The 72,089-nt window shown below is 42.8% G+C and overlaps 1 protein-coding gene across 1 annotated transcript; it reads right to left on the reverse strand.

Moving 5' to 3' along the window:
• Window positions 1-18,203: 18,203 nt before the first annotated feature.
• Window positions 18,204-58,584, reverse strand: LOC121861701 (homeotic protein proboscipedia-like). The gene is made up of 4 exons (XM_042359604.1): window positions 58,466-58,584; window positions 28,655-28,713; window positions 23,450-23,601; window positions 18,204-22,229 (listed from the first exon to the last, which is right to left on the reverse strand). The coding sequence occupies exons 1-4, from the start codon at window positions 58,582-58,584 to the stop codon at window positions 20,721-20,723; spliced, it is 1,839 nt and encodes a 612-aa protein (XP_042215538.1). The 3' UTR covers window positions 18,204-20,720.
• Between the last annotated feature and the right edge of the window lie 13,505 nt (window positions 58,585-72,089).

Consider the following 72,089-nt stretch of genomic DNA (forward strand, 5'->3'; position numbering starts at 1 on the left):
GTGTTTGTATTATCAATTAAGAATTTGTTTGTACTATGATTTTCACTCTTGTCTACACTATATGATCAGTACTATTGTTTGCACTATGAACGTCACTCTTGTTTGTAATAGACAGGGAAGTGTAAAGGTTAGTTGAGGCGAGGTGATTGCATTTGGTGATTTTTCTCATATATATATTTGTTAATTCGTTATTTTTGTCTTTCGTAATTTTGCTGTTGCTGTTATGTTCATTTTAGGTGTTTAAACTACCAGGGTTGTTGAGCATCGTTCACTGTAATGCAAAAATAATTTATCTTTAAATATATACAGTAGTCTATGTAGTAATTAATCATATAATTATGTAAGTAAATATGTATGTAAATAGATAAGTATGCAAGTAAATAAGTTTGTAAGCAAATAAGTGATTTTGGGAACAGTTTATTTTAAGGTGGTGGGAGTGAGCGGTACTGTGAAGTTGTCTACTCTTTACCTATGAGTTTACCTGTGAGATTACCCGTGAGTTTACCTGTGAGATTACCCGTGAGTTTACCTGTGAGATTACCTGTGAGTTTATCTGTGTGTTTACCTGTGAGATTACCCGTGAGTTTACCTGTGAGATTACCCGTGAGTTTACCTGTGAGATTACCTGTGAGTTTATCTGTGTGTTTACCTGTGAGATTACCCGTGAGTTTACCTGTGAGATTACCTGTGAGTTTACCTGTGAGATTACCCGTGAGTTTACCTGTGAGATTACCTGTGAGTTTATCTGTGTGTTTACCTGTGAGATTACCTGTGAGTTTACCTGTGAGATTACCCGTGAGTTTACCTGTGAGATTACCTGTGAGTTTATCTGTGTGTTTACCTGTGAGATTACCCGTGAGTTTACCTGTGAGATTACCTGTGAGTTTACCTGTATGTCTTACCTGCTAGTTTACCACTTAGTCTACCTATTCATTTAACTTGAGTTTTTCTATGAGTAAACTGTTAAATTACCTTTAAGTGTACCACCTGTTTACCTGTTAGCTTACCAGCGCCATTGTTGATAATTATATGGGAGAGTGACGCGAACAGTGAAGGTGTGGAGAGGCGTCGGTATATAAGGAAGTATTATCATAACTTCTGTTGTAAACGTCGACCTGCTACAGTGACCTGACGTGTGTGAGAAAAGTCACTAAATACACCAAAGCTACACCGACATACTTAATCGTCATTGAGAAAGGTTTAGTGATCATTAACACACTAGAGTATTTATTAAACTACACAAACATAACTGGTAGACTCGTGATCCTCAGTGAAAGACGGTCATATCCTCACCTGGCCAGACCCTTACATCATAACACATAAACAAAGCACCTGAGTGGCGGGCGTCCAGGTGAGGCAGGCAGGCAGGCAGGTTGGCTCTACCTCCTCCCACCACCCATCCCACCCACCATCACAACTACCCACCACTACTACCCATCTCCACCCTCACCCACCCACCATATCCTCCACCACTTTACCCACCATCTATATCAACTCTTACTCTCCCTACATCTTCGCCAGGCAGATCTTCTCCTCTCTTGCCGTACATTTTCTCCCACACCTCTTCCCCCCTCCCTTCCCATGGTCCAGAATAGGAGGAATTACCGACTGTAGCGCATCACGGCAAAACAACTATCAGATGTGCTCGCCTAGAACCCAGAGATAAAAGCAAGGACCATCTAAAACAAACCCGTGATGTGTAAAAAAAAAAAAGAGAAATAATATAAAAAAAAAAACGAGAAAAAATTGGATCTGTGCTGCTGGCAACGGTGGTGGCTGTCAGTTTCCGTAGCGGGCGCCAGATGTCGTGGTGCGCGAGGAGGCCCCTGATTGGCTGGTGGACGGAGGGGGAGGGTCACTTGTCAGTCATCCTCGCTGCCTTACATGCGAGACCCAGCGCCCAGGAGGGGAGGAGGAGGAGGAGGAGGGAAGAGAGAGAGGGAGGAGAGAGAGGGAGAAAAAAAAAGAAAACTCCCAGGAATTGCGTGGATATTGGGGCGATGTGGAGAGCTGGCCGGGTTATTCCTCCACGACTAATAACAAGTCGTTCAGGTCGTGTTGTAATGAAATATTTAATGATTATTTCGGAAGAGAACGATGACTACCTGCACTTGTTATGCCGCTCTTAAGGTCATCAGAAGAGGAGGGGGAGGAGGAGGATAGGCAGTCATCAATGTTGGGGGGAGGACGATGACTGCTGCAAGTACTGGGTGATGTTAGTCTTCTGGTATCAACAACAACAACGTGATATATGAGTCTCTATGAACTTGATAATGATGAATATAATGGTAATATTAACGGTAAGGATAACTCTTTCACCTTTTGAATCATTATAAAGTTATCTGTCCGGGTGATAAAATAATAATAATAATAATAACAGCGTTGAAGGAGAGTTGAAAGAGGTAGAGAGGCCACATTTATACAAACTATTGCTATATCAACGTTTATCATTATTATATTTCCTAAAGCAGCCATCAATAATAATAAGACATAATGGTTCAGTAAGTAGAAGCTGTAATGTCTTCTATTTATATTTCATGTTATTTTTTAATATTTCTCTCATTATTTCTTTCATCATTTCCATTAATATTTATTTTTTACGGTATTATATATATGTATTTATTTTCACGTTAATTTCACGGACTTATTTACGGTTAGATAAGCTTATGTTATTAGTAAGTTAAGATAGGATATATTATATGCCAAGTTATGTTATTGGTAGGTTAGATTAGGTTATGGGTACGTTAGGGTAGGTTAGGTTAGGTTAGGTTAGGTTTTGGGTAGGTTGGGTTAGGCTAGATTATATTATTGATAGGTTAGGTTAGGTTAGTAGTTGGGTAGGTTGGGCTAATTGGGCTAGGTTAGGTTAAGTTATTGGTAGGGTAGATTACAGTAGGTTATATTTGGATACGTTTCGTTAAGTTAAATTTGGTTAGGTTAGGTTGGGGTAGGTTGATATGGGTAGTGTAGGTTAGGTTAGGTTAGGTTGGGGTAGGTTGATATGGGTAGTGTAGGTCAGGTTAGGTTAGGTTATAGGAAGAGGAAGTATGACTTAATAAACGAAGAATTGTATAAATGCTAAAAAGTGAAGAGCAAGCAGAGGAAATGAAGGAGTGTATACACGGAAAAAATGAAGAGATCCTTTAAATAAATTCTCTGCTAAGAGTTAAATGAATTACGTTTATTTTGGGTGCGCGCGCGCGCGCGCGCGCGTGTGTGTGTGTGTGTGTGTGTGTGTGTGTTTTTTCCAAGTATAAGTTAGTATTTATATATGTTTGTATATATGTATGTGTGTATATATGCGCATATGTATGGGTGTATATGTAAATGTGTATGTATGTTTATCTCACACCATACAAACACTCCTAATACTCGCGTGTATATAAGACCCCACACACACACACGATCTGGTACACGCAACGAGGGTGTATGCAGATGTGAGGAGGGTGTTAATGTTCTCGTTGATGTTAGCAGTTGTACAGGTGTAAGGTTTTGGGGGGTGTAGGTGTTGGGTGTAGGTGTTAGGTGTAGGGTGTAGGTGTGTCGACTTGTCTACGTAATGACCTTAGGATGGGTTGATGACGTGGGATTTCTTTACTACACTAACATTTGCACCTGGAAAAAATATGTGTACGTAACTAATTACCGTAAGGTGGGTGGTGTAGGGATCGTCAAGTCATGAAGTGAGAGAGAGAGAGAGAGAGAGAGAGAGAGATTAATGTTCTCTTTATATCTTATGTTTTTGTTTATTGTTCTATCTCTTTCACCTCACGTAGCAAGAAAACACACACACACACACACCATTACTTAGTGTGAAGAATAATGATCCCTGAACACATCAACAGCAGCAGCCACTAGGAATATCAAAGGAAACATCAATTTATCTGCTGGAGACATAAATAGGTGGAAACAGTCATCAATGAACCTCTGGGGACAGTAAAGAAATATCACTGAGGTCTGAAGGCATCAATTACACATCATTTAAATCTGGAATCATCAAGTAGTATAGTCTATAAAGTGACATCAGTGAATAGTTGAAGATGTCACCCACTATAGACATACATATTCAACCGAGCCGCCATACAATACAATACAATACATTGTATAAGAATGGAGTAAATTGCAGCGGGCCTATTGGCCCGCACTGGGCAGTCCCATTTACACCCAACCCCTATCGCTCATATATCCATCCAACCTATGTTTGAAGCTATCCAGCGTATTCGAGTTAATGATGATGTTGGGTAACTAGTTCCACTCTTCCACTACTCTATTTCCAAACCAATGTTTACCTATCTCGCGCCTAAATCTAAATTTGTCTAAATTAAAACCAGTGTTACGAGTTTGCTCCTGGTTGGATAGTTTGAGTACCTTTGTAATGTCCCCTTTGTTTAGCCCTGACTTCCATTTATACACCTCGATCATATCGCCCCTCACTCAACGTCTCTCGAGGGAGTGCAAATTAAGATGCTTTAATCTGTCTCTGTACTCAAGGTTCCTAATGCCCGGGATTAGTCTCGTCATTCTCCTGTGAATTCTTTCTAGGGATTCTATATTCAATTTGTAGTACGTTGACCAGAGCTGAACTACGTAATCCGAGTGAAGTCTCACAAGCGCAAGATATACGGTAGTTTTAGGATGACCTCGCTAGTCTTGTAACTAACATTCCTTTTTATGAACCCAAGTACTTTGTTGGTCTTGTTACGAGCAAAGATACATTGTTTACTTGGTTTAAGATCCCTATTTATCATTACTCCTAAATCTTTCTCACAGTCAGATTTCTCTATAACATCGTAGTTCATCTGGTATATGGTTTTTCTGTTTACATCTCCTAGACTAAGTACAATACAATACATTACAATACAATACAGACACCCTTGAGTTATTACGATTGTACTTTGGATGGACTGCTATTAGCATCGTCCACCGTATATAAACATTGATGACCCACTAAAGACATCGTCAACGTGCAGGGTAGATAGACGTCAATGATCCCGAGTAGAGAAGTCGATCAGCTGAAAACATCACAAGTATAAAACAGACATTGGCGACTCCTGATATCTTAAATTGGTTACCTGAAGTTTATTTCACCTTAAGATTAACCTGACCTGTCCTGACCTGACCTGACCTGTCCTGACCTGACCTGACCTGACCTGACCTAACCTAATGTAACGTAACGCAACACAACGCAGCGGTTCCTTACATTACCCAACTCAACCCAACCACCTTACCTTACCTTACCTTACCTTACCTTACCTTACCTTACCTTACCTTACCTTACCTTACCTTACCTAGGCGGGGGATAATCTTCAAATGACAGAAAATAACTATATCCCTCATGTGAAAACTTCTCACCACTTAGGTCAGGAAAGACAAATAAAAAACACATATAAAATATTACTTAAAGAGAATAAGTGCACAATGTAAGAGGCTCATCCCTGCTGTAGGTGAGAGTAAGGCAACACACAGGTACGGGACTCTCTCTCTCTCTCTCTCTCTCTCTCTCTCTCTCTCTCTCTCTCGTGTTAACATGCAAATCTCAGCATTTAAGTTGCTGTGGCCCGAGTAGCTGCCTACCTACGACCTGGCATCTGTGTAGGTGTGTGTGTGTGTGTGTGTGTGTGTGTGTGAGTGTGTGGTGTAGGCGTGATGTGTGTGTGTGTAAGTGTTGTGTAAGTTTAATATGAGTACAGGTGTAGTGTATGTGTGGTATGGTGTTGTAGAAATACGTCATTAATCTCAAGATCATTAATATTGAATATACTCGTATATATTATTGAACATATATATGATAACACACCTGTCAACACATACTACACCTGTCAACAAGATACACCCATGTCAATAAGATACACACCTGTCAACATATACCACACCTGTCATCAAGATACACACCTGTCAACATATATCACACCTGTCAACATATACCACACCTGTCAACATATACCACACCTGTCAATAAGATACACACCTGTCAACATATATCACACCTGTCAACATATACCACACCTGTCAACAAGATACACTACTGTCAACAAGATACACACCTGTCAACATATACCACACCTGTTAACAAGATACACACCTGTCAACATATACCACACCTGTCAACATATACCACACCTGTTAACAAGATACACACCTGTCAACATATACCACACACCTGTTAACAGATACACACCTGCTCAACATATACCACACACCTGTCAACATATACCACACCTGTTAACAAAGACCCACACCTGTCAACATATACCACACCTGTCAGCATATACCACACCTGTCAACATATACCACACCTGTTAACAAGATACACACCTGTCAACATATACCACACCTGTCCAGCATATACCACACCCTGTTAACAAGATACACACCTGTCATATACCACCTGTCAACACTTATACCACCTGTCCTTATATACACACCTGTCAACATATACCACACCTGTTAACAGATACCACCTGTCCTTATATACCACACCTGTCAACATATACCACACCTGTCAACATATACCACACCTGTCAGCATATACCCACACCTGTCAGCATATGCCACACCTGTTAACAAGATACACCTGTCAGCATATACCACACACCTGTCCAGCACCTCTAAATAAACATGTAAACAAAGAGAGACTACCGAAAGCCTCCTCTTCCTAAATACATCACGAGGGGATTCAAGCTAACAGATCTCTTGTGTGCATCTTCTCCCCCCCCCTTCTCCCCCCCTCCCCTCTTCCTTCCCTCTCCTCCCCCTCCTCGTCCTCTCCTCCTTCTCCTCTTCCTCCTTCCCATCTTCCCCTCTCCTACACCATACCTCTCCTCTCTACTTTCCCCTCTCCCTTCCCTCCTCGACCCTCCTCTCCTCCCTTGTTATCCGAGACTTTTAGATACACACACATACACCCTTACTCTCCCTTCTTTCCCACCCCTTCCTTTCCTTCCCCTCCTCCCCACCTTCCCCACTCCAGCACTTTAACTCTCCTTCCCACTTTCCCCTTTCCCTTCTTTCACTCCTCCTCCTCCCCTTCCCCCTCTCTCTTTCCCTCTCCCCACTCCTCCCACAACCCCGGCAGGTTCGTCAGACAGGTGGTAGTAATGGTGGTAGTGGTGGTAGTGGTGGTGGAGAGGTGTGAGCGTCCTCTGATCTCTGAATATTCATAGGGAGACCCGCCGTCACCTCCACAACCACCATTACCACTACTGCTACCACCATACTACTACTACTACCACTATCACTACTGCCACTACCACCACCACCACCACTACTACCACCACTACCACTATCATCACTATCAGTATCACTACTTTCACTACCAGCACTACTAACATAATTACCACCATTACTACTCCCATCACGATGAGTATGGTAGTAATTAAAAGATTCTGGAGTGATTGTGGTAGTTGATGGTGGTGGGGGTGATTGTGGTTAGCGATGAGGGTAGTTGTTATGGTAATTGTGGTGGTAGTTATGGTAGTGACTGATGATGATGGGGATGGTGGTAGTGGTGATAGTGTTGGTAGGTGGTATAGTGACTGGGGATGGTGGTAGTGGTGATAGTTGTGGTAGTGGTGGTAACAGTACTCCTGGTTCTTACACGGGCAAACCTGTACCTCGAGGTGACTGACATTTACGTATTTTAATCTTTCAAAACATGATACTGGAATTGTATGTGTGTATGTATGTATGTATGTATGTATGTTTGTATGTATGTATGTATGTATGTATGTATGTGTATGTATGTATGTATGTATGTTGGTTGTTACACAGGCAGGTACGAACCTTGATGAGAGAGAGAGAGAGTAGTGGAGGGGGTAGTGAAGGAAGAGGGGGGCGGAGGTGGGAGGGAGGGGGGGGCAGTGGAGAAGGGATGGAGGAGTAGTGGTGGGAGGAGGGGTACTGGAGGGATGGAGGAAGGGTGTGGAGGCAGGGAGGGTAGTACTGTAGAGCTAGGGAGGGAGGGTAGTGAAGGTAGTGGAGGGAGGGTAGTAAGGGTAGTGGAGGGAGGGAGGGAGGGTAGTGGAGGGAGGGAGGGTAGTGGAGGGGAGAGGCACACAATGATGAATGACAAGTAAGGTCTGAGGAAGTCAGACAGGATAACTGGGCTCATAACTCACACTGAGGCTGACTCCTACCTTGTGCTCTCTCTCCCCTCACACTCCCCTCACACTTCCCTCACACTTCTCTCATAACAATCTCTTCCCCTCACTCCCTTCACACCAACCTCTTCTCCTCCTCTACCTTCACAACATTCTTTTCCCCTCATAACATCCTGTTCTCCTCATTCCCCTCACACTACACTCACTTTCCCCTCACAACACCCTCTTCCCTTCACCCCCTCACAGCATCTCTCTCTCTCTCCCAAAATCCACCCCCCACCTCTCTCCCCTCTCACCCCCTCTCCCCTCTCACCCCCCACCTCTCTCCCTCTCACCCCCCCACCTCTCTCCCCTCTCACCCCACCTCTCTCTCCTCTCACCCCCCCTCTCTCCCCTCTCCCACCCCCCACCTCTCCCCTCACCCCCACCTCTCTCCCCTCTCCCACCCCCCTCTCTCCCCTCTCACCCCACCTCTCTCCCTCTCCACCCCCCCTCACCACCTCTCCCCTCTCACCCCCCCTACCTCTCTCCCCACTTAATAATATCCTCCAAAGGCCCACCCCCCCCCGCCCACTCCCCTCTACCTACATTAAGACACATAATAACCTTTATTACTTTACTCCTCAAGGCTTAAATTCCTTCACAGATGCCGCCTTCACCTCAATATGGACAATACAATACAATACAATACAATACAATAATATACGATAAAATGCACTGCAAAAAATACACAATACATTAGAATAAAATATAACACATAATAGAACTAAATATGCAATACAACAATAAATTACAATACAGTATAGTACAGTATAATGCAATATAACACATTACAATACTTTACAATACAGTGCAATTCAACAGTTCAGTAAAATATAATACAGCATAATATAATATAATACAATACATGATCCCAAAAGTTTAGATAAATTTATTTGTTATTTTTCCCGGAGTTCAGTAAACTTTTCAGTTATTTATTTTTTCTGTTTGTTTACCTTTTTTTTTTACATCATTCTAGTCTTCTTTCTTTCTTTTTTCGTTTTCTTTTTCTCTATTCCTTATTCGTTCTTTATTTTATTCATTACATTTTTATTCACCCTATCAATGTAGTTTTTGTCTTCTAAATGCTGGATTTTTCTTGCCTCTTCCTCTATTTTTATATTTTCATTTATCTACTTTTCCTTTCTTCTGTGTTTCTGGCTCCTACTTTCTTTAATTCACTCGTTTTAGTTGATCATTTATCGATAGTTTCTCTCATACTCTGGCTGAAGATAGTGATAAGCGACACAGACGATAAGGTTCAAACATCCAGTATTTTGTTAAAGGATTATCAGCCGAAGTACCACAAGGGGAGCGCCTCTCTCTCTCTCTCTCTCTCTCTCTCTCTCTCTCTCTCTCTCTCTCTCTCTCTCTCTCTCTCTCTCTCTCTCTTTTAGCCTCTTCACCTCTGTCTGTCTGCCAGTCTTTCTGTTTCTCTCTCCCTCTCTGTCTCTCCCTGTCTATGTCTGTTTCTCTCTCTCTCTCTCTCTCTGTCTCTCTCTCTCTCCCCTTCTAAACACAATTTAAATCAATTTCAGAAGTGATTTACGGTGCCTCCTCGTGTTAAGTAAATTTATCTGGGTAAGGGGAGTCTCTCACTTGTCTGTTTATCTGTCTCCCTACTCTTCTCTTCTTCCTCCTTTATTTATGTTATTCCCTTTCCTTATTTTCGTTTTTTTTTGGGGGGGGGGGTTGTTATTTTTGTTTATTTCATAATTTTTTTCTCGATATTTTTCACTAATTTATTTTTTTCGTTAAATTTGGTGATGTTCTTTTTGTTTATTTCACTATTTCTGTATTCGATTTATTTAAGTTTTCTTTGTTATTTTTCATTTATTGACGTTTCTTTTTTTTAATCTCTCTGTTTTTTGTTTATTCACTTTATTTTTTTTATGTATTTATCCCCGTATATATATTTTTTCTCTATTCTTTTCCTTTATCAACAATGATTTATTTTTATACATCTGTTGTGTGTCCGTTGCTGTTATGCTGTTGTTTCAGGTACACTTGTCTGGTACACCTGTTTGGGTAAATTTTATTACTTATATACCATGCACAGTCGTTACATAAATTTCCCGTATACGTGCAGTTGTACATTTGTAAGTCATTCACCCCCCAAGTGCTTGCCAAAGGAGTCACGTCCTCATTGGCACGAGTCGTAGTTTACTTGACAAGCAGAGGTCAGACTTCACTTGATAGGCAGAGGTCAGACTTCACTTGATAGGCAGAATTCAGACTTCACTTTATAGGCAGAATTCATACTTCACCTGATAGGCAGAGGTCATACTTCACCTGATAGGCCGAGGTCATACTTCACCTGGTAGGCAGAGGTCATACTTCACCTGATAGGCAGAGGTCATACTTCACCTGATAGGTAGAGGTCATACTTCACTTGATAGGTAGAGGATAATACTCTTATAAAATGGGAAGAGTCATCAACCTCCAGGACTAAAAATACAAGGTACTATAAATGATTACGATTTTATTCACTTAATGATAAATTATAAGACTCTTGCCAGGTAATCACTGTGGTGACTTACCTGCCAGGTGAGCGAGTGAGGGAAAGATGTGATCATTTGTTTACCATAATGTTATGAGGTGAAGGATTATACAAACATCTTCCCACAGTGGTTCAAAAAGTCAGAAAACACGTTACTGTAAACACACTGTATGTGTGTGTGTGTGTGTGTGTGTGTGTGTGTGTGTGTGTGTGTGTGTGTGTGTTTCTTTCTCAGCATCCCTCCTCACAAGCATCACGGAACAACCATAACATCAAGTGTGTGAAGAAGAAAAACAGAGAAAGATCTAAGACCTCAGACTAACTTACCAAAAAAAAAAAGGTTAATCACAATTTGTACCGTTTAATCCAATTGGCCGACGGTGAAACTTGAATATTAATTTTTACTCCCGTATCACAGCCGTTCATTTATATGCAAATTAATATTGTGGTGGGGCCTTCTAATTTATTGCAATAGCGGCCATGCCAAAACCCACGTGATTTATACCCAACAGGGAGGGAGGGGGTGGATAGGGGAAGGGAGGGAGGGGGTGAAGAGGGAGGGAGTGGGGAGAGGAGGGTGTCTGGATTCCCTTATCACCCCCCTCCCCTCCCTCCACCCCCAACCATAACACAGACAGAATCAAACACACAGAGAAAATATTATACTAACAAGAGAACTAAATATATTTTTCTATCATTTGGGGATAATTTGTTTATTTTGTTTTATATCAGAGTCAAATTATCACGAGAAAACTCTGATTTTAAGTAATGTACTGAAAAGGGACAACTATATTTCTTCGATACATATTTAAGGAGTTTCTATAAACATCTTATTTTAGGATAGAATCTTTATTAAAATCTACTTAAACAAATACAATATCACGTAGCAGTTTATTGAATTATTTTCCTCTACAAAATTCTACAAACATTTCCTTACTTTAGAGAGACATTTACCTAAGTTATTAACCACTAGACCAATTCACTATCACTTAACGGCTTTAACCACTCATGTAATAGAGTTAATATAGTCATTGTCCCTGTTATATATCATAGGGTGATTCATTATGACATCTATTACACTTGTTAACATAATATAGCATAATAGAGTGGCCGAAGTTAGTTCAGAGCAGTAGGGTGATGTCTTATGGCTTGGGGTCTAGCTGGTCACTGTTATTTCTCTTATTTATGTCTATATTATCTATTTTAATTTTAATCTATATTTCTTAATCCTTTTATCTCCATTATTTCTCTTTCTTGTTATTGTATCTTTCTCTTCATTTCAATGTTTTTTTTAATATATTTGTTATCGTTTTTGTTTTTCGGTTTTCTTTTATTTACTTTTTTTGTGTGATTGTTTATGCTTGTTCTGTATTATCGTCAGTTTGGTTATTCTTGTAGTTTATTATTATTATTATTATTATTATTATTATTATTATTATTATTATTATTATTATTATTATTATTATTATTATTATTATTATTATTAGTAGTAGTAGTAGTAGTAGTAGTAGTAGTAACGAACGAACCAACACACACACACACAGACAGACAGATGGTTCAGAACCCACAAGACAGAACCAGAAGGCCAAGAACTCTTACTAAAAACCTTGCTAACACGTGAAGGTGCCTGACCTGAATACTTAATGGCTACCATCACCTACAGCGTTGTCACTCCTGGGGTAAAAAAAAAAACCTACCTACATAGCTCCTGTCTGTCTGTCTGTCTGTCTGTGTTTTGCTGCATACTCAACGTTTCTCTGTTTTTCTGTTTGTCTGTCTTTCTGCCTGTCTGTCTGTTTGTCTGTCTGTCTCTAATTTGCCCCGTCTGCTGCTCTGGCTATCTCACTTTCTTTCTTTTTCCTTTTTTTTGTGTATGTATGTATGTATGTATGTATGTATGTGGAGAGTTTGATTTATTGTTGTTGATATAAACAGACACAAAGACACACAGATGTTCAATACTAAAATCGTTCAGTAGTCCAACATGACCCCAGCGATTCATAATAACTTCACCTTGGTATTTGGGTCATTTGGCTTTACACAGGTTAGTTACGAAACACCTGTACACGTTCAAGTACCAGATATGTCCGTTGTTCTTCGTCCTTAATTCTAAAAAAGTACCAGAAGATGATAATTAATAGAATAGGTGTACCAGGTTTTTAATGGTACAGGTATTTCAGGAACATAAGGTGTAGTATGAGAAACAGACCACATTCTTCTGTATACTGGCCTGAGGCTCTACCACAACCACGAGTCTTTTTTTTTTTTTAGTGTAAATTTCTTGAGTAATGGTTGGAAATTTCTTGTTAGTTTCCTCCGGTTGTTTCTTAAGACAGAGTGAATACCAAGATATGACGTGAGGAATGTTGATAATGAGTGATTTAAGTGTTAAGTGTGTGTTGAGTGTGTGTGATGAATGTCTAGTCAGCGTGTATTGTTTAGTGCTGTTGTATATATCCTATAATTGGGTTGTATTAAAACATGGTGATCCAGGGAACAGGTTTAGGGGGAGGAAGGGAATATATTTTAAAGTTGATTTTTATTTTTTTTTATCTTTGAGGAAAAGTTTTGGCTTTATTAAAGAGAATTGTATAACTGGGTAACTTATTAAGCTAAGGTATAATGTTTTCTTCTCTAATGGACATGAGACGTTTTGGGAACCTGTGAGGATGAGGTAAAAAAAAAAGATGGGTAATTTTCCACAAATACCTTTTACCTTACCTGTCCAGCCCGGGAAGAACTCTGCTGTAGGTCGCATGTAACATTGTGTGTCTCACCTGAAACTACTAATTGGCGTCTCTTCATAGGAAATGATACATAGATATAAAACTATGAGCCAGGTAGATGTGTAGTCCCTTATGGTTAGTCTTGTAACTTAGCGACGGCAGTGTTGTGTTGACTTCTGAAACATTAATAACTTTTGTATGTATTTCGGAACTTAATGACAATTTTGGGTAAAGTTTATAGATTGAGGAGAAGGTTTGAATGATATTAATGGACAGTTGTTTATAAAAGGTAGTGAGGATGTCTTCTTTAGGAGGAGTAGCAGCGTGGGGGTGTTGGTATATGGTTAAGTGCATGTGTTTTTACTCTGGATGGTAAGTGTAGTTGTGAGTGAAGCAGCTATCAAGGTGTGTGTAGGGGAAGGTGCCGCTGGTAACAAATGGAGAGAGAGAGAGAGAGAGAGAGAGAGAGATACAGGAAACACACACACACACACACTAACTTACACTTCCCCCTGCCCCATAAACACCTGCACCACACCTGACGTCCAACACACAGGTAGGAGGGAGGGAAGAAGGGGCAGTGTGCGGCAGTCTACAGGTGATGTGCTCACTGCTGGCCCTCACCTCACCAGACTGCAAGTGACCAGGCATAGGAATGACTACTACATAGCTAACACAGGGCATTACTGGAACCCTCCGTCATGACCTACGTAGGGAAGTAGGGGTGGGAGGCAGTGAGGGAAAAGAGAGAGAGAGAGAGAGAGAGAGGGAGGGTGGGGAGAGAGAGAGAGACAGGGAGGGAGGGAGGGAAGAAGAGTGAGACAGGAAGGAGGGAAGAAAGGGACGAGCGTAGGGGATGAAAAGGAGGGAGGGAAGAGAGGGAGACAGGAAGGAAAGAGAGGGAGGGAGGGAGGGAGAGGAGGGAGGGAAAACGTAGGGGATGAAATGGAGGGATGGATGAAAGGGAGGGGGGAAAGAAAGGGAAAGAGACAGAGACAAGGGAGGAAGAAAGACAGGGAGGGGAGACAGGCAGGGAGATAAAAATGGGGAGAGATAGAGAGAGAGAGGTAAGAAAAGGAAGGGAGGATTAAAGAAAGGGGAAGTGAAGAAAGGAAGAGTAAGAGAAAGGAGTGGGGAGGTGAGTGTAGTGAAGGAAAGAATTGAAGGGAGAAGCAAAAATCATATATAATTCTGATAATGAATGAGAGAGAGAGAGAGAGAGAGAGAGAGTCATACAGTATCCAGTATTTGAGAAATTTTGTGAAGTCTTGTGAAATTCTGAGAAGCATATTGAAATATTTACAAACCTTGATAAATCTTATATAATTTAGAGATACCTTTTGAAACTTTGTGAATTATTGTGAAACCTCGAGAAACCTTGTAAAACTCTTGTGAAGCCTTGATAAACCTTGAGAAACCTTGTGAAACCTCGAGAAACCGTGTAAAACCTCGAGAAACCTATTGAAACCTTGAGATACCTTGTGAAGCCTTGATAAACCTTGTGAACCCTTGTAAAACCTTGTGAAACCTTGAGAAACCCTGTAAATCCCTATGAAACCTTGAGAAACCTTGTAATACACCTGTGAAACCTCGAGAAACCTTGTGAAACCTTGAGAAACCTCGAGAAATCTTGAGAAACCTTGAAATACATAGAGCAGAGGGTAGATATCATGTTATCATCGGTAAAGAACTGAACGGCGTAGCTTACTCGAGACTTACTACGGGAAAGAATGAAACTGGATGACGTATAGACCAGAGGGGCTTATGAGTGTCAGTACATATACAACACAGTGGGATAATAAGCCTTTGTTATATAAGGAAGTAATAATGATCGGCATTGTACTAAACCATCATTATTTTCCCAGTTGTAATGTATAGCTCGGTGGACTCTTGGTACCTTGAGTTCGAAGAGTACTATGACATAATCCCTTAAATATGATGATATAACCCCTTGAGTACGATGACATTCTCCCTTAGTCATGGAGTCATCATGCTTAAGAAGTTCAATCATCTTACTCAAAGGGTTAAGTCATGGTAGTCAAGGGGTTGAAATCATCGTACTTGGGGGATTGTCCTAGTACTCAAGGGGTTAAATCTACGTACTTGAGGTGTTGTCATAGTACTCAAGGGGTTACGAACAGGAGACATGTGCTGTATGACTGTATCCATATCCACTCTATATCCGCACCTTCGTATATATATTAGGTAGATACACAATAGGTAGATAGGACAAGGAATAAAAATCCATCATTTACAAGGACATTTATTGTAGTTCACCCTTCGGTCATCAATATTACAATAATATTACTATTCAAAATATGTACACACAGGAAGAAGGGGGTGTAAAGGGGGGGGGTAGTGAGGGGGGGAGGGATTAAAGGGGGAGGGGGTGAAGGTATGGGGAAGGGGGAATGTGAGGATGGGAAGAGATGGGAGGGTGGGGGTGGTTAAGGGGATAACACCCCTTTCCTTATATTTACACACACAAAAAATTCTCATGTTGACCGGGAATTTGTTTTATCTATACATGGGCATTATTGGGCATACACATAATGCCTCCATATGTATGCCACGTCTTCCTCTTAAAATGATACACGAGTCATTCATTGAAAAAAAAATGTCATTCATTCATACACTTCATTTATTTCAGATACGAGTCGATTCATTCATTAAAATAATCGCTATATTATTCATACTCTACATTCATTTCTCTTATACACATTAGTTATCAATTATTCATTTTTCATATCATTATTTATTTATCCTTTTTTATACATTTATCATTGGTTATCACTGTGTCCGCCTTGCATGCAGGTCTAGACAGATGTCATTCACCGAGTATCAAATTTTTTCTTTCATTCTTTTGTTTCTCATTCATCACATTCTTTATTTAAACACTTGAATCATTCATTATATTGTTATGTCTGGTAATATTTATTTGTCTACCCGGTTTAAACTGTTGCCATGAGTTGCCATATCTGTCGTCATTAGTTGTCATGATATTAACTATTGCTTGTTATGATAGTTTGCCATTAATTAACATGATAATTTGCCACGAAGGATCACTATTTTTACCAGAAAATTGCTATTAATATTGTAATCAAAAGTTGCCATTGAACCTGTTACCGTCATTATGACCATGAATTATTACTACAATTGCCATTAGTTGCCATAATTGATACCATGATTCGTCATTGAGAGATTACAATTAGTTTTACTTTAACTTACAATTATTTTTGTCATAATTTTTTGCCATGAGATGTGATGTTCATTGCTGTAAATTGCCATACATTTTATTATGAATTTTTGTTACTATTACAATAATTTGCCATTGTTTCAATTTTTTTTCATATTTTGTATATTTCGGGACATAAGTTGCCATCACTGTTGCCATCGCTTAGTTGACATATACATGCCATGTAAATAAGATATCAAGAAGAACGTAAACAAATTTTATATACATTTCCCTGTTTATATTTTGCCTGTAAAAGGAGAGAGGTTTTGTGCACACGATAGGCAGACAGACAGACATAGAGGGTGTCTTGCATCCGTCAGACAGACAGGCAGGTTGTTTTGTATTCGTCTGAGTTGAGATTCTGCTGTCAAACTTTCACTCCCATTCCTAAAAACCAAAAAAAAAAAACATTACCACAAGTTGAGGGTTAAAAACATTGCCAATTCTAAGTTAAAATCACAACCTAACTGAAATTACCAAGTTCATTCACCGCCTCTTCTCTTTCTTCTTCTCCTCCTCGTCTTCTTCTCCTCCTCCACCACCTCCTCCTGTCCTCTTCCTCCTATCCTCCAAGAAAAATAAAACACCAGTTCGGCAAAAAAGAAGAGATTGTCTTAAAAACAACAACGAAGATATCTATTCTTCTCCTTCCAAGGAAGAAATAAAAACAAAAACAAAAAAGAAAACGGAAAAGAAAATATGGTGGACTATTACAAAATTCTCAAATCCCTAACCTGAATTCCTGGGTAGAATTTTTGCCTCTCGCGCCAACTTTGAAATGGAGAGAGAAAAAGGAAGACTTCCAAAAGATTTCTGGTCGGAGACAGCGGCGGCGGCGGCCGTGGTGATGCCCGGGAGGGGGGGTCGGGGTTGGAAAGGGAGGTTGGTGAGGGAGAAGGGAGGAGGAAGAAGAAGAGAAGGAGGAGGAGGAGGAGGAGGAGGAAGGAGAAGAAACTCGGTTCATCCTCTCGTTCTTCCCTTCCAAGATATTTTTACGGCAGCGAGCTCTTTCGGGAAGGGGTGGCGTTCCTTCAAGAGCCAGAGGAGGTCCTTCAGTTATATACCATGAGGTCCTTCAGAAACCAGGAGGTCCTTGTGGAACCATAGTAGATCCTTCAGGAACTAAAGGAGGGTTAGGTCTTTTGAAAACCAAGGGAGGTACAGGAGATGAGAAACACCTATGAGAATCGCCAGAGGAGCTACTTAGGGAGGAATCGATGAACTCCTTTGGTAACCTAACCTAACCTAACCTCAGCTAACCTAACCTAACCTAACCTAACGTAACCTAACCTATACATCTGGAACCGCAGAGATCAGTTGGAAATGGATAACCACCTTGAAGAACCCGGGATCTCAAAAAATGAAATAGTTGATGACCAAGTGTATGTAATAAAGCAGCCTGCGCACTTGAAGCGCAGTAATACATAATAACATCAACATCCTCTTTCATTAGGTGGCCAGACCTTACAGGACTCAGAAGGTAATAGTAAATTATTATTATTATTACTTTATATAATAAAACATTCGTCAAATGTCATCTTTATGTTTTAACAAGACTTAGCAAATATTAGTATCAATTAATTAGAAGCATAATTTTTGCCATACCAAATTTGTCCTTTTATTTTAATAAGTTTTTAATTAATACAATGAACATATATTTAAATTAACGTTTTATTGTTAAGGAATTGTAGTGAAAATATAATAAATTTAGTAAGATGTTGATATTTTTTCTAACTTACTAAACTATGGCTATACAGTATATCAGTCTTATAAATACAGTATATATTCACTTTTCAGATGTGTATATTTCGGAGTCACTAATTTATTGAAGGTAACCCCCAAGAAAAAACCCCGAATAATTTGGTAATTTTTGTGATTATTTGTTGCCAATAATTTTCTTGATATCTGGAGAAAATAATATATCCTCGGTACACTTATTGTTCAGTGGCGATAGATAGCTTGATTGACTATTTCCGAAAAAATTTAACTTGGAAATATTCATTGTCCTTATAGTAATTATTTCCTTATAATTTCTGGTAATATTTCTTTGGCGGTATTTCTATTGTGGCGTTATGTCAATTTCCCTAAATTTCTCTAGACTTCACTAAAATTTCCGGTATTTTCGTAGTAATTTTCCCTAATTTTTGCCGAATTTTCTGGACTGATATAATACTATTTTGTCCTTTGTCGGTAATTTCCCCGATTAATGGCGAAATTATTTTATCAACTGATATTTCTTGTCCTGTATTTTGGCAACAGACTTTCCCCAAGCCGATGATGAGATTTTCCCTGTTATCACACACACACACACACACACACACACACACACACACAATAACCTAAGGAAGATACCATGATTTATAACATTATCTCCTCACTTTATCTCTTTTCCGTCAATCAAGAGAGATGATAATTTTCTTTCTATTTTTCTAGAGTTCATCTCAAGAACAAAAAAAAAAAATATAAGGAAATGAAAAGTATTAAATTATTGCTGAAAAATTCGACAACAAAACCGCACCGCCGCGACCCTTTATCACCAAGTGACCTCTCGAGTCCAGAGGTCACGTTTTAAGGGACAGACCGAAGCTTATCATCTACGGGAGAGAGGAGGAAGTTTGAGGTCAACTACAACGCTCTTCTACCACGGCACAGGGGGTGAGGGGGTGTGTGAAAGGGGGAGGGATATCGAGGGGGGACATCTACAGGGGTTCGAGGTGATGGAGGAGGTGGTGGGGGGAGGAGGGGGTTGTCTGGAATGACTGGCAACACAGTTCTACTTTTGTTTTCATGGCCTGTGGCCCATATGTCGCCACCACCAGCTTTGGCCCATTTTTTACTAGCTCTGGCCAGCTTTTTCAGTAGCTATGGCCCCCATTTTATGAGCTGAGGCCTGTTCCATTACCTGGGGCTCGTTTCACTAGCTGTGGCCATCTCTCTCACTCCTTCTGGCCCACAGGTTGCAGAAATCTTGGGTCATATTTTTACTTCCTGGAGCCACGCATCACTAACTTTGACTCTCGTTTTCATCAACTTCGGGCCCACAGTGAACCAGGTATCACCCACGTTTCACTATTTCTAAACCCACAATTCACGAGCTCTGACACACACGCATGAGCTCTTGTCCATCAAGTCGAGAACCTCCGTCTTACACTTCACTTGAGCGTCGGCCTCGTGTTGTGAACTCACCTGTAGTGAGGTTTGTGCCTCACTACCCATTACCAGTGCTCCCATAGTGCTGACTCCTGCCAACACCTCTCAGGATTTAGCTCACTCGTCACTGTGAGAGTCATCCACACGACGCCACTTGACTTCCTCACAGCATCGGGTCACCTCTGACTGAACAACTTGACAGACACCTCACCAGGGAAAATGGCACCAACACTTTATACCTTTTTTTAACTACAAGACACGGGACCACACTTGGCACTTTGGACCACGAAACCTAGTGCCATATTTTAATATATCTGGCCACATTTGCAAGCCTGGGTTATATTGAATACCTTGAAGGCCGTTTCCGGATAATTTTGGGGCCAAACATTTGACACGTCTGGCCACAGTTGGTACTTGAACCTACACACACACGCACCCATGTACACCCCTGGAGCCATACTTGTGCACCGGGAAGTGTGTCAGATGACGCATCACCTAGTGGTTCACATCACAGTGAGAAGGACTGACCCGCAGCAGCAGAAGGGTGCCAGGTCCTCATGGTGCCATCATGCACTCGACCCGTCACTGTCCCTCCCACAAGATCTGTCCTGGCACTCTCACAGCACTGCCACAGGCAGTGAAGCGCCCGCAGTGACACCGTCTCTGGGCACTCCGATAGTGACTCCCGGAGGTTATAATGACGTCTTGGGCGACACACTGGCGCGGGGGGGGGGAGGTCCTTACTGCTATACACTAGAAGGGTGATGAGAGGGGAGGGTAGAGGAGAAGCCCACTCACGACCAGTCCAACGTCCTCACCATCACGTGAGGAGAGGGAGCCACTGTATATCACGGGTCAAATGTTCTGGTATTATGAAATCATTACGCCGCCTGGAGGAGCGTCACTGTACGTCGGTGAAGGTTGGTGGTGTTGTGAGAGCCGGGCCTCCGCCACACTACCTCGGCTGGGGCTCAGCTCAGCTGGTAGTACTCCGGGGCGAAGTCATTAGCCAGGTTGGTCAGGAAGTTAAAGTCTGAGGAGTTGCTGTTCTCGCTGGGCGCTGTGCTGCCGCTGGTGCCGCCACCGGCGCCGCCTCCTGTGCCGCCACCACCACCTCCGCCGCCGCCACCACCACCGCTCTGCTCGAAGAAGTTAAAAGTAAAGTTAAGGTCGTGGTCGTTCTGCTGCTGGTGGTATTGCTGGTCCTGGTAGGCCACGCCCTCACTCCCCGCGCCGCCGTTGGCACTAGCACTATTATAGTAACCGCCGCCCTGAGTCATATTGGCCATGTTGGCCATGTTGGCCGGGTTGTTGGTGGCCATCGCGTTCATGGCAGTACCTTTCTCCGTATGGTCGTAGCCAGTAGAGCCACACATGGGGTAAGAGTCGTAGTACTGGTGGGCGGCGGCGTCATTCTGCCCGCTACACGAGTACATACCACCGCTGCCGTACATGTAGTTGTAGCCAGAGTAACCGTCACTACACATCATGTTGTTGTTGTAGTAGTGACGGTTGTAGCTGTAACCGTCCATCCCGTACCCGCCGTTGTACATGTGCTGTCCCCGCTGTTGTTGTTGCTGCTGCTGTTGGTGCTGCTGCGCACACGTGTAGTCATAACCGTGGGCGTTGGAGGCGCGGGTGTTGGTGTTGGTCATGAACTGCGGGGGCGTGGCGCGGCCCATTCCCCGGTACTGGTCCACCCAGGAGCCCCGGTAGGCGCCAGGATAGGAGCCGGATACACCGCGCCCCTTGTTCTCTCCGCTGCTGCTACTACTGCTGCTACTGCTGCAGTAGGAGGAGAAAGTGGAGCCTCTCCCTGCGCCTCCGCGGCCCCCGCCGCTGCCACCGAACCCATGTGGCGTGATGGAGCTGGTGGTGGAAGCGGCGGCGGCCACGGCGGTGGTGGTGGCGGTGAGCGGCGCTGCCCTGGCCGAGGTGATGGGCGGGGTAGTGAGGGCGGGAGACCCTGGCACTCCTCGTGCCCCGGTCAGGTGGGCTGGTGAGGCAGTGGGCGTGGCAGGGGTGAGGGGCGGGGTGGCTCGGGGAATGGGCGGCGTGTTAAGGGGTGCCGTATCCTGGGGGCAGCCGTCCTTCATAGTGATGCTCTCGCCGTTGAAGCCCAGCGGCCCCGGATACCTGAGGTTTCCGCTCTCCTCACATTTCACTTTGCCAGGTTCGAGCGGTGGCAACGTGCCACAGGTGCCACGTGGGCCACCTGGCAATCCGGAGCCCACGGTAGTGGGCGGCACTCCTGCGGCAGCTGAGGCACTGGGGAGCGGCAGGCTGTCGTTGCTCTCCTCCTTCTTGACGTCGGATGAACACATACTGTCTGGGGAGGACGGCACCGACTTGGTGTTGTTGTTAGTGGCGTCGTCCACGCCGGACCGCTGCTCCCCGTCCCTCTTCTTGTCCGTGTCGTCACTCTTCGTCATCGCTTGCCTCTTGTGCTTCATCCGCCGGTTCTGGAACCACACTTTCACCTGTGGGAGAAAAATTATGGGTGAAACTCGTTTCTGGAACTAAACTTTCACCTTTGTGGGAGTGACTGTGAGGCAAACCCGGGTTTGGTATCACCGAGTAAGGGATTTTAGTATTAGGACTCGAGAGTCATGATAGGTAGTACATAAGTTATGTGAAGGTACAATATTGTACAGTAAGTGTTATGGTAGTTGTTGGACATAAGTGTCTCGTGACACAATCTTTCAGTTTTATGTCTGTTTTAAAAAATTATTCATTCTTTTTACTTACTTATCAAATACTGGTGTGTGTGTGTGTGTGTGTGTGTGTGTGTGTGTGTGTGTGTGTGTGTGTGTGTGTGTGTGTGTGTAAGGTAGAAGGTATATGAAAGGTATGTTTAAAATACGATAGAACTAGTGGTAAGAATTTGTTAAATAATGCTCAAAACTAAAGTAACCAAATTAGGCTAAAAGTAAGTAGAAGTAAGTAGAAAAATCTGTTAAAAATAATGGAAAAAAAGAAAAAAGATAAATAAAAAATACTGAAGAAGAAGGTGAAAAATACGTACTAAAACTAACGTTAATATTTAAGTCAAGTAAAATAAATAGAAACAAGTAAGATCAGCTATAAAGATAAAAAGTTAGATAAATGTAAAGTAACAGGAGTAAAAAAATTACTTAATTGTAAGGCAATAGAAGACCCCCACCCCCCAAAAAGTAAGATATTAAACTAAAAGGAAAAAATTGCGAGGGTGGGTCATTGTATACACACATACACACTTGGCCAGATGCAACCAACACCTGTATACTCGTGAGAAACATGTGTGGGAACATTTGCCTTACAACAACCTTTTATTTTTACATACACGCATTCATACGCACATAGTCATACATACATACACGGTCACCTATGCTTTAACTATGGCTGTCTGGGTTTAAATCATTTCCATATGCAGGAGTTAAGGTCGTTGTTGGTTCATGAAGAGACAGGTGAAGAGGTGTAACGTGTGTGTGTGTGTGTGTGTGTGTGTGTGTGTGTGTGCGTGTGTGTGTGTGTGTGTGCGTGTGTGTGCGTGTGTGTGTGTGCGTGCGTGCGTGTGTGTTTCACTATCCCTCTTGTTCTTTGTTTTTCTCTCTTTTCGTAATTCTTTCACTATTCTTCTCATTCTTTCTTTGGTTAAAAAAACACACACACACACACACACACACGCACACACACACACACACACGTTACATCTCTTCACCTGTCTTTCCGTGAGGTCGAGGGAGGCAGCTATCTCTATCCTGCGGGGTCGACACAGGTACTTGTTGAAGTGAAACTCCTTCTCCAGCTCCAGTAGTTGTGTGTTGGTGTAGGCGGTGCGAAGCCTTCGAGGAAGACCGTTCTCGTTGGACCCTGCGAACGAAATGTTACTAGTTAGAGAAGATGAATAAGAGGGTCAGTGAACGAGACAAAATTATATAGCGGTGAGTATTGTAAGGTGGTGGTAGTGGTGTTGATGTCTCGTGTAAGAGCCTTGAATAAACAATGAAAAATGTAATTATTAGAGTCTCTGTGACGTAGGTAAGTGAACGAGACGCCACGAGTTAGATTGTAAGGTAACGAGAACGAGACACAAACATAGCGTTAGATACTGTATAAGGTGATGGTGGCAGTGTACATGTCTCGTGTAAGAAGAATGAACGAGTAAAGAGAAACACATTCAATAAAGTCACTATCATATTTAAAATTCTATTAATGACTTGATATCATGAATACCACTTAATCAAATTATTTCATTAACATATTACTTATATATTCCACCTTTTTATTGTTGTTCTTGATTTTTGTTACATATAATTTCTGTACATTCTCACTCATAATTTTTTTTCTAGTATTGTAGTGTTTAGGTTTATGAATCACCTCTGCACATCCTACGACAAAAATAAGAAATAAACGCCATCATTCGTCATTCGAGGCTTAACGACTATCAGTTACATATATAAATAAAAACTTGGGTTGCTTTTTATTCGTTGACTTATTATAAATGATATTCACATGACTTAGAAATGACGATTTGAAATTAGTAACACATAACAACACCTACCAACACCTGCTAACTTACACCTAACTAACACCTGTCAACACATCGAATAACTGTTAACACTTACCAATATCTACTAACACCTAACACTTACCAACACATGCTAACTAACACCTGTCAACACTTACCAACACCTGTTAACACATGGTAAGCTAATTGTGTAAAAGTGACGACGGTAAAGGCACTCACAAGCACTTCGTTACCATATAATCATAACCACTATAACGTATAATTATATATTGTAAAAGGTGATTTAAAGTCGTATGGAAAATATGGATCGAATTCCTTGTTTCATTTTCTTATACTGCATAAGATTATCAAGGTACAAGGTGATCGAAAAGTACCTGTGCACCTGTGATAATTAATAATATAATTATCCTTATTTACTTTGTTCTGTTTTGGTAAATATTAGACAAGATTATAGTTATTATTGAAAGTGGATATTATCTCCAATATTTGCTGTGGGTAGAACAAGGTATATAAGAATGTGGGTATAGTATAATAAGGAATAACTATCTGGATAATTATTATAGGGTGCACAGGGAGTTTTTCGATCAATCTAGCTTAATTCTCCGGCTAGGTACTCACTCTCCAAGACCTGGATGGGTGTTTGGTCAGTGTGAGACAACAGGTGAGATATCATAGCTCTTCTTGTGGTCTTGATACTCGTAATGCAAAGTGGAGTCTTATAAAATTAAACGTCTTGTCTTTTTTTTCCATATTGAATATTTAAGAAAGAAAATGTATTTATTTTTTTCCTATCACGCTTAATGACTCGAGTTAAATATTTAGTTATAACCAGCCATTTTTTTCGTCTTTCTCTAACATATCTTCCTTTTAATAATCATTCGTACAGTTCTCCATAACGCTAACAACATAAAAATAACTATCATACGGCAGAACAACATAATGAGAACACGGGAATTCGATAACAGCGTCAATTGAGAACACGAGACCTACACAAGACGAAGAAGAAGAAATAGTATAGAGAATAGGGAGTTTTCACCAGCAGTTGGTGTTAGTGAGGTGATTGATGTGTTACCTCTCACAGTGGTAACACTAGAGAGCTTTTAAGGGTCGTCTATCAGGTTCTGAACACCTGGCGAGTCTGGTTTATGAGCCATCACCCGGTACTGTGCAGGCAACACTCTACACTAGTTCATGGGAGTCAGGCAACACTGTACACTAGTTCATGGGAGTCAGGGAACGCTGTACACTAGTTCATGGGAGTCAGGGAACACTGTACACTAGTTCATGGGAGTCAGGGAACGCTGTACACTAGTTCATGGGAGTCAGGGAACACTGTACACTAGTTCATGGGAGTCAGGGAACGCTGTACACTAGTTCATGGGAGTCAGGGAACGCTGTACACTAGTTCATGGGAGTCAGACATCACTGTACACAACTTCATGGGAGTCAGGCTACACTCTACACTAGTTTATGAAGGTCAGGGAACACTTGTACAGGGTGGTAGACAAGACTGGTATATAATTATGTACATTTTACGTACTCTAGACACCTGTTATATATATCTACAGTAAATTATAACCTTTGAATTATATTTTATCTTATATGAATCTATAAAACTTAACGAAATATATTTTTTTAAAGTGGAATCAACTGGGATCACACGATATAGTCTCTTATATAATACCGGTATATCATCCCTATAAGAATTCTATATTTGTAAATGAGTAAAATTAATATACCTCTGTTAGTGTATTATGTGTAAGACCATCAACATATACTTACTAAACAGTGTGTCATCTTATTATCTGAGGGTTGGTGATCACAGCCCTCTTCAGTGTGTCATCTTATTATCTGAGGGTTGGTGATCACAGCCCTCTTCAGTGTGTCATCGTATTATCTGAGGGTTGGTGATCACAGCCCTCTTCAGTGTGTCATCGTATTATCTGAGGTTGGTGATCACAGCCCTCTGTCAGTCACAGCCCTCTTCAGTCATCGTATTATCTGAGGGTTGGTGATCACAGCCCTCTTCAGTGTGTCATCTTATTATCTGAGGGTTGGTGATCACAGCCCTCTTCAGTGTGTCATCTTATTATCTGAGGGTTGGTGATCACAGCCCTCTTCAGTGTGTCATCGTATTATCTGAGGGTTGGTGATCACAGCCCTCCCCTCTTAACGTTTATGGGATATTTTGATTTTTGTTTATCTCCGGGGATCATAAATTCATCCTAATATTTGCCTTCTCTCTACCCATTAATGTCTCTACCATTGTTCCTCATTATAAGATCATGTTATCTTATTATTTATCCCCATTACTTTAGTGTATCTTGCTACTTCTTCATTTATTTATCTATCATTAAAACTTATATTCATTATCATCTTAAAGTACTGGTTATATCAATGAAGTACCAGTTATCAGTACCATATCCTAGGTACATCATCACTATGGTACTATACTGGCAGATACGAGGTCTCTATATGTCTGTTAGTATCTCTAACATATGGCGGAAAAAGGTGTTAGCAGTACAGTATGCTGGTGTGGTCAGAGGGTAGCATCACCTACACAAACATAATTTATACCCCATAGTCTACAGTACACGCCACTCGGTTAACATGATTTAAGACAAATTTTTATCTTGGTTTTGTAGTAGCTCGCCTGATGCTCTGTGACCCAGGAAATCTTATCTAGTTATATATACAATATAAGTATCGTGTTATACTGCATATATTTATATCTAAGTATACTATATATGATTTATAGTATTATCACATAGATTAAGTTACTTATATAAACAACGTAGGTTAGGTTAGGTTACTACAGAATACTCCTAGAATACTCTCTACCCCACCACCACATCCCTTCTACACACACACACACTATCGGTTCTTCGGGGTCATTGATCTTTATAAAGAGTGGTGATGACCTGGGCACGTCGACAACACACTAATTAGGTGAAGAGTTACAGCAGTTAGGGTGCAGGATACAGGAATTACAATATACATTAATTACAATATAAACTGATTAGACTATACAGGAATTGGAAGATACAGGAAATATATTATACTGGAATTAGAGTACAGGAAATACACGGTAAGTGAGGTTAAAATACAAGAATTACCCCCCACCCCCATGAGATAACGTACATGACATTCCCTTCATGTATGTATAACGAAAGACGGGAGATATATATATAGTGTGTGTGTGTGTGTGTGTGTGTGTGTGTGTGTGTGTGTGTGTGTGTGTGTGTGTGTGTGTGTGTGTGTATGTATATGTGTATGTGTATGTGCGTGTGTGAGTGTGTCTATATATATATGTGCGTGTGTGTGTGTGTATTTCATAGCTGATGAACTGTTGATCGGGGAATATTTTCGAGGCGGTGTTTGAGGTTCGTGACTAAGATGCTTTGAACACCAGATCGTGCTCCATGACAGAGGTGTACAGAGTGCCGCAGGTATATCGCCTCATTGTTTTACCACCTGTGTATATATGATATCCATCTCTGTATGATTGTACGTATCACATATACACGTGTATTTTGTGACCTCCTGTCTAAGATGATTATAGGTAGAAGATATAAGTATAGACAGTTAAGGTGTAAATATTACTTTCATACGACACTTCTCTGTACGAAGGAGAAATTTGCGTCATTATGAAGGACTGTTGAAAGAAATGTTCATGTTTTGATTTCCGTCTCTTTAATCCTTCACCACGAGGATGATACTATTAGTAGTTTATTTGGCTACCGACTGACGATTTCCTGCAGCTGAGAGAGACCCCGTACACGAGGGGTTAGTAATCTATCTCCACTGAAGGCTGTCTGTGTAACGTCTCGGTGTAACAGCCCCAATACCCGCCTTTTTTTACTTGTTTGATGGATGTTACTCATACCTGAAGAATATATTTGATCTGTTTTTTATTTAACATATAAGTGATGGATAGATAGATAGATAGACAGACTTTGAGAGAGAGAGAGAGAGAGAGAGAGAGAGAGAGAGAGAGAGAGAGAGAGAGAGAGAGAGAGAGAGAGAGAGAGACGTCAAATCTCATCAAAACTTATTTGATCTTATGTTTTCATTATATCATTTACCTGTGTCTCGCTAAACACTGTACTGTATCAACACACACTGGAGGCCGTCAAGTGGGCCATGATAGTGTAGTACAAACATAACTGACACTTATAAATAAAACCCATAATGGCTGAGACAACTATTTATATGTGTGTATATACCATATGTATATTTCACTGTTTATATTACAACAGAAGAGGAGACTAAATAAAACGATATACTGTATATTCATAATAATGGCGTGAAATATATACCCGGTATACAAATATAGATTACCTAGTAGTGACTATTGTATGTCAGTAAATACATCAACAAGTAAGTGACACTCACTGTTGGAGTACTGCCTCTGTGTTGGCACCCCGGGCGACACATCTGTTGGTAGAGAACACCTGTATTAGTCCATGAACATACTGTACACCTGTTGGAGGTACACCTTCCATTTATTAACCTCGTGTGTGTGTGTGTGTGTATGTTAGCAACAATGTATTTCAGGAACAATGAACTTTAATATATAACGAGAAAGTAGTTATGTGTCTTCAGATCTTTATCGATACAGTTAAGTGCAATACGATACAAGAAGATACAGACATTAACTGTATTCTTTAGGAAGTAGAATAAAAAGCTAATGTAACAATCAGAGACGGAACGGAGGTCACCCACCCCACCACCCTTACCAGCACACACACACAAACACACACACAAACACACACACACACACACAAACACACACACACACACAACACACACACACACACACACACATAAACAAACACAGGCAACCACAAACAAACTAGTCAAATATATATTCATGAAGAAAGTCAGAGTTTGCCTTGGGGTGTGTGGGAGGGTGGTGGGTGGGTGGGTGGGTGAGTGGGTGGGTGGGTGGGTGAGTGGGTGGGTGGGTGGGTGAGGAAAGTGGGTTAGTTTAGTGAGAGAGAGAGAGAGAGAGAGAGGAGAGAGAGAGAGAGAGAGAGAGAGAGAGAGCGAGAGAGAGAGAGAGAGGGAGAGAGAGAGACGGTGGTGAGGAAAGAATTTTTGCTAATCACAGAGTATTTTGTCCGGGTTACAGTGGCCGTATTCAAATGAATCAATTAAACACGGCCACTTCATAACGTATTCACTTTTTGACTCGGGTGCCTCGTAAACCCCGGCCAAAGTTTACAGAAACAATAATAAACTCTCGCTTTATGAGTAATATGAACTAAGTTTCCACGACGCTCCACGAGTAAAATTTTTGATGGCTCTCTGAGAATCTTCGTCGCTTCACTTAGTGTGTGTCAATTTTACGAACCTCCTCACCCCTCCTCCTCCCCCCCCCTGCTGTTTCTCCTCCTCCTCCCCTCTGTTGTTTCTCCTCCCACCCTCCTCCTCCTCCTTCCCCCTTGCTGCTTCTCCTCCCTCCTCCTCCCCCCTGCTGCTTATCCTCCTCCTCCTCCTCCTCCTATTCTCCTCCTCCCTCCTGTTACCCTCCTCCTTCCCCCTCCTCTTGCTTCGCTTCACTTCTCCGCCTTCGCTACATTCCTCCTTTTTCACACCCCTCTTCTTCCTCTTCCCACTCACTCCTCTGCCTTCTCCATACTCCTCCTTCCTAGTTCTCTTCCTCCCTCACCCCTGGTCAGAGTAGGAGGATATAGAGGAGGAGTAAGGAGGAGAAGAAACTAACTAGAAGATAATGAATTAGAGGGATGGTTGACTCCTACACTCTTCCTCTTTTTCCTTCCCCCCCTATTCTTATGTACTTCCTCCTCTTCCTTTCCCATACCCCTCTTGTTTTTCTTCCCTTCCTCCTCTATTTTTTCCTCTTACCCACCCTCCCCTTAACCCTCATCCTCCTCTTCCTCCTCTTCTTCTTCCTCCTCCTCTTCCTCTTGCTGGGTCTTCGTCAGGAGTTGAGGGGGGGTGTCGGCAAAAGTTGTTTATGAAGGGAGAGGAATATTAACTTGAGTCTTCCCTTAAATTTATGTTTTTGGAAAAAGTATGGGGTGGTGTGTGTGTGTGTGTGTGTGTGTGTGTGTGTGTGTGTGTGTGTGTGTGTGTGTGTGTGTGTGTGTGTGTACCTCTATACATACAATACACATATATATATATATATATATATATATATATATATATATATATATATATATATATATATATATATATATATATATACATCAGGAATAAATCATTTATTAAAATTTTTCTCCATATTAAATCAACAATACTTCATGTTTTCATTATGATATATTAATCAAGGATACAATCCCCCCTTCCACCCTTTCCCCTCCCTTCCCACTTCTCCACTTCTTCCATCCTCGCCTCTTTCCCTTCTACTTCCCTCCTCTTCCTCGTCTCCCCCCCTCCCTTCCCCCTACCCGCTTTCCTCTTACCAGCGTCGGTAACCACATTGTCAATGCTCCTCCCCCTCCCTTCCCCCTACCTCGTCCACCTTCCCCTCTACCCCATTCACCCCCTTCTACTCTCCACCCTCCTCTCTTCCCCCACCCCTTCCTCTTCTCTCCCCCTTCACCCTTCACCCCCTTTCCCTTGCAGAACACCCCAGATCAACACTCGGTAGTATCTTCCTGGGGTATGGAAACACAAATCGAGGACTTTTGAGTTAGTAAATTCTAAAACAGATATATTATGTCAGAAGTTAGTAAAGGAGGAGAGGGGAGTCAGGGGTGAATGAGGGGTGTTTGGGGAGAGAGAGAGAGAGAGAGAGAGAGAGAGAGAATGAGGTGGTTTTGGGGAGAGAGGGAAGATGGGGAAGTGAGGTGTTAGAGGAGGGGGATTGGGAAAGGTGAGGCAGTGGGAGAGTGTAATATTTATGATGAGGAGCAAAAGAGGATTAGTGAGAGAGAGAGAGAGAGAGAGAGAGAGAGAGAGAGAGAGAGAGAGAGAGAGAGACCTTCCATGTATTGCAGGTGGTGGGGTGAGGGAGGGGGGGGCAGGGGGAGGTTGTGTGGAGGATGGAGGGGTGGAAGGAGGCCCTAAACTGTACTCCAGCGACTTGTGGGTTTACGAGCTGGATCGCTGGGTGAGTCCAACGCCTTCGGATAAGTTCTAAGCTCTGAGGATTAGGGAGTTTTGATTCGTAAACTTTCTCGTTATTTGGGTATTTTTCGTTTCATTTTGTGTTAAGATTCGTTGATTAGAAAAGTATTAAGTTTGATTGATTAGAAAAGTATTAAGTTTGGTTGATTTGAAAAGTATTAAGTTTGGTTTATTAGAAAAGTATTAAGTTTGGTTGACTAGAAAAGTATTAAGATTGTATTTATAACTATAGAATTTATATTAGTTGGTAAATATTCCCAGAATTTGGTGTTTGTCATTGTATAAAGATTCACCGAGTATTAAACGGCATACAAGTGTCGTAATACAACTGCGGTAATGCTGTAGAATTTTTGTGTCGATTTTTTTCTTGGAAGTAAAATAGTGAAGAAAAGTTGTGATTTTGTAGTAGATGAATTTTAATAGAACTGTGTTTTGTACCGCACTGAGAGAGAGAGAGAGAGAGAGAGAGAGAGAGAGAGAGAGAGAGAGAGAGAATATATTAACCTTCTACGCAACATCAATAACCAGTCATCATCACAACCATAACAACAGATAAGTGTCACAGGTGTACGCCAGGTGACTATCTAATCCAATTAAGACTGTCAACACGTGAGAATAAAATAAACCAAATTCACGAAGATCTTTACGTTAATATTTCGGTTCCTTCTAAGATTGCAAAACGTTGACAATGAAAATGGTATCGAAGTCGCGGTCTTGAGATGATTCCATAAAGTGATACAATTTCTCTTTCTCTCGTTAAGGTGAAAAATAACTTCACCTCAGCGATCAGGTATTACGAAAGCTCTGAGAACGCGCGGTTAAGGTACCATCAAGTACTGCAGGCTGGCTCAGTACCTACCTCCTCCCCCCCACCAGGAGTTAAGACCCACAGAAAAACACCCTCTTCCCCCCACCAGGAACCAAGGACCCACAGAACAACACCCTCTTCCCCCCACCAGGAGCCAAGACCCACCGAACAACACCTCTTCCCCCCACCAGGAACCAAGACCCACAGAACAACACCTCTTCCACCCCACCAGGAACCAAGGACCCACCGAACAACACCCTCTTCCACCCCACCAGAACCAAGGACCCACAGAACAACACCCTCTTCCACCCCACCAGGAGTTAAGACCCACAGAACAACACCCTCTTCCCCACCAGGAACCAAGACCCACCGAACAACACCTCTCCCCCACCAGGAACCAAGACCCACAGAACAACACCTCTTCCCCACCAGGAACCAAGACCCACAGAACAACACTCTTCCCCCACCAGGAACCAAGACCCACAGAACAACACCCTCTTCCCCCACCAGGAGCCAAGACCCACCGAACAATACCTCTTCCCCACCAGGAACCAAGGACCCACAGAACAACACCCTCTTCCCCCCACCAGGAGCCAAGACCCACCGAACAACAGCATCGCATGATCGTGTGTATGTGATTTCGAAGGTTCGTAAATAGCAAGAGGCTTCGCTACTCTCTGTTCGCATCTCACAGTATATAACCAACATAACACTAAGTCGAGCTGAAACTCTCGATACTACACATAAACATACACTTTTTTTCACTCATATTTACTATTTTTTTCGGGGGGAGGTGGGAGGGGCGGGGGAGAGGGGGGGTTCTATCACACATTCATTATATTTGCCATTTTTAGGAGTTTTTATATATATATTTTTTCTGAATGTATTACTATGAATTCCAAATGAGTTAATATCTTTTATCAACACAGAGGCTGTGAACGATGATAAGGATTATATCTGTGTCGTTCTATATTGGATGTGAATAATGATGATAAAGATTTGTTTTTGTTTTATCTTATCTGTGACTTGGTGTGAACGATGATAAGGGTCTTGGTATTTATGGCGTTCTTTAAATGTCTCTGACGCGGTGTGAACGATGACATGAATCTTCTCGTCCTGGTGTCTTATTGTATGACAAATTCGACCCAGTTTGTGAAGTGATGGCGTTGAGGCTTAATAGTGATGAAATATTATATGGAGGAATATGTTTGAGAGAGAGAGAGAGAGAGAGAGAGAGAGAGAGAGAGAGAGAGAGAAAAAAAAATCGAATAAGACTCAGAGAGGAAAGAAGAGCGAGAGACCTAGATAGTTCCAACGAGAGAGACACAGAGAAAGAGAGAGAGAGAGAGAAAATAAGAATCAGAATGAGCTCGCCATTACCATAGATAACACAGTCCCCTGGATTTGGTATCAGTGTCATATTTTCAGTGGAATAGGGTAGTAAATAAACGCAATATTCCCACGAGCCACGACCCCCTCCCCCCTCCACCCCTCCCTCTCTCCTGGCCAGGGCACGAAGGCTATGTATCAGCAAATATTCGAAAACCAATGATACTCACTCGGGTGAAATTGTTACATGATGATGGCAGAGGTCGAAGGCGGTGTATCACAATGGTATATATCTCGGTGTTTTTTTTATGTAGGTCTTGTGTGTGTATGTGTGTGTGTGTGTTAGAGGTGGGTTCAGTGGGGTTGTGTGTGTTTGTGTGTGTGTGTGTGTGTGTGTGTGTATGTGTGTTTGTGTGTGTGTGTGTGTGTGTGTGTGTGTGTGTGTGTGTTGGAGGAGGGTTGTGTGTTGGAAGTGGGTTCAGCGGGGTTTTGTGTGTGTGTGTGTGTGTGTGTGTGTATGTGTGTTTGTGCTTATGAGTGTGTATTTTTCCTTTAATCCGCTCTAAGAGAACCAAGCATAATAAAACATGCTGAAAAGGGGCAAAAAAACCAAAAACACATTCATCGAAACACACAAAAAAAACATACACATAAAAAACAGACATTACCACTATAAACCATAATTTTAAAACACAGATAAACCTCTACGAGTATGAATAAACCCTCTTCTATTTACTGTGGTTTAAGCGCCTAAAAAAAAAGTATTTATCCCATCGTTATATCATATTACAGAAGTATGTTTTAAGTGTGTTTAATATATAGTCATACGTATAAGTTGCCTTTCTCTGTTTTAAGTATACAAAATTATAAGTTTCTTTACTTAGACCGAGTCGAAAGGGGGGGTTAAGTAGTAAAAAGTGTAAGTTACTTAGAATGAATTTATGAGAGTGAGGAGAGTAAGACGATAGTTAAGGGAGACAGTTCTGATTGTTGATGAAGGTAGTGATAGAAGGAGATGAAAGAAATGTGTGATAGGAGATGAAATAAGGAAATAATTGATATAATAAGATCGAAGAAAGGAGAGCCACCACAATTACCACCATCCTCATCGTTGCCATCACCACTATTATTACCAAGTTCACCACTATTACCACTACCAATCACCAACTACTACTACCACCATCAACCACTACCACCACCACCCTCAGTCGACACATCCCCCCTAGGGTCACGGAGGAGACGTTGGTGTTATCAGCTAAAATTTGTGAGTTTTAATTCTTCTTAAAGGAAATTGAACACAGGATCCAGCCGTTCCTCAACACCAAGATCGCACAGATGAGGCCGAAGACGCGAAAATCTTAGTTGGTGATTATCTGAAAGTTTTTCTTGGGGTCGAGGGGGGGAGGAGGAGGGGGGAGGGGAGGGAGGGGAACATAGTCCATGCCAAATGGTTATAAGTTGTGCAAAAGGCTTTGGGATGGGAAGGAAAGGGGAGACGTGGAGATAGAGAAGAAAGTGGGAGAGAAGGGGTGGGAAAGGAGGACTGGAGAAGAGAGAGAAAGGTTGGAGAGGGGTTAGGAAAAGGGAGAGAGATGGGGGAAATGGGGCTAGGAAAAGGAAGAAAGGGAGAGGGGAGGAGAAAGGAGAGAGGGGAATGGAAGACGTATAAGGGAAGGAGAGACAGGAGAATGGGTTGCTGGGGGATAGGAAAGAGAGAAAGAGTGATGGTGGAGGCAAGGGGAAAGGTAGAGAGGGAGGAGAGAAGCTAAATGGGGGTGGGTGTTGGGGGTAAGGGGGTAAAGGGACGTTAATTATTTTTTCCGGCGTTGGGTTCAGTGATGTGAGAGAGAGAGAGAGAGAGAGAGAGAGAGAGAGAGAGAGAGAGTATGACAAAAAATGGAGATTAAACATAAACCAAACAAAAAAAACAAACAAATAAGTAAACAAACACAAAATAAAGAACATACAACGATTTAAATGTATAAGGTAAAGAATCTTTGAACTTTACGAAACAGTTTTCAAACCCATTTAAATCCCGTCTCACACTGTCAACACCAACGACGGACAGACAGGCAGGCAGACAGATAGACAGGTGGACAGACAGGCGGACAGAAAGACAGACAGGCTGACAGACAAACAGATACCACTGAAGAGAGGAATAGAAGGATACTTATTCCTCTCACTATCTTGGAGCCAGAGAGAAGGGGGTTAGTACAGGTCTGTGTGTGTGTGTGTGTGTGTGTGTGTGTGGTTCAGTGGTAAGTTGGTTGACTTCCTGTTTGGTTGGTTTGGTTTTGTTAGTTTAATTGGTTAGTAAGTCGCTCGGTTGGTTTTTCCGGTTGAATCAATAAGTTGTATGCTAGAGTATTTGGCTGGTTGTGTGGTTGACTGGTTGGAGGGACAGTAGGTTGGTTGTGTGGTTGACTGGTTGGTTGGCAGGTCTTCCCACCACCCTGAGCTTGGCGTGTCTTGCCTCTGCAATGCATCATGGTGGCCAGCATGCAACACCTTAAGTCTCTCTCTCTCTCTCTCTCTCTCTCTCTCTCTCTCTCTCTCTCTCTCTCTCTCTCTCTCTCTCTCTCTCAGGATATTTTATATATCTGTTTCTATCCTTTTCTCTTCCTCTCTGCTTCTCTGCTTTCTCTCTCTACCTATCTTCCTTACACACACACACTCTCTCTCTCTCTCTCTCTCTCTCTCTCTCTCTCTCTCTCTCTCTCTCTCTCTCTCTCTTTCTTTCTCTCTCTCTCTCTCTCTCTCTCTCTCTCTCTCTCTCTCTCTCTCTCTCTCTCTCTCTCTCTCTCTCTCTCTCTCTCTCTCTCATTATCTTCTATCTTTCACCTTCTTTCCTTTATTACTTTTATATAAAAAAATTCAGTTATCTCAATTTTTTATATTTTATTCACTTTCTCACCTGTACTAATTCTCTCCATCATCATCCTTCCTTATTTGTTTATTTGTTCTTTTGTTGTGTTTTTTTCAGTTTATTTATTTTCTTAATCGGTTTTCACGGCAGACATAAAAATAAAGTGAAAGACAGACAGACAGATAGTGACAGACAGACAGATAGACAGATAAGTGACAGACAGACAGACAGACAGACGAATAGTGACAGACAGACAAATAGACAGATAGACAGACAGACAGACAGACAGACAGACAGACAGACAGACAGACAGACGAACCAGACAGATAGTGACAGACAGACAAATAGACAGATAGAGAGACAAACAAACAGACAGACAGACAGACAGACAGACAGATAGACAGACAGACAGACAGACAGACAGACGTACATCCTCTCGATATCATTGACTATAAAGATGTTAAAAATATCGTCCCATTCCAACTCTGATAAACTCTCATACATTATCAGTATCACAGAGACACACACAAACACCCACATACATTTACTTCCTTCCTCCCTCCTTACATTACCCTCTCTCCCCTTACCCTCTTTCCCCTTACCCTCCTTCCCCCTTACCCTCTACACTTACCCTCCCTCCCCTTATCGTCCTTCCCCTTATCCTCCTTCCCCTTACCTCCCTCCCTCCTTACCTCTTACACTTACACCCTCCGTCTCCCTTTACCCTCCTCCCCCTTACCTCCTCCCCACTTACCCTCCCCTTACCCTCCTTCCCCTTACCCTCCTCCTTCCCCTCCTTCCCCTTACCCTCCTTCCTCCCTTACCCTCCTTCCTCCTTTACCCTCCTTCCTCCTTTACCCTCCCCCTCTACCCTCCTTCACCCCCTACCCTCCATTCCCTCCTCCGGGTGCCTTCTCAGGATAATCCATGTAGGTTAACTTCACTACACTACACTTTGGATAATCTAGGATAATTACTGTTTGTGTGGTTAGGTTGGTTAGGTTAGGTTAAGTTAAGTTACGTTAGGTTAAGTTAGGTTACGTTACAGTAAGTTAGGTTAGGTTAGGTTACAGTAGGTTAGGTTAAGTTACGTTAGGTTACGTTGCAGTAGGTTAGGTTAGGTTAGGTTATGTATGAAGTATGACAGTTAGTGAGATCATAAAATAAATCAGTAGAGAGAAAACCACAACAATGAATAAGGTCTTGTGGTCTCCTCCGCGTGTTTCACAAGTCTACGGATATCTCAACCCGGTTTTAACATACAACAGTTACGGGTTAATGTTTATGTGGATTATATATTTTGAGTGATTAATATTAGGAATTTAAATGATATCTTGGTGGTTTAGTTAGATATTTCATGTATGGTAACGTAAGGGTAATTTAATATAATTTTGAGATTTTGAGAGGTAATGTAAAGTTGCAGGAGAGAGAGAGAGAGAGAGAGACGCACACACACACACACACACACACAGACGCACACACACACACACACACACACACACACACACACACACACACACACACACACACACACACACACACACACACACACAATACCCCCCTGCTGATCCGTAATATAAAGATATTAGGTTCGCTTCATTCACAGACATGATCCAAGAATTATGAGTTGATCTTCTGAGAAAGACGAGAATAACGCATCATGACAAGACCAAGCAGGAGGGGACACGCAAATTTAGAGGTGCGTGTTTGCGTGTGTGCGTGCGTGTTTGCGTGCGTGTGCTGACAGAGACTCATGCGTAGGGTGAGTGACGGATAGACAGATTCGTGTGTTTGGTATTATGTGCGTGAGCTGACAGACATATAAACAATAAATATATGTCTGTGTGTGCATGTGTTGACTGATACAGACTCACGCGCTCAAGCAGATGAGTGCGTGAACAGACAGACAGATAGACAGGCAGACAGATAGACAGACAGACAGACAGACAGACAGACAGACAGACATGTGCGATAGGTGAGTGTGAGTGCGCTGGAAATAAAAGTGAGGATGTTCGCAGATAGACAGAGAGACAGATAGACAGACAAACAGACAGACATAAGGAAATATATACGTGCGATAACAAATGAAGATATAAATAACTTAAATAAAAATAAAATTACCCCAAATAAACAATAATAACAAGACATACGAAAAACACCGATAATGATATGGAAAAGAAAAAAATCGATAAATAAAACGAAGAACAGAAGAATGACGCGAAAAGAACGGAAGGAATTGTAAGAGAAGGATTGGAGTGAGTGGTGAGGGGTTGGAGGATAAGGTATGGAGGGAGGTTGGAGGGTGACGTGTGGAGTTGGAGGATGAGGTGGAGGATGAGCTGGGGTGAAGTTGGAGGGTGTCATGATGAAGTGGAGGGTGACGTGGGGGTTTAGAGGTAGAAGGAGGTAACAACGAAGAGAGATTGGTTGGAAGGGTGAAGTGGAGGTGTTTGGAGGCTGAAAGTGGAGGATGGATGACAGTAGGGTGACAAGGATGAGAAGTTGGTTGGAAGGATGAAGGTGGTGGAGGGATGGATGACAGTAGGGTGACAAGGATGAGAAATTGGTTGGAAGGATGAAGGTGGTGGAGGGATGGATGACAGTAGGGTGACAAGGATGAGAAGTTGGTTGGAAGGATGAAAGTGGAGGAGGGATGGATGACAGTAGGGTGACAAGGACGAGTGGTTGGAAGGATGAAGGTGGAGGAGGGATGGATGACAGTAGGGTGACAAGGATGAGAAATTGGTTGGAAGGATGAAGGTGGAGGAAGGATGGATGACAGTAGGGTGGTAAGGATGAGAAATTGGAGGATGGAAGTGGAGGGAGTTTGGAGGCTGAAGATTGGAGGAGGATGGATGACAGTAGGGTGACAAGGATGAGAAGTTATTTGGAAGGATGAAGTGGAGGGTTTGGAGGCTGAAGGTGGAGGAGGATGGATGACAGTAGGGTGACAAGGATGAGAAGTTGGTTGGAAGAGGATGAAGTAAGGTTTGGAGGCTGAAAGTGGAGGAGGGATGGATGACAGTAGGGTGACAAGGATGAGAAGTTGGTTGGAAGGATGAAGTGGAGGGGTTTGGAGGCTGAAAGTGGAGGAGGGATGGATGACAGTAGGGTGACAAGGATGAGAAAGTGCTTGGAAGGATGAAGGTGGAGGAGGGATGGATGACAGTAGGGTGACAAGGATGAGAAGTTGGTTGGAAGGATGAAGTGGAGGGGTTTGGAGGCTGAAGGTGGAGGAGGAAATATGCATGAAGCAATAACTCAAGAGCAGTGTCTCCAGTGGGTAGGATTTATGTCGTCTTCCCATACACACATAAATAATACCGGGGAGAGAAGACAAAACACACACACACATGATGCAAATGTTATGAAAAGGAGAGTCTGTTTACCAAGACCTGGCTCCTCTCTCTCTCTCTCTCTCTCTCTCTCGCTTTCTCTCTTTTTTTCTCTCTCTCTCTTGTCTCTCTTTGTTACCTTTCTCTTTCTTTGTTGGCTCTCTCTCTCTCTCCTGCTTTTTCTCTCCTTTGACTCTCCCTCACTCTCTTTTTATCCCTCTTTCTTCTTCTCTTTCAACTCTTTCTTCCTCTCCTCTCTCTCTTTTGCTCGCGCTCGCTCCCTTCTATCTTTCCGTCATTCATTTCCCCAACATATCAGGTGCCTATACACACCTGTCTAATTTGGCCCCTACAGTAGCACAGGTTCTGTCTATTCATCCTTTCATACCTGTCTCGTTCTGTCTTATTCCTACATAGTTGTTTGCTCTCTCTCTCTCTCTCTCTCTCTCTCTCTCTCTCTCTCTCTCTCTCTCTCTCTCTCTCTCTCTCTCTCTTTTCTGTCCATACACATGCATTTTCATCCCTGCACTTATACACCTGTCTATGTATCTGCCCGTCTGTCTTTTTGTCTATCTGTCTGTCTGTCTGTCTGTCTGTCTGTTTACCCTTCCCGCCCACATCAATATCCACCTCCCCCACACAAACCTCCTACACCCTCCACACACACACCCCCACATTCACCTTCTACCCCTCTCCCACCCACACACCTCTAACCCTCTTACCCACACCCACACACCCCTCTCTGACACTTCCCACACTCACCCAAACACCCCACACCCCGTATCCCGACCTCCCACCTCACCTCCTACACCTCCCCTACCCACATACCTACCCTCTCATCTACACTCCCCACCAACACACACACACACACACACACATACCCCACTCACCTACACCCAATATACCCATACCCACATACTACACACACACACACACACACCCACTCTCACCCACACACACACACACACACACACACACACACACACACACTCACCTTCCCAACACGTGAGTGTGGGAAGCTTCGTACGGCGCCAGATTTCAATATTATAATGGAGTTGGCGTTATATTTTGTAAACAACCAGCTCTGGCCGTCGCTCTGAGGGGAAAGTGAGGGGAAGAGGGGAGGAACGCTCTTATCCTTTCTCTCTCTCTCTCTCTCTCTCTCTCTCTCTCTCTCTCTCTCTCTCTCTCTCTCTTTGTTTCTCTCTTTCTCTGGCTGTCTTTTTGTCTCTATGTCTCTCACATTCTCTTTCTATATATCACATTCGCATTGTCTAACTTTTGTCTTCATTTCTTTTACTTTCTTTTTTCACACTTTCTCTTTCTATGTGTATTTCACTTTATCTTGCTCTTTTTTTCACTTACTTTCTCCATCTATCTGTCATTTTTTTTGTTTCCTCTGTTTTCTTTTTTCATTAATTTTTTATTTCTTATTTTCTGATTTTCACTTTCTTTTTCTCTCAGATTTTCTATCTGTCTCTTACTTTTTCATTCTGACTTATTATTCCTGCTTTTCACTTTCTCTTTGTCTGTTTTTCAGTCTGTCTCTCTTTCTCCTTTATTTGTCACTTTCTCTGCTTCTTCTCATAACTTTCTTTATTAATAATATAACTTATTCTTATTTTGGTTATTATCATTTATCTTATAATTTATGACTTATTTATCTATAACTTTCTTTGTTATAATTTTTTATTATTTAAATTACTTTCTACAGTTTTTATAACCTTTATTGCTTAAGTTACACTTCATAAATTTCTCTTATAATTTATGTTAATTTCAATAACTCCGTTATTTTCCATAATTTCCTTTGTAATTACGGTTTCTTCAATTTTCTATACCTTTCAATGTTACTTTTCTTCACCCCTTTCTGTTATCGTCATTTCTTTAATTTTCCATAAATTTCTTAGTTATTTATCCACAACTTTCTCTTGTTATTATCTCTTCGCTTTCTTTCTTATGACTTTCTACGTGAGGTAGTAGGTAGTGGGCAGCTACCAAACAGGGAGGTACTACCGCCTGGGAAGATATTGGAAGCATAATGTATTGTCTAATGGTAGACCCTGCTGCCATATGGCATCACAAAAATTGTGACCAAGTCCCAGGTTGCTGATCTGTCTTTCTGCCTCATTAACACACAATTGCAGGGTCTCAATTGTTTCTCTTACTGACAACACAACATACATATCGTTTCTCACTCTTGATCTGTTTTATATTTTCCACTTCTGTATTTATTTATGGTGCAATTTTTTTTCGCCCTCCAGGCCTCGATGTGCCGGTAGGTGTTATCCCCACACAAAGAGGGAGAGAGAAACAAAGGTAAAAACCATCATCTCTAAAAGGGACACCCGAGCTTACGGGACGGGGGGGGCAAATAGAAGCTGTCACCCCTCACCACCAGTTATAATATTTTGACTTAGCTATGGAGGTGGGGTGGGAAGGGAAGAGGAGGAGAGGGGAGGGAATATGGGAAAGTAGGGGAGATGGGAGTGAAAACATGGAGGTTAACTGGGGAGGAGATGTCGGGAGGGACGTGAAGGAAGGTGGGAAGGGGAGGTGTAGTGAGGAGATGGGGAAAAGTAGTGGGGAGGGGACGGAGATGGGGAGGGAAGGAGAGGGGAGATGGGAAGGGGAGATGGGGAAGGAGATGGAGTTGGGGTCGCAGCATAAGCCGTAAGATAATTTTTTTCTTGGGAATTTAAAAGGGAAGTCTGAAATATGAAGCATTGTTTAAGATGAGACTTTGAAGGGAAAATGTCTGAAACCGTAATGGTGTCAAGTTACCAATGATTTCTCTTTGGCAATTTTGTTTTTTAGAAATTAAGAAAGTCTGAAAATGAAGCAATGATTAAGAAAAAAACTTTTATACTTGTAGAATTTTAGAGGAAAAGTCTAAAACTGTAGTGATGTTTAAGGGGTTTCATGAACGTCTGAAGTAAGTCTCTTTATAGAATTTGAAGATAAAGTCTAAATACATAGTAAAGTTCACCGTATCCTTCACTTTCCAATGACTTATTGTTTCATTGATTCCGAGATGAAAGTCTTAAAACTAAAGTAATTTTTAAGGGGATTTATCACCTATCTACCGATTTGTTATGGTAAGACTTACAGAAATGTCAAAATGAAAGCCCTTGTCTTAGACGTTCTGGGACTTCCTTAAGGCAATTCCCAGACTTCAAGACTAATTATGACAACCATTGATCGATTTTATTTATTTATCTATTCAGATATATATTTTTTTAATTTTAGGTTCTAGTCTGAAAATACCAACAATATTTTTTACTTCTGAATTTGGGATAAGAAAAATAGAGAAAGTAAGGAAAGTTTAAAGCCGTATTAACTTTCTTTAAGACTTTCATTACTCGAGATGGAAAAGTTTGAAAGTATACCAAAGTTTGAGAAGTCATTGACGACCCGGGAGTGATTTTCTTTAGAATTTGTAGTAAAGGTCTTAACGATAAAGAAAGGTTTAATTTTAACTTTTTACTAAGAAGATTTGTCAGAATTTAAATGAAACGTCTGAACATATATTAAAGTTCGGGCTCTCAGACTTATTTTATATTACTTTTACTTAACAAATTGAGATAAAAGTCTTAAAACAACTCAATGTTTACGTCTGAAAATTTTAATACTATAATTGATATTTTGCAATTCTAAGACTTACACTATTTTTATTAGATTTAGATGAAAAATTCTTAAAATACTTATACCTTACCCTAAGACTAATTTTTAAAGATCTAGTAAGAAAAGTCAGAATAGAAAATAAATACATAAGCGACGATTATCTTAAGACTTTATGCTATTAATACAACCTAAAAAGTCTGAATAACATGATAAAAAAGATAAATTATTCAGCTATTTGTTCCTCAGACTTTTTATTTAATTCACTTGAGAATTTGGGAAGAAACCTAAATACATAGATAAATTACTTAACCAACTTATAATATTCTTTTAGACTTTTTTTTAGAAAGAGAGAGAATACAACGTAAAAAAAGTCTAAATAACACAAACAAACCATATTTCAACTACTCTTGACTTCACTTGAGGACTATTTTCTTCTTTCTTGAGAATTCGGGGGAAGAAAATCTTGAACAAAACAAGAGCGAGCCAGGACAAGAGGAGGAAGGTTGCATATCATTATAAACATCGACCCTCTGAGATCACCAGCACGAGATGACGGGCTACACTGGCTGAAACTTCGTACCGGGATGGTTTAAGTTACGTACCGGGATGGTTTTAAGTTACGTACCGGGATGGTTTAAGTTACGTACCGGGGTGGTTTAAATTATGAACCGAGAAGGTTTAAGTTACGTATCGGCAGTCTTAGGAGTCGTACCAGGAGGTTTAAGTTTAGTACCCGAATGGTTTAAGTTACATACCGGGATGGTTTAAGTTACGTACCAGGAGGCTTGAGTTTTGTACCTGGAGGTCTTAAGTTGTGTACTGGGAGGTTTTGACAGGATTAAGCATTTAGTAAGCTTATTGTTTACATTACCTGGCTTCACTGTCACTACAAAAACCTTAGCACTGAAACAGCTTTATCGTGCACTGTATATTGATCAAGTTAAGCTTATTTTAAGAGACTATCTGCGATCTCAAATTAGGTATCTCTTGGTGATCTCATCAACGCCGATAATACCCAAGAGACAGTCATTATCTCTTGTCCAGGACCATATCATCGTGTGAGATAAATCGGTGTGTATCTCTCAATCCCACAATACAGCAAGAGACGATACCTTAATACATCTCTCTCTCTCTCTTAGATCGACTACTCCCAACCCTTCACCTCTTCATTCCCTACCCCACCCCACCCCACCCCACCCCACCCCACCCCACCCCACCCCTGTACCTCCTTCTTTCACCTCCCCCCATTCTTTTACACCCACCCTAACACCTCCTTCCCCAGCCCTCCCCCCACCCCTCACCCTCACAATATCGAGAGAGAGAGAGAGAGAGAGAGAGAGAGAGAGATCGCCAAATCTCAAATCTGGAGAGTTATATCCTAATCTCAGTATCGTTAGAGTCTTTGCCTTAATCTTTGGCCCAAATCACAGCAATAAAACAGTTAATGTTGATCTTAAATCATAGTTCAGGAGAATATCTCAAAGGTGCAAAACTTCTCCTCCAAGTATATAATATGACTGACGCGAGATGTTGCGAATATTAACGTAAGATTATTTCTGAATTGTTATTGAGTACATAAGGCGTTGATATGACGTAATCGGCGTTGACATTACGTGTTTAGATAATTTTATCGTCGAATGAACGTTGACGCGGCGTCGAGTAACTACTAAATTATATGATGATAATTCCGCAGCAATAAATTAGATGTTATTTGAAAAACTATAATTTATTAATGATTATATACACGTATATTCTATTTCTTAACATGTGTTTCGTCCACGTATTAATTAAACATAATACATATATTTACCGCGATAAATATGTAGTGTGTTTTATTTATTTATTAATATTAATACATGACTTATACTGTAGCTGTAGGTACACATACTGTATACTGCTGCTATAATTATACATATAAGTTACATAAGAACCCTAACAATTATACTGATTTATACTGAAACCATTCCCAAATATCATAAAAAATACGATTTATTTTTTACTCTAAAACTAAAAAAAAGAAAAAAAGAAAAAGATAATCGTAGAAATATAAAAATGATATAACTGATAAATGCAGTAATTAGACAGATACGTGGATAAATTAATGAATAAATAGTTAGATTAATAAAGTAATAATTGTCATATTTACTTTTATTGGAAATGTATAAACGTATGTAAATGAAGATGAGAATAACGAATAAAGAGAAATAACGAGGTAGGGAGGAACAGATAAATAATAGAATGAGGAGAGAGTTAAATAACGAAGAGGGCGAGAAGAGGTAAGGAAAAGTAACGAACGGAGACAGGAAGATAAGAATAGATAAAGAAGGAGAATGAACAGGAGAAGGATAAATAAGGAATAGGGAAGAAGAAGATGAACAACCAAAAATGAGAAAGGAAAGTAAGAAGAAATGGAAGATGAGGAAGAGTAAGAATCTAAGATAAATGAAAGAGGAGAGAGAATTGAAGAAGAGAAGAACAGAAGAAAAGATATCAAACAGAATGGAAAGAGGAGGTGAAGATAACGAAGAAGACAGAGCGATAAAAAGAAACAAACAAATAACGAGAACGAGGTAAGAATAGGAGGAAGAGAAGAAGAAGAAGTAGCAGAAAGGAAGAGAGAAAGAGAGAGAGAGATAGAATGAAAAACCAAACATCACTTAACGAAGAAAAGGAGGAGGAAGAGGAGTCGAAGATGGAATAGGACAAAGGAAGAGAAAGAAGGAGACAAAACGAAAAAGAGAAGAAGAGATAACGAGGAGGAAGAGGAGGAGGAGAAGGAGAGGAAAGAAGACAAAGGAAGACCGAGAGGACAAAAAGAGGCGGAGGTCAGACGTGCTTGTGGTGACGGCCGCCATTTTGTCGTGTGGAGGAGGAGTAGGAGGAGGCTGGTGGCGTAAGAGAGCAGACCCGCAGCTTGGGGCGGAGTGGGGCGGGGCGGGGCGGGGATGGGGCCAAGCTGGGAGAGGTAGGATGTAAGGGAAGGCTAGAAGGCCGGCTGTGAGAGGCAGGCTGTGAGAAGCAGCCTGTGTGAGAAGCAGGGAGAGGGAAGTTCATGCTTTTGAGAATTATACTTTAACCCCTTGGGGATGATAGTTTGAACCATCATCCTCAACGAATTAAAGTATCATCCTTAAGGGGTTAAACCATCATCAAAGGGTTAAACCATCATCAAAGGGTTAAACCATCATCCTCAACGAATTAAAGTATCATCCTTAAGGGGTTAAACCATCATCAAGGGTCAAACCATCATCAAAGGGTTAAACCATCATCCTTAACGAGTTAAAGTATCATCCTTAACGAGTTAAAGTATCATCCTTAAGGGGTTAAACCACCATCAAAGGGTTAAACCATCATCAAAGGGTTAAACCATCATCAAAGGGTTAAACCATCATCCTTAACGAGTTAAAGTATCATCATTAAGGGGTTAAACCACCATCAAAGGGTTAAACCATCATCAAAGGGTTAAACCATCATCCCCAAAGGGTTAAACCATCATCCCCAAAGGGTTAAACCATCATTCCCAAAGGGTTAAACCATCATTCCCAAAGGGTTAAACCATCATCCGCAAGGAATTAAACTATCACCCTCAAGAGGTTAAAGGTGTAAGTATTATTTTTTTTCTCAAATATTTCAACTTTCTCATATTTTCCTTCGATTTTGTTTCGTTTTCTTCGTAATTCTGTATAAACTCGATCCGTCTTCTTTGTTTGTCCTATTGTCTGTCTATCTGTCTTTCCTAATTATTTTGTCTATATCTTTTCCTGTCTGTTGATTTCAGTATTCACCTGTCTTTGTGTTTATGAATGTCTGTCTGTCTGTCTGTCTGCCTGCATGCCTGCCTGTCTGTCTGTCTGTCTGTCTGTCTGTCTGTCTGTCTGTCTGTCTGTCTATCGGTCTGTATCTTTGCTTGTCTGTCTGTCTGCCTTTATTTCTCGGGCCTTTATCTCGTTTTAGATGTTAATTTTTCTCTCGTTTTTATTCTTCTCTCTGTATTCTCCTGTTCTCTCTCTATCATCTCCCGTCGTCTTCTCTTTACCAACCACAACCACAGAGACAAATCATCACAACCACAAACAGTGCGGGGTCATAACACGGGGACATAACTCACATAAAAGTTATCTTGTTGTAAAGTCAAGTTATTTTTCTTTGCAATATTTAAAAAGTATTTAAAAGAATCTACGAATTTTTAAAATATTTTTTTTGGGGGGGGGGGGGAAGAAAGTTGCATGATTTTATTCGTTAATTTTTTTTTCCATTTTTGTAAAGGCGAGGAATTGTATAGTTGTGATTATTATTTACTGGACATATGTGGCACTATATGGCACCATCTTCATAGTCATGTATGTAAAAATGGCACTGTGAATAAATCATAAACTAATATGATTTTCCTATTATATAGTATTTTTTTCATGGTTATTTTGACGTCATATATAAGGACATATAACACTCATCAGCTAAGTCCCATATAGGACTTACAATATAGGCAAAGATCGAGAGAATTTCGACCATAACTATACATTGAGCCAGACACACACATGATGTCCCTCTGAGAAAGCTGATATCCCACGGCTTACTTGAGAAATATAAAAGATTCTCTGAGGAACGTGTCTTAGCTTTGAGAAGGCCAGTAACATAGAGATTAATGATGAAGGTGTTGAATTTTACCAGAGTTTTACCTGTCTTGGGGAAACTAGGGAATGTGGTTAGTCTTTTCTGGTCTAATTTTTCTGTTTATTTTAATTCTTTTTTACCTGTGCATGATACTGTGAAATACCTGCATGTGTCATTAGCTGTATGTCACTACCTGTATGTGTCTCTATCTGTATGTGTCTCTACCTGTATGTGTCTCTACCTGTATGTGTCTCTACCTGTATGTGTCACTACCTGTATGTGTCACTACCTGTATGTATCTGTATGTGTCTACCTGTATGTGTCACTACCTGTATGTGTCTCTACCTGTATGTGTCACTACCTGTATGTGTCACTACCTGTATGTATCTCTACCTGTATGTGTCACTACCTGTATGTGTCACTACCTGTATGTGTCTCTACCTGTATGTGTCACTACCTGTATGTGTCTCTTCCTGTATGTGTCACTACCTGTATGTGTCACTACCTGTATGTGTCTCTACCTGTATGTGTCTCTACCTGTATGTGTCACTACCTGTATGTGTCTCTACCTGTACGTTTCTACCTGTATGTGTCTACCTGTATGTCTCTACCTCTTATGTTTCTACCTGTATGTGTCACTACCTGTATGTGTCTCTTCCTGTATGTGTCACTACCTGTATGTGTCTCCACCTGTATGTGTCTCCACCCGTATGTGTCTCTGCCTGTATGTGTTACTACCAGTATGTGTCTACCTGTATGTGTCTACCTGTATCTTATATATGTGTTTGCGTTAACTTGTCTCTGCAACGTGAATGACAGTAATCGGTGACACTATTACTGCATTATAAGTGTGTGTAGTTTATTTAATATTAGGGGTTTAGGGGTACCTCTCTCTCTCTCTCTCTCTCTCTCTCTCTCTCTCTCTCTCTCTCTCTCTCTCTCTCTCTCTCTCTCTATTATTTCCAATTTTCTTGAGACTTTTCCAGTTTCTCATATCTTTAGGTAAGGTCATGATATACCTTGTTGTAGGTCAAGATTAGGAGCCTTGGAGATAGTGGTGACAGTGGTGGTGATTGTGGTGACGGTGGTGATGAGAGCAATGGCGGTTGTGGTGTCGAAGGTGGTGTAAGAATGATGGTGACGAAGGTAGTGCTAGTGATTGTGGTTGACGATGGTGATGCAGGGATGGTGGTGAGGGTGGTGGTGTTAGTGGTGATAGGAATGGTGATAAGAGGTTTTAGTGATAAGGTTGGTCGTGATAATGGTAATAGTGGTGACAGGGACGGTGGTGGTAGTGGTGTCAGGGATGGTGGTGGTAGTGGTGTCAGGTATGGTGGTGGTAGTGGTGTCGGATGGTGGTGGTAGTGGTGTCAGGGACGGTGGTGGTAGTTTTGTCAGGGATGGTGGTGGTAGTGGTGTCAGGAATGGTGGTGGAGAGGTGCCGAGGGTCCTGCCTTCTGACGGAGGTGTGTCGGCCGGCCTTAAAGTCGTCAGTATAACACAGCTCCTCCCTCGGGTTTGTTGCAGCAGCTGACATCCTATTATGGTGGTGGTGATGGTGGTGGTGTTGGGGGAGGTGGTAGTGATAGTGGTGGTGGTGTTGATGGTGGTGGTGTTTGGGGAGGTGGTAGTGATAGTGGTGGTGGGTATTGGTGGTGGTGGTGATGGTGGTGGTGTTGGGGGAGGTGGTAGTGATAGTGGTGGTGGTGTTGATGGTGGTGGTGGGAGTGTTGATGGTGGTGATTGTAGTGTTGGTGGTGATGCTAGTGGTGTTGATAGTGGTGGTGATGATGGTGGAAGTAGTGGAGGAGGTGGTGGTAAGAACGTGGGAAGCAACAGCATCTGGGGTGGTGGCAGTGGTGTCAGCTGAGGCAAACATGGAATTGACAGCAGTGACAGCCGAAATGACAGCGAAGCATGCAGCAATGACAGCGATGGGGGCAATGACGGGCAGGCAGGCAGGCGGGCAGGGACAACGGTGACAGTGGCGGTAACAGCAGAGGCAGGAGTGATGGCCGGTAGACGCGCCGCAGTGCAAAGTGTACAGGTGTAGCAGCGGCGGCAGATTGTGGTGGCATTAGGATGGCAGAAGCGGCAGGATTCAGGAGGACCCTCATACATGGGTGTGGACTAGAGCTTCCCTCCCTCCCTCACTCCCTCCGTCCCTCCCTTCCTGCCTGCCTGCCTGCCTGCCCCACACACACCACTGGACGCTGGACAAACACCGGGCCCGCCTCGGTGATCACAAGACTAACACGACCCACACGATGTTCCCTACACGAGAGCCATGGATTACACCCATCTCAATCTTCCCTTACAGCTCTTTCTCTCGCCTCTACCTCCCTTTCTACCTCACCCATCGCCAGAACCGGAAACTCTGCTGCATCTCTCGATAGTGGGCAGTTGGTGAGGGAAGTGGTAGATCCCGCAGGAGGCGATGGAAGTGCAGGAGAGGTGCGGCAAGGAGGCGCGGTGTTGACTGTCACTGAGGCTTGTATCCTGCCACCCAGCAGCCGCCGACGGCCACACTCACCGTCAATACAAGGACGCGGCCCCTTGCCCTCCTCCTCCTACCCCTCCTCCTGCTTCTTCTTCTACTTCCCCGTCACCTCCCTCGTTATTCGCCTACTCTTTCTCTCTCTCCTTCAAACTCTCACTCTTACTCTTTTCTTAGTTTGTTGACTCGTTGGTCTCTCAGCTTCCTCTAACTTCACTTGGGTTTTCTTGTTTTGTTTTGTTTTTTGTCTCCCCTCGACCTGTTATTCTATTTGCTTACTTCTCTCTCTCTCTCTATCTCTCTTTCTCTTTTTCTCTCGCTCTCAAGCTCTCTTACTCTGCTGGGTTTAATAGATTTTTCTGTTGGTTCATTCTCTTTCTCTTGCATTGTTGCTTTTCGATTTATTGCCCTTTTTTGTTTATACTCATCTAGTTTTTCTTTTTAATGGTTTTGACCCAATTATCTTGTTGCCTTTCTCTTATTCGTAGTTATATGTTACTCTTAGGTAATTGTCTACGATAGGTTAGATTAGGTTAGGTTAGGTTAGGTTAAATAGGGTTAGGATAAGATAAGTTAAAGTTAGGTTAGATTACAGTTTAATTAGGTTTGATTAGGGTTAGCAAATATTAGGTTAGGTTAGGTTAGGTCAAGGTTAGGTCTTATGTTATGTTTAGTTAAGGTTAAATTAGGTGTCCCTAAAAGTGTTTTAATGTTCCGACATCGTAACGTTATCCCTACCTCAGATTATACGGCTCGGTCAGTCTGCACTTCAAGTCAGTCCTCCCTCGCTTTACTAGGAAGGAGACTGTCAGACGAAGATCAGCTGAACCACCCTGAGTAAACAAAGTCCTGAATCCGCTTCTACTTACGTCAGTCACTAGTGCTGGGCCTCGAGTTAATGTGTCCGGTCCTCAACTGTTTCCTCCTCCGCCACAACTCTGTTAAATACACCTTCCTCCGAACAACAGTTCCCGAAAGACGTACTCCATCTACTTAACTAAGAGGTGGTCCGTCTACTTAACTAAGAAGTACCTCCATCTACTTAACTAAAATCTACCTTCATCTACTTAAGAGGAGGTTTGTCTACTTAACTGAGATCTACCTTCATCTACTTCACTTGGAGGTCTTTAGGCAGCCTTACCTCAGCCCTCCAGTAAACAAACCCACCAATCACCACACAGAGCTGCTCTCCTCCCTCCATGATGCACCAACCAGTGACCCCAGAGATTACTAATCCATTCTTCCACTCGCTGCTAATTCTTCCATCCCTGCCTCTTTCTCCACATGGTGCTAATCCCTCCCTCCATCCTTAAATCCCTCCACATACTGCTTATCCCTTCCTCCTTTCCTTCCTCCACACTGCAACAACTGCCCTCCCAGACACACAAAACCCTCCCTCCCTCCTTCGACACTGCACCAAAAATCCTTCCAGACACACACAAACAATCCTCTCCCACCATCTTCCTCCCTCCACACTGCATCAAGACCCCTCAAAAAGACAGACAGTCAACCCCCAAGACAGACAGAGAGCCCCCTTACATACAGACAGCCCCAAGGCAGACAGACAGACCCCAAGACAGACAGACAGACCCCAAGACAGACAGACAACCAACTAAGACACTTCCTCCCCTTTACCACCGTCAAGGATGTAATTCCAGGTGGCTAGGAGGGGGTAAGAGGCAGCGGTGTGGCGACTGACCCCATCCATCTCCACCCCATCACGCTTACGTCTGCCTCCCATCCCGCCCCATCACACCGCGTCATAACACACTCGTCTGGTCTGTCACTCGGCCAGGGTCGACTCAGCGGGGGAGGCTCAACCATGCCTGCTAAACCCCACCCCGCCCCACCCAAGGGATCACCAGGGCCCCGAAACTTACCAGTGCCGAAGAAGAAGAAGAAATAGTCATTTACCGCACCTAAAATTATCATGAAATTGAATGCCACCATAAATTTACTCTTGAGAACTAATTTACCTTTCCGGCCAACACCATCGCCACTACTACCACCATCACCACCACTAGCACTAGCACCATCACTAGAACTAGCACCATCACTACTACTAGCGCTAAAAGGATTCGAAACAGAGTACCTGAGATTTTCTTGACTTTAAAACAGTGATAATATTCTCAGCAATAATTCATTGAGTATACCATGGGTTAGGTTAGGCTACGTTATGGTAGGTTAGGTTACGCTAAGTTACTTTAGTTAAGGTCGAATTGGGTGAAAGTTAGGTTAGGTTAGGCGAGGTCAAAGTAGATTAAGGTTAGATCCGGACATTACTCCCCATCCCTCACCCACCTCTCACCCCCACAAAAATCCCTGTTTTAAAACCCGATTTGTGTAAAAGTCTACGTCAATTCCACTTGTCTTAAACCCTCGAGTGTTAACATCCAGGTCGTGCCTCACTAAGTATTCGCAGGGGGACAGAAAACTCGCTGCCCCAGAAGTCCAATATTTTAAAACCTGATTTGTTTGACCTGTTCCTGGAAGTCTACGCGGGAGATGAGTCGTCGTACTGATGAGATAACTTCTCCTAGTTAACTTGATTAGAGTCTCGATCATCCCCTTGGTATAAATGTGTCTCTCTTATCAGCTCAAAATTCTGCCACCGTTGAAGGATGAGAATGAGATAAAGAGGAGAATAAAGAGAGAATAAAAGACGAAACTGAGGATTTATGGGTCATGAGAACAAAAAATAAATAAACAACAACAAAAAAAACGAAATAAAACGATAAAGAGGGAGTTATCTGAGAACTACGCGATAAAGACAAAATGATGAAACTCACTCAGAAAGATATTCGCTCACTCCTTCACCTGACACGTGAGAAAGACATCCAAAACGGAGAGGAAGATCAGAACTATATTGTGGGCTAAACTAAATACTTCTCTTTCCTTTTTTACTCTCGCAAACATTTTCCTATGACTCAGATTAGCAGGAATCATGAGCTATATAGATACACTCCTGACTGAAGTAATTAGCTTATATCTGAACAAGACGTATTTGGGGGATCCACGAAACGACGATCTCTTCTCTCTCTCTCTCTCTCTCTTCTCTCTCTCTCTCTTCTTTTGCTCCCTTTTTCCAATTTCCGTCCCCTCACAGCCCACCATTCTCCCCACTCCTCTCCCCTCCACCCCTCATCTCTCCCCTCACCTGTTTGGTCCACACCTTGAGCCACGTTGCATGGGAGGACGGAAGACTCCCTCAATCCCTCAGATAATCCTTCCATTAGTAAACCTAGATAGTGTGTGGTGAGGGTGAGAGCGTGTGGTGAGGGTGAGAGGTGTATGGTGAGGTGAGGAGTGTGTGGTGAGGGTGAGGGTGAGAGTGAGTGGTGAGAGGTGAGAGTGTGTGGTGAGTGGTGTGTGGTGAGAGTGAGTGGTGTGGTTGAGTGGTGTTTGAGAGGGTGAGTGGTGAATGGTGAAGAGTCAGTGGTGAGGAATGTGTGGTGATCTACTGTTCAGCCATAACATCCATCCATCCATCCATCCATCCATCCATCCATCCTAGCCAATCACAACACCCCACTGAGTGTACTTTTGGCCAATAGACGACGCAGGAGCCGCCACTGGTACAGATGCATCCCAGCGGCAATTAAAACTTAGCCACGCTAGGACACATCACCAGCCTGGATGATTGACAAATGGGGGACGATGTAAACAAGGAGGAAGAGAGGAAGAGGGGAAAGGAGGAGGAGAGGAAGAAGAGGAAAGAAAGAGGAGGAGAGGGAGATGGGAAGAAGGAGGGTTAGAAGAGAGTGAAAGGATAAAAGATGGGTAGTGAGGTAGTGAGAAGGAGGATACTTGAGGAGGTGAAGAAGGAGGCGAAAAGGAGGAGGAGGCGAAGAAAAACAAGAAGAAGGAGGAGAAGATGAAAAGGACAAAGTAAATAAGAGAAAGAGACGAAGAAGATGAGAACAGGAGAGAGAGAAGAGTGTTATTGTACAAAGGAGAGAAAATGAAGATTCGAGGCAAAGAGCGAACGAGAGTTAAAACCAGGGAAAAATGAAGGATATATTGGGAGAGAGAGAGAAAACTAAAGAGATTTTAGTCATAGAGCAAATAAGGGAGATTTTAGAGTCCAAGGAGCAAACGAGGGAGATATTAGATCCAGGGAGGAGACGAGGGAGATATTAGAGTCAGGGAGGAAACTTAGGGAGAATTTTAGAGCAAGAAAGAAGGAAGAGACCTTTTAGGACCGGCGGTTTTTAGGACCGATGGAATGCGGAAGAGAGCCTTTAGAGAACCAGGTTATAATAAAGGCTGCACTTAAAGAACTTATAGGGGAGAGAGGAACTATTAGAGAACGAAGGGGTGAGGAAGGGGACGAAGGAGGAGGAAGGGAACGAAGTGAGGAAGGAACGAAGGGTGAGAGGGACAGGGGTGAAGAGAAGGGTGGAGGAAGAAGGGGTGAGGAAGGGAACGAAGGGGTGAGAGGAACAAGAAGGGGTGAGGAAGGGAACGAAGGGGTGAGGAAGGGGACGAGGGGTGAGAAGGACGAAGGGGTGAGAAAAAGGGGGTGAGGAGGGACAGGGGGAGAAGGAACGAAGGGGTGAGGAAGGGAACGAAGAGGTGAGAAGGGGACGAGGTGAGGAAGGAACGAAAGGTGAGGAAGGAACGAAGGGTGAGAAGGGAAGAGGTGAGGAAGGAACGAAGGTGAGGAAGGGACGAGGGGTGGGGAACGAAAGGGTGAGGAAGGAACGAAGGGGTGAGGAGGAACGAAGGGGTGATTGCGAGAACAGGAAAGGAAATCACAAAAACGAAATAAGAAAATAAAAGAATTATCTCTCTGTCGGTGTTGAGTGACGAAAGAGAGAGAGAGAGAGAGAGACGAAAATGGAAAATGAGAAATAAAACAAAAATGAATGAGAGAAAGGGGAAAATGGAATCAAATTAGACGGATAAGGAAACAGACACGTATGAGTGAGAAACGAGGGAGAGGAAGAAAGATGGGAGATAAGGTAACAGAGGTGAAGATTAAAATATAAAATGGAAGACAAGGGGAGGGAGAGACGATGAATAATATGAAATGAGTGACAGATGGAAGAGAAGAGACGAAGAGAGAGAGAGAGACACGAGAGAGAAGATGAAAAGAATGAGATACGAGGGAGAAAAAAGAAGGAAATATTAATTTAAGGGTGAAGATCAGTCTGAGGGAAAAGGACAGAAGAGAGAGAGAGGAGGAAGTAGAGTGTTGCAGAGCAGGAGGGCGTAAGGAGAAGAACAGCCTGAGGGAGAGAATTAGTGAGGGTGAAGGAGAGAGGGTGTTGCAGAGGAGAAGGGCATATGGAAAAGACAGCCTGAGGGAGAGGGTCAGGGAGGAGAAATGAAGAGAGAGAGAGAGGGAGAGAGGGAGAAGGTGTGTTGCAGAGGAAGAGGGCGCCCTGCAGAGCACACTATTACACACACGATGCTGAGGGCGGCTTGGACACCTGGTGGGCGGGGCGGCTGAGACAGAGCGGGATGGGAGGATGGAGGGTAAGACTGGGTACTTATGTTAAGGGGGTGCTGGCGTGGTAGGGGCAGGGGTGATTGCAATAAGAGGGTGCTGCCGTGGGTGGGGGAGGGGGTGATTGCAATAAGGCGGGATAAGGGGGTGTTCGTGGTAAGTTGTGTGAGTAGGGTAAAGGGGGAAATGGGGCGATTGTAGTAAGGGGTGTTGGTAACAATGGGGGTTAAGGGGAGGTCAAGCCATCCTTTAAGAATAGCGAACCTCCTCCAATGAAGTTCAAACCGCCTTCTCGGAGCTTCGAACCTTCCCTCAGACTCATTGAACACAGTAGTATGAAACAGTACCGGTAAGAATTTCTCACAGGAAGGACATACGATCATAAATAATAGTTCTCTTGTAATTCACTTTTTTCAGTTCCAAAAAATTCTAAACAAATTATAAACTGACGATTTTTTAGACATTCATAAGAAAGATGGAAAATATTTAGATTATATTTGTAAATGTTTATTGACATTTTTCTGGTATCAAGCTTATATTTTCTAATCTATTTAAATAGTCTTTCTCTTTACTTGTATAATTATTTGATACTCGTGAAATATATCTGGAGTACGAATAATGATAACTTTGCTCAAATTAAATATCGCTATTAATTCCATCTATTTTAGACCGAAAACCAAAATTCATTTAACATTATTTGACAACTTGACTTTTTACAAGGAGAAACTTATTTATTTTTTAGTTTTTTATTTTGATGTTGATATTATGTAATACTCTTGAAAGTCTATTGAAAGGTAAAGTTAACAGCTACAATAATTAATTAGACTATTATATTATTATTGATAGAGGTCAAGAGGAATTATCATAGGAATTATCAAGTGAATAGTCACTACTTTTATCTCCTCCCTCCTCAGACAACAAATCCCTCTTTCCTCCTCACTCGATGAAGACGACGAGGAGGAGGAGCAAGGAGAGACCCTCCCTTTCCTGATCACCTAATGAAATCAATCCTTGAAATACACACCCAAATTTTCCCGACAATTGATAGCCCTGCTCTTTCTTCATCTATCCATCTCACAAGGGGCAGCAACTTTCCCGTCTGCCATCTTCGGTGTCCGTGATCAAAGGACCCCCAACAGAAATTAATCTAAGGGCGGAGGTTGTGGGAGATGGAAGAGGTTGCAGTGAGTCTCCAATTGTGGTGAGGCCGGACTCCCGCAGGGTACTGGATTAGTGTTGGGGCCTTCTAAGTTTTGATCGGCGTGGAATAATCCTGTAGGTGGTGGAGGAGGAGGAGGAGGAGGAGGAGGAGGAGGAGGGTAAGAGGTGAGGGCAGGTTGCTGCTTGGTGTGTGAAGGTGGAGGAGAATTGAAATAATATGAAAGGGAGAATAGAAAATGAGGAAGAAGAGACGGAGAGAGGCTGCTGCTGAATGTGTGAATTAGGAAAAGGAGACGTGAGAAGTATAGAAGAGGAAGGATGGAAAAGAGGAAGAGTATGAGGAAGCTTTCTCAACTATTAATGTCTATGTTATAACATTATAAATATTTATCTGTATATTTATTTTATTATTATTATTATTATTATTATTATATTATTATTATTATTATTATTATTATTATTATTATTATTATTATTTTTTTTTTTTTTTTTTTTATTATTATTATTATTATTATGTAGCAGTTGCAGCACAGACATATATTCGCTGCTCATGGTTGAGGACTCTGGTAATTCTTTGTAATTTTATGAAAATTTTGAATACATGTTCCTGTGACTGTCTGAGTAATACAGTGGTGGGTGAGTCACTCTCTGGCAGCAGCAAAAGTATCGTTTATATGTCCTTTAGTTATTATATAATAGTGTTTTGTGCATTATTAGTCACGTTTTTGTTATGTTCTCAAGTATTCTCTCTCTCTCTCTCTCTCTTGTTTATTGTCTCCTAAATAATGGTTATATTAGCGAAACTCCGGGCTACCAGCGAGTGAATCTCCCTGTATAACGACCACAGAGACCACTGCACTGTAGGCAAGACTCACTATATTAGATTTATTTATCAGTGCAAAAATTTGGATAACTTTTTAGGGTTTAAATATATTGATTAATTATGACCTAAAAGACGGTTGATGACTCTTTTTTATCGACAGATTTTGACGTATTGTTTATATATGCGGGCGCGCGTGAGGGATTGTGGGCCTGTGTGTGTGTGTGTGTGTGTGTGTGTGTGTGTGTGTGTGTGTGTGCTACGCGGTTGTACACATGTATACGATAATGTTAACAACCATAAAACCAAACAAAACCTTCAATAACCAATACAGATAAAAGATGTGACACATGACCCAATAAGCTAAGGTGACCTGAGCTTCACCTGCTAATATGAGAACTTAATCCTGGCCATTACCTGATACACCCTACCAGAATTTCGCCGCCAAATAGTCTCGATAAATTCAGAATTAAACACACTTTAGGGGGAGCAAAAAGGAGAGAGGCGAGTCGGGTAAACACAAGTTGCATATGAATAGCCTCTCCGTCCGCCAGCAGCGTTTGTGGTCACTCCTGCTGCAACGAATCATTTTAAAAGCTGTTTGCCTGCGGAGAATGTGGAGGTGTAGTGAGGCCGACGTTCGTGCACGCATCCTCGAGCCATTCTGAAAGTAGGCAAAACCTGAGAAGCCTCGAGTCTTCGTCCCAATCGATGGCGGAGACATCTGGCAGCCAGCGAGAAGGAAGAAAAAAAAAAAACCCTCAGCACCAGAAGAACCCGACCACGTGATGTGATGGCGGCGGCAATTTAGCGTTGCTCCACCTACCCACCACCACGGCTTCTATCCCCCACAAGGATCATACCTCGAATATATTTTTCCTCCCATTTTTCCTCTGATCTGGGTGACGGTGGGAGGGAAGATAAGAAAATCCATAACTGAGGAAATAAACCCAAGCCAATAGGTGTACAATCGGAGTGTGAGAAGGTTGCAGGCGTAGACCAAACAACGGACGGCCGCCATGTTTGCCCAGTAAATACTTGCACACCGAAACTCTGAGTGAAGACAAACGTGGCCGGACTCCTCGCTGAGACCCCCCTCCCACACACACACACATTTACCTCCTCCTGCCACAACTTCCAGTCCCCAGGCCTCACCTTCAACCCGCCTATACTCCTGTTTCCCTCTATTTTCTTCTCAATAACTTTCTTTATTTTCTTATCTCTCTCCACCGTGGCTGATTTGGGTACGTGGAGGAACAATGCCACTGTCACTCACCTCCACCCAGATCTGTTCCACGAAAATCAGCCGCAATAACTTGGATTTTTCCCAGGAAGAAAATTAACGATGGTGATTCTTATCCTCTCTCTCTCTCTCTCTCTCTCTCTCTCTCTCTCCCCCCCCCTTTCTCTCTCTCTCTCAGTTCATAGAGTGGAACTGAGGGAGGGTAAGGAGGGCAGATTCCAGAAACTTACCACAGTAAAAGAACGTGAGATAATAAGACCTCCAGCATAATGACATCCGGTGATCTAAATTTCCTTCCTCTGTGTTCAAAACCCCGGCAACCTGCAACACACACACACACACACACACAGTCTCTATCTCTATCAGTTCTCTATCTCGATCTCATTCTCTATCTCTATCTCTCTCTTAAGTAGCTGGCAGAGTGGCCCCAGACCAACGCCTTGTCGGGAGCCGCACCTTCAACACCCACCTGTAAAAAAAACTCACCTGTCGAACCACTTTACATACTACCATAAAGCTGATGAGTAAAGGAAAGTCAGGGAGGACTAGTATGTTGTGTTTCTTTGTCTTAGTGTGTTATTATAAGTCAATTAACGGCGAGTTTTAATTTGATGATTGGTTGGATATAGGGTGTGTGTGTGTGTGTGTGTGTGTGTGTGTGTGTGTGTGTGTGTGGTGGAGTGTGTGTGTGTGTGTGTGTGTAATTTTATGGGTTGCATATAAAATAATAATAATAAGAAGAATATAATAATAAAAATAACATCTACCTGTCTACCTCCATATTAGCATCTACCTGTTCTACCTCCATATTAACATCTACCTGTCTACCTCCATTAACATCTACCTGTCTACCTCCATAACACTACCTGTCTACCTCCATATTAACTTCTACCTGTCTACCTCCATATTACCCTCTACCTGTCTACCTCCATTAATTATCTACCTGTCTACCTCCATATTTGCATCTACCTGTCTACCTCCATATTAACATCTCCTGTCACCTCCATATTAACATCTACCTCTCCTCCATATTACATCTACCTGTCTACCTCCATATTAACATCCTGTCTACCTCCATATTAACTTCTACCTGTCTACCTCCATACCCTCACTCTCACCTCCATATTAGCATCTACCTGTCTACTCCATATTACCCCTACCTGTCTACCTCCATATTTGCATCTACCTGTCTACCTCCATATTAACATCTACCTGTTACCTCCATAAACATCTACCTGTCTACTCCATATTAACATCTACCTCTCCTCATCCCTCACCTGTCCCTCCATATTAGCATCTATCTACCTCCATATTAACATCTACCTCCCACCATATTAAGATCTACCTCTACCTCCATATATTACTACCTGTCTACCTCCATATTTGCATCTACCTGTCTACCTCCATATTACCCTCTACCTGTCTACCACCATATTAGCATCTACCTATACCTCCATATTTGCATCTACCTGTCTACCTCCATATTAACATCTACCTGTCTACCCATATTAAGATCTACCTGTCTACCTCCATATTATTATCTACCTGTCTACTTCCATATTTGCATCTACCTGTCTACCTCCATATTTGCATCTACCTGTCTACCTCCATATTATCATAAAGACTTTAACCATCGTAAAATACAAAGCCATAAATGTCTTCGTTTTTGCAAATTTCCTGTTTATTACGTGTCACTCAGAGGCGCTTAGCAATTACAGAACGAAATGGAGTCAAGTTGGAATGTTTTTGTGATGTAATAATTCTAGCGTCATTATCTGTCCTATTACATCGTTCTGCTTTTGGTAAATTGACTGGGGGGTGAGGGGTGAGGGTGTGGTGAGGGGGTGGGAGGAGTGCAGGGTGTTTTGGGTGGTTAGCAGAGTTGTGTGTATGTGGAAAGAAAGTGGGGTGTGTGTGTGTGTGTGTGTGAGTGATGTTATGAAAGTCATCACCACCATTCCCCTCAAGCATCTCCTACTCACAGTTTCCCTCATAATTTCCTCCACAGTTTCCTTATAGACCCCTAATTCCTCCTATTCAAAACATATCTTTGGTCCCTCCAGCGACCCTTCACTTCCCCTCACAACATCGTCATGGGATGTACTCCTCCAGGTTGCAGGTGTGTGTGTGTGTGTGTCAGGTGTGTGTGTGTGTGGTGTGTGTGTGTGTGTGTGTGTGTGTGTGTGTGTGTGTGTGTGTGTGTGTGTGTGTGTGTGTGTGTGTGTGTGTGTGTGTGTGTGTGTGTGTGTGTGTGTGTGTGTGTGTGTGTGTGTGTGTGTGTGTGTGTGTGTGTGTGTGTGCAGGTGTGTGTGTGTGTGTGTGTGTGTGTGTGTGTGTGTGTGTGTGTGTGTGTGTGTGTGTGTGTGTGTGTCTCAGGTGTGTGTGTGTGTGTGTGTGTGTGTGTGTGTGTGTGTGTGTGTGTGTAACCAGTGGAATCCTTCCCTCACTATACTCACCTCCATAGCACCTTCAGTATACCTTACAGATATTATTGCGAAATACCCACATAACACATCCTCTATGACCCACCTCGGATTAACAGAGAGGAACGAGTCCTTCCCCCTCCTTCCCTCCTCCCTCCTCCTTCTCTCCCTCCCACCTCCCTCCCCCTCCCTCCATCCCTCCCAGTACGTAATATCGAAGGTTTAGGTGTGGAATATTGAGTTGACGAAGGGTAGTGCATGCAATCTGGAGTCCCACGTCAATCAAGCTTTCCTCTTCTGCCTCCTCCTCTTCCTCTTTCTTTCTCTCTCTTTCTTTCTATCTTTCTGTCCTCTTCTTCTTTCTCCTTTCTCTCTCATTCTTTATCTTCTCTTCTCTTTTTCTCATTGTCTTTTTCTGTTTCTCTCTCTCTCTCTCTCTCTCCCAGTAGTTATCACCACTTCAATGTCTCTTCAATTATAAAACCTAAGTTGTTTTGTCTTCGATTTTTTAGCAATAAATGTTAGGTCACTACACACCTACCTGACCTAACTGATGTATGATGTTGTTCGTGAGTGAGGAAGTAGGTGAGAGCGTAGAAGGAAGGAAGAAAATGGATGAAGAGAGGTAAGGAAGAAAGGGGTTAGAAGGTTAAGGTAGGGAGAAGGAGAAGTCAAGGAGGAGATGGGGGAAAAAAGGGTTACGGGTGAGGGAAAAGGAGAGTCAGTGAGGGAAAAGAGGAGATGGAGGGAGGAAGGTGGGAAAGGTAAGGGGTGTAGGAATGAGGGAAATGTAACATGACTGGGAGAAGAAAGGGAGGGAAAAGGAGACGTTAAAAAGGGGGACGTGGGGAGAAGAACGAAGGAGAGGAGGGAAGAGAGGAGAGGAGATGAAAGAGATAAGGAGAGAGGGAGACAGGATAAGGGGAGTGGGAAGAAGGGGAAGGGGAGAGGAGAAAAGAGAAAGAAAACAGGAAAAGTGAAAGGTGAGGGGGAAGAAGGAAGGGGCGAGGAGAAAGGAGAGGGAGTCAGGAAGGGGAGAGGGGCAAGAAAGGGTAGGAGTAGGGAGGGAGGGGAGAGGAGAAAGGGGAGAGGGAGAGGAGAAAGGGGAGGGGAGAGGAGAAAGGGAGGGGAGACCTACATTTATGATAGCTCTTCCAAGTACTGTATTGTGCTGTTTCTCTGACCTTAATAGAAAAGTCGAGGGTGATACTGATTGATGTTGAGGGAGGGAGGCAGGTAAGAGGGTAGAAGGGGAGGAAAGAAAATGGAGGAAAGGAAGGAGGAGGGAAAGTAGGAGGGACGATAGGAAGGTAAAGGGAGTGGGAGGGATAAAAGGGGGGATAGAGGGTAGGGAGGGATAGAGAGAGGGAAGGCAAGAGGAAGAATAGGAGGGAGGGATGGACAGAGGGTAGGAAGGAAGGAAGGAAGTAGATTACGAGAGGGGTGAAGATGGGAAGGAAGGGGGAGGGAGAGATTCTAGAATGGAATGTGGGAAGAAAGAAAGGAAAGGAAGGAGAAACGACCGGACGGAGAACAGTAAAAGGCATAGTCTAGTGTGAAGTGACCTGACAAAATCGAGTCAAGGTTGATGATAATGTTACAATATATTAGACAAAAAAAAAAATCAATATATATTTTCTCCCACATCATTGAGTGTCCAAGCGGGAGACACATCAGTTAAGGGAAGGTTTAATATATAGCTGGGAGTAATACCACATTGTATAACCTTGAATACTGAGGGTTTTTTATATATCGCGTGTAAAGAGTTAAAACAAACTACCGACCTTGATTTATAAGAGAAACGAAATTATTGGAAGAGACAGACAGACAGACAGACAGACAGACAGACAGTTAGATAGTTAGATAGATAGATAGATCAGACTAAAGTTAAAGAAGGCGTCTTTTTTAATGCGGATGAAGAAGAAAAATCACAGAAGAATTAAAGAAATAATTCACCAAATAGATTAAGAGTAACACACATATAGTAATTATGATTATTTTTGTAGTTAATATAAATAATCTAAATATAATGATTAAAAAGTGTAATTCCTGAGTTTTAATTATTGTTGTCTCTTTGCTTTGTTTACACCTGCATGCCTCCACGACTCTCATAACCCCCCACCCTCCTCCTTTATCTCTCCTCTCCTCTTTTCTCCTCTCAGTTTGGCCTTCTACTTACTTGTCTATTGCCTCCAGCTCTTCCTGAGTTAGTTCCCGTAGTCTCTCTCTCTCTCTCTCATCCCTATTTCTTCTCTTCCTCTCATTTCTTATCCTTTATCCATCCTCCTCCTGTTCTTTTAATTTCTGATAATTCCTTCTTACACATCTTCTTTCTTCCCTTGTGCCTTTCTTCTCCTCTTCATCTCTTCTTCCATTCTTCTCTTTTTCACTTTCTCTCTTCTCCTATTCTCTCTGTTTCTCCGCCACTCATTTCGTTTTTCCCCTTAATATCCTCCTTTCCCACGTCTCTCATATATCTCCTCCTTTCTCCTTTCTTTTCCTTTCCATGTCCCCTTGCCCCCATTCCTTCCTCTATCACCACCCCTTCCCATCAATACCCTCCCACAACTACCCCATCTTCCCACCACCTCCCAACACAATTATCCTCTACCATCCCATCACCACCACTCTCCCTCCACCACCACCACCACCACCACTCTCCCACCACCACCACCACTCTCCCACCACCACCACCACCACCACTCTCCCACTACCACCATCACCACCACCACCCTCCCACCACCACCACCACCACTCTCCCACCACCACCACCACCACCTCCCACCACCACCACCACCACTCTCCCACCACCACCACCACCACTCTCCCACCACCACCATCACCACCACTACCCTCCCACCACCACCACCACTCCATACCACCATCACCACCACCACTCTCCCACCACCACCACCACCACCACCACACTACCACCATCACCACCACTACCCTCCCACCACCACCACCACCCTCCACCACCACCACTACCCTCCATCACCACCACCACCTCCCACCACCACCACACCCTCCCACCACCACCACTACCCTCTCACCACCACCACCACCACTCCCACTACCACCATCACCACCCTCCACCACCACCACCACCACTCTCCCACTACCACCATCACCACCACTACCCTCCCACCACCACCACCACCACTCTCCACCACCACCACCACCACTCTCCCACCACCACCACCACCACTCTCCCACACCACACCACCACCACTCTCCACTACCACCATCACCACCACCACTCTCCCACCACCACCACCACCACTCTCCCTACCACCACCACCACTACTACCCTCCCACATCCATCTCTTACTGCCGACGGTCCGACGCTCATCTCCAAATTTCCCGAATCTTTTGTCTCCGCGAGATCTTGGAAGAGGGTGACGCGTCGACACTAGCGGCCGTCCCCACCGTCCTCACCCGTCCACCAGCAACACCCCTCCGGCCCACCACTCCCCCATTAACTACACTAACTACACCCACAACACCCACTAACTACACCCACAGCACCACTAACTACATCCACACACTAACTCACCCACACACCCACAACCCCTACTACACCTACACCCACTAACACAACCCACCACCCACTAACTACGCCCACTAACTCACTAACTACACCCACAGCACCCACTAACTACGCCCACTAACTACACTTACTACACCCACAACGCCCACTAACTACAGTAACTCACCCACACAACTAACCACACAACACAAACACACCCCAGCCCCTAACTATAACTACCACACCCACAACACCCACTAACTACACCCACAGCACCCACTAACTACATCCACTAACTACACTAACTACACCCACAGCACCCACTAACTACACTAACCACACCCACAACACCCACCAATTACACTCACTACACCCACAACAACACCCACTAACTACACTCACTACAATCTACAGCACCCACTAACCATACACTCACTTCACCCACAGCACCCACTAACCACACTAACTAATAACCCAATAAAAGCACCCACTAACCACACTAACTACACCCAAAACACCCACTAACTACACTAACTACACCCACAACACCCACTAACTACACTAACTACACCCACAACACCCACTAACTACACTCACTACACCCACAACACTCCCCTGCTAATAACAACAATAATAATAATAATAATAATAATAATAATAATAATAATAATAATAATAATAATAATAATAACAATAACAATAATAATAATAATAATAATAATAATAATAGTAATAGTAATGAATGACTTATGTTTGATTAATATTTCTCAAATGGTATTGAAATATCTGAAACAAATGAAACACACACACACACACACACACACACACACACACATTAACAACAGGTGCTATGTTTTATCTCTATAGTATCCAGGTTCCATGATGTCGTGTCACAAAGTTCTTATGAAGATTAAGTAATTATGAGGTGAGTTACCTGTGACCTTACCTATGTTTATTAAAGGTGTTTATGACTAAGGTAATAAAGAGGACCATCAAGAGCTTAGTTTGGGAGGAGTAGGGGGGGGGTGGTGGTGAGGGATGAGGGTGGAGAGGGAGAAGGATTAGGTGAGAAGGTAAGCAGTGTTGGAGGAGAAGATGGAAAAGAAGGAGGAAAGGGAGAAGGGAAAGGTAGAGGTGAGAGCATAATTCAAAGACTTTTTTTTAATATTGAGAAAATCTCTTAAGTACTGAGAGAGAAGAAAATTTTCCTCATGACAGTTTTTATGCCTGTCATGTGTCATCCACGTCATATAAGGTGATGTCAAGGAACTGAAGACAGAGAGGAAAAGTTATTCATGACATTTTCTATGCCAGTTATCTAAATCTCGTAAGAGGATGTTAAGGTAGGAATGACAGTCTTACGAGAGGGTTGACACGTCTAAGGCAAAAGAAGATGAGGAAATTTGTTCTGTGGAGGAGAGAGTGTTTATGGAGAGGCCTTGTGAGTGAGTGAATTGTGACGAGGGGAAATAATTATCTTTGGAGAGAGAGAGAGAGAGAGAGAGAGAGAGAGAGAGAGAGAGAGAGAGAGAGAGAGAGAGAGAGAGAGAGCACTCTACTACAAACAATACGACCTCCATAACAAAATCAGTCTTCAGTCTAACCTTTTATGAATTACAAACAAAAGACGCCACAAGAAATACAAAAACAAAAACAAAATCACTTATCGTTAATTTATAAACATTTAATAACACAAACTACCAAAAGTAACTATCATCTACTACACCACACCCGTCTACTATCGTCCCCAAGAACCAAGAAACTCGGCGAGAAAAATACTCAGTGCTTCAATGTCTCGAACTCGAGTTAGTGAAGCAGTGAATCAGCGTGTCGATACTAAGAGAGAGTGACAGCCGCCGGGAGTTGCAAAATAAATAGTGTCCAGCCAATCAGCCTTCAGGAACACGCGTCTAGCCAATCAGCCTTCAGGAACACGCGCCTGGGTTTACATACGTCATCAGTGACAGATTGAGAGCAGGAACATGGTCCATTTTTTAGCCCTGGGGTGGAGGGGATTTTTCCGTGTATGATGATCGTATTTTTTTTTATTGTTATTGTTCTTATTTTGTTTAGAAGTTTACGTATTATTTTTGTTGTGTTATTATGAATTATATGTTTTTTTTCGCGTTATATAAAAGCTGATTTTTTATATATATATAAAGTTTCACCTGTCCTTGCCCTCCTTGCCCTCAATTGACCTCTCCCCACAGCTGCACTCTACCCCAGCTGCACTCCCCACAGCTGCATTCTCCCCACTGGCCTCACACTGACACTCCCCACAGCTGCACTTTCCCCCACAGCTGCACACTGCCCCCCACACTGGCACTCTCACCATAGCTGCACTCTCCCCACACTGGCACTCTCCCACACTACCATAGCTGCACTCTCCCCAGCTGCAGCTGCACTCTCCCTCCCTGCACTCTCCCTCCACACTGGCACTCTCCCCACACTGCTCTCCCACACTCTCACAGCACACCCCCTGCACTCCCCCACAGCTGCACATTCCCCCAGCTGCCTCTCCCCCACACTGGCACTCTCCCCACAGCTGCACCCCCACAGCTGCACTCTCCCCCAACACTGGCACTCTCCCCTCCACAGCGTCACTCTCCCCTCCACACTGGCACTCTCCCCTCCACACTGGCACTCTCCCCTCCACACTGGCACTCTCGACCATAGTGCCAATAAACATAAGCAGACAGTAAGTGAAGATAACCAGAATATCATGTTTACTTAATAGACTCAGAGCCCCATTAATTCCAGTCCTGGCGTAGAGAGGGGGGGAAGGGGGTTGAGGTAGAGTGCAACCCATAGTTTAATGGGGAGGTGGCCAGAGGGTGGAAGGGTAGAGTGTAACCTGTTGTTTATCTAAGGTGTAATGGCGAGTTACACACACACACACATATATCTCACTCGGTGTGGTCCTTCCAGCCGGCGCGTCACCCACCCTGGGAGATCGCGAGACTCTGTCCTTCGTGTAGAGATCGACTCGTGAATTTACCCTAATATCGTCTCTCAGGTCTCTCCTCCGTGGTGGTGGAATCGACCAAATATCTCCTACCCGATATAAAGTTTATTTTCCTTTGTAATAAGTGTCATTATCTCCTCAGCTCTTTTTCCATTCCTCGAATTCGGATTCGAAAGTTTGACGTTTTAGGTAAAAATGTCATCTGTTTATCTATGTTGGGGTTAGGGTGTGGGGGAGGGATTATATAGGAGGATGTTGAGGGGAAATGTATTGGGGAGGAGGAGGATGTTTGGGAGAAGAGTGTTGGGATGGGAAGGTGTGCTTGTTTGGGAGAGTAGGGAAGGATATTGGGAGAATGGAAGTGTTGAGGGAGAGGAGAAAAGGATTGAGAGGAAGACAGAGGGAGAGAAGAGAGGAAAGAAAGACAGAGAGGTTGGAGGAGGAGGATATTGAGACAGGGAGGATGAGATAGACTAGACTTGGTGGGAGATTCTTGAGATGGATTTGCTCGTTTTATCATTGACATTTTTGTGGTGTTGGCCCATGTGGAGGTGGGAGGAGGAGGAGGAGGAGAAGAAGATGGGAGTTGTGTGTGTGTGTGTGTGTGTGTGTGTGTGTGTGTGTGTGTGATAGAATAGAAACAGAAACAGAAAAGTAAAACAAAAGCCAAACGCAGCATAAAATTCAAATGAACAAACAGAATCGCTAAACACACACACACACACACACACACACACACACACACACACCTCTAGAGAGGATACAACAAAGTCTTAGAATCCTTGAGAAAAAAAATCCTTCAAGGGATCAACTGAGGATATTGTGGAGGAGGAGGAGGAGGAGGAGGAAGGAGGAGGGAGGAGGAGGAGACGGAATATAGGAAGATTGGAAGACTTGAAGGAGAAAGAAGAATGAGGATTAGATACAGGAGAGGGAGGAAGACACTAATGGAAGTGAGAGATGGGAGGGGGAGTGAGAAGAGGAAAGGGGAAGAAAAGACAACCAATATCTCTCTCCCACCTCCCCTCTCCTCTTCCCTTCCCTCTCCTCCCCTCCCCCTTACCCTCCCACTACCCATTCCCTCTTTTCTCACTATCCCTCTCCTCTTCCACCTCCCCTCCCCTCTTCCACCTCGCCTCCCCACTCCTCTTCCTTTCCGTTTCTTAACCCCCTTCCCTCCTCTCCCTCCATCTCCCCCCCCTCAAAAAATGAGGGAAAAAGAGGGCGAAGTCTCCAATGCCAAGCTCGAACCACTGATGGTCGGGAGTCTTTGTTCATAAAAGGCCATTTTCGACTCTTTAAAGGATCCGAGGCAGAGCGAAATGAGGAGAGAGATATGACCAACTATGCAAATGAGATGTTGAGCTGGAAATGCTGCTACGAGGTGGTGGTGGAGGTGAGGTGAGGTGAGGTGAGGTGAGGGGAGAGGTGAGGTGGAGAGGTGAGGTGAATTAAGGAGGAGATGAGGAGAGGTGAGAAGAGAATTAATTTTGGAGATGAGGAATTAAAATACTTTAGAAAACACACACACACACTAAAAGTTATCACAGGAAGGTTCTCTTTGGTGACATTTGAAGTTAATCACTTAGCTAAGAAACCAAAAGTAGCAAGAACGAGTCAGGGGATGTTTCTGATGGTGAAGTGTTTAATGAGAGAGAGAGAGAGAGAGAGAGACTGTTTCTTTTTTTAGAGGAGGGGGTAAGGAGGTCATACGCTACACATTTGCATAACAGGATTGTGGAGGAGGGGGCAGGGGAAGGAGAAGGAGGAGGAGGGGGAGGGGGGGTAGGGGGAGGGGAGCATTTTGCTCTTCCTGCTGTCGTGATTTGGACCAAAGAAGTGATCACAGCTGCTGTTGCTACTGCTACTGTCATTCACTGCATGCTGTTACTACGTCCATTGCTGTTGTACATTATCTCGTTGCCGATACTGTCTGGTTGTCTTCGCCAGGCTAAGAATCTATAAGTGGTTGGATTCCACGTATGGTTAATAAGAATCTCTCTATACATATATATGAATTCGATTCCCCTATAAAATTCTTAATTACGAATCCATAACTAAAGCAAAAGCTATATACGAGTACAGTGCATTGTTTAGTAACCATTTATGAACTTATATTCCAAAATTCGCTTCAAATCCCTTGTAGATTAGTGTCTTTAAAAGTATACGTATAAGCTGATGAATACCATTAATTTATACTGGCCCATTGTGTTTATTAATACTCGGTGTAGCGCTTATCTATACATAGAGAGTAAACAACATAACAATCATCCATCAATGAGAAACCTCAAGATCCATCAGCACTCTATCATTTACCAATCAGAAGTCTCGAAAGTTATAAGTTCCGTGAACATAACACAAACCCCTCGCCTCCATCACCGTTGGAAACATAAGCGCATCGCCCGTGGCACAAGAGCAACAACAACATCTGATTCCAGCATGTCGGATCCAAACATGCTCGGGCCACGACCAACGAGGATTGATGATTCCTGGATCACTTGTCTATAGATACAAATGTTCCAGAGTGCTTTCCAGGCGGTCGAGCAGTCCAGTGTAGTATAACGCGTTGGGACAGAGGCGGACGGGTGTTGGGGGTGAGGGAGGGAGAGAAGGAGGGATGGAGAGAAGGAGGGAGAGAAGAAGGGCAGGAGGAAGAGAAGGAGGGAGGGAAGGAGTTAAGAGGTAGAAGGATAATAGAGATGTGTGGAGAAAAGGGAGATGCTGAGAGAGGTAGAAAAAAGACAGAAAGACCTTATTGGTATAGACAGGAATATTAAATGTTATCCGTTTGAGACATTTTGCTAGACTTTCTTTATTATTTTTTTATCGTGCATTTCTCTTCCACATTCTTCTTTCTTCCTCTTTCATCTATCTCCTTATAGTCTTTTTCCCTTTCTCCATTTCTTCTACGTCCCTTTCCTACTCGTTTTACCCCATGTCCCCCCTCCCCTCCCCATAAGCACCAGCTACACCTTGGCGTCACTTACCATCCCACCAGTTCCACACTCTCCCTCCTACCACCGACAAGTCCCCATCACTCACTTGACTCTCTCCATCATCCATCCTCACCCATTGGAGAAGACATCCCTACGTCACTCTGTTGAATCCTTCTCACCCACCTACACGATCCTCTCATCCATCATCCAACCACATGACTCCTTCGTCCACTCCCTCCCACCCATACGTCTTCTTCATCCACCTACACGCCTCCTTCATCCACCTACACGACTTCCTCATCCACCCACATCCACCCTCATTCACATCAGAGTTTTAGGGAGGATAATATTAAATAGTCTTGCTGTAATAATAATAATAATAATAATAATAATAATAATAATAATAATAATAATAATAATAATAATAAGATAAGGTAATTAATAATATAAATCAGTATAAGATAACATAATACAAAATAAGATAGACGATAAATCGCCTCTTGTGGCACCTCAAGGCACAGTTCCGGGTACGGGATGAGTCAAATAACTAGTGCCAACAAGAGCTCTTGAAATACATAGATGTCAAATTGGCGGAGGAAGGAGGCCCTGTTGGTGCAGCTGGCCTTTCCCTCCGCCCAGCACAACACAACTAGGAATTAAAGCGCAAAGTTCGGTATAATTGGCCGTAATTAGTGAGAAAATGCGTAAAAAACAATGGAAGTTAACTATACCGCTGACAGCTTCAAGAAAACTATGGACCCATTATGTAATTTGGTACAATTTTGTAGTCTGCAGCAGTCGAGTCGCACTCTCTCTCTCTCTCTCTTCAGGCACCAACTGTGTGTGTGTGTGTGTGTGTGTGTGTGTGTGTGTGTGTGTGTGTGTGTGTGTGTGTGTGTGTGTGTGTGTGTGTGTGTATTATTTATGGAGTTGTTTTTTTAAGATTTGGGTAAGTAATTTTTTTTTTTTACTTAGACTTTACGAGGTTGTGGTTAAAATGCCGCCGCTTCTACCACACCTCCGGGGAGTCGTGGGTCTTGACACCTTCATCTGTCATATTACTTTCTGATCTTCCTGTAACCAATCACAGTGCTAGGTTACTTCTTTTGGACCAATCACCTTCCTTGGCGACA

Source organism: Homarus americanus, unplaced genomic scaffold, assembly GCF_018991925.1.
Source record: "Homarus americanus isolate GMGI-L3 unplaced genomic scaffold, GMGI_Hamer_2.0 scaffold44808, whole genome shotgun sequence".
NCBI classification, from domain to species: domain Eukaryota; kingdom Metazoa; phylum Arthropoda; class Malacostraca; order Decapoda; family Nephropidae; genus Homarus; species Homarus americanus.

Bases quoted from the DNA above. Each gene is read 5' to 3' on its own strand.
- LOC121861701 (XM_042359604.1), bottom strand. From the start codon at position 58,584: ATGTCTCCGCCATCGATTGGGACGAAGACTCGAGGCTTCTCAGGTTTT. The intron at 28,714-58,465 runs GCAAACAGCTTT...GGACTAATACAG, and splicing joins CACCTCCACATTCTCCGCAG to GTGTTCTCTACCAACAGATG. The intron at 22,230-23,449 runs GTGAAGAGATGT...TTTCTCCCACAG, and splicing joins TCGACCTCACGGAAAGACAG to GTGAAAGTGTGGTTCCAGAA.